Genomic DNA, 72,089 nt, shown 5'->3' on the forward strand with positions numbered 1-72,089 from the left:
GTGAAAATTGTAGAGGACCTCACCTCACGAAATATTGTGATTTGGACGAGAATGGGAATCAGAAAGCACAAGTTTGCTATTCAAGTGGTGATAGATATGATGATAATTGGAGGAGAAATACAAGCAAAAAGAAAGGGATTTCTATCAAAAAGAGGAACCGGTTATGGAAAAGTAAGCTGATTTGGAGGAAATTTTCACAAGGTTTGCAGCTGCATCCGAGAAGAGGCACAATGATACCGACATTGAATTGAAGGAGCAACGGATAATGCTTAAATATCATCAAGCTATGATGAAAGATCAACAAAATTTGCTTAGGAATCAGCAAGCCTCCATTCACAACATTGAAAAACAGCTAGGTCAGCTTGCACAAAAAATTAATCAAAGAACACCAGTGAACTTCCTAGCAATACCGAAAAAAATCCGAGAATGGCACATATAAATGTAATAGCCACTGATTCCGAAAACTTTTTCACTCCTCTGACCTCTATCCAGAAGAAAACCAATAAGGTGCAAACAGAAAAGGAAACTAACTGGAATTCGAGCAAACCCGACTTGACTCGCCAAGTTGGAAACATTGACTCGACGAGTCCGAGGCCTGATGAGAAAATTGTTCTCATTTGAAACCTTACATGCCCCCTTGGCCATTTCCAATCCGAGCCATACCTGATTACCAGATTCAAGGTTATAGAAGATTTTTGGAGCATGTGAAGACCCTCCAAGTAAACACTCCATTCATTGAAACAATACTTCAAACGCCTAAGTATGCAACTTTGCTTAAAAACCTTTTTACTACTAGACAAAATATGAAAGAAGTTGTTGAAGTATTGCTGAATGAACTGCCAGAAAAGAAGGGTGATCTAGGAATCATAATCGTGTCTTGCCAATTTGGGAACATCATGACTACACGAGCATTGACCGATTCGGGGGCAAGTTTTAATATTATGTCATATTCCTTCTTCCAAAAGTTGAACCTCCCGATTCCGAAACCTATTCACATGAAGATCCACTTGGCCGACAAGACAATAATGCATCCAATGGGAGTGTGTGAAGACCTTCTTATTAAGGTTGACAAGCTAGTATTTCTGGTTGACTTCATAGTATTGGTTATGGAGGAGGATCTTAACGTACCAATCATCCTTGGGCGACCATTTTTGAGTACCGCTTGTGCTTTGGTAGATATGCGTGAGTCGACGCTAACATTGAGAGTGGGAGATGAATCGGTAATTTTCGAAGCTGAGCAAAAAGATATGCAAGAAGGGTCGAGGGAAGAAAAAGTTTCGTCACTAGATTTGGATGATGAATTGTTAGAGAAGGAGCTTGTGTGCTTGCAACAAAGTGATCCAAATCGATTCTTGTTATCTTTGGAGGATACTTCTAATGCCAAAGGAGAGTTAGAGGAGATAAAGAGGCTGATCAAGGAAGTTGATTATCAATAAATCATAAAAAGCTCACCGACTCGCCGAGTAGTATCTGCTGACTCAACGAGTACAATCGAAAATTTTTAATCTGGTGCACCTTTTACTTTGCAACCCATTAGTGTCCTTACTGAATCATATGTGCAACTTTTACCTAATCACTTTGAAGACCTTCTTGAGGAAAACGAGGTTGTTGAAGATGTTATCAATTTTGAGAATGCATATTTGGCACTTCTTGAAACAATCATGGGAGGTGATGAGGTTGTCCAAGAGAAGAATAAGGGAAGTTTAGAAGATGAAGGAGATCCAAAAGCTTGGAATGATGATAACTTCCACTCTCCAATTGAATCACCAATGCTAGATCAAGAAGAAGTGTTAACCAAAAGAAAAAGGACCAAGCCTCGTGCCATTGTCTCTACTAATTTTGAAGTGTTAAGTTTCACAACACCGGATTATGTGATGAACAAAAATACAAGCAGGGAAGGAATGGAGAGGAACAAGCATGGAAAAGGGGTGAAGCGTAAAGTTAAAGAAAATGCCGTAAGAAAGAGGATGGAAGATTTGAAGAGGGCTTATAAAAGGAAAATCCATCTGTACAAGACGAAATAGAAAGTACAAAAGCTAAAAAAAAAGGAGATCCTCATGGAGGAAGCAGCAACAACGTGAGCAAGATGGAGTCCAGCTAAAGACTCCTTAAAAAGAAGCGCTTAGCGGGAGGCAACCCGTCAAGAGAGTTTTCTTTTCTTTTCTTTTTCCGTTTTACTTTTCATTTTGTAGGTTTTATTTACGATTTTACTATTTCAATCTTCATTTTTATCCATAAATGATTGCTTGAGGGTAATTAAGGCCTAAGTGTGGAGTGGTGTTATTATTAAACAAAGAAAATTTCAGAAAAAGAAATGTTTTCAACATATTAATATACTCGGCGAGTCTACATGTTGAATCGACGAGTCCTTACGTAGAAACAAATTCGAATTCACGACATGACTCGCCGAGTCCATACTCTGACGGAACGAGTCAGTTCGATTTACTGAAAAAATAACTTTTACATTTCTGTAAAATTAGGGGTTTTAACCCCATTGTAAAACACTTTCACTGCAAACGGCAACCACACCCCTTACTCGACGTGCCAAAAATTCTCTCAAGCATCCATCTCATCTTCCTTTATTTCTTCCATTTTCTGGTCACAAGGTATGATCTTTTGTTCTTAATCTTCATAGTTTCGAATTTTGCAGAATAATGGACCAATTTTGGTTGAAAATCTAGTTTTGGCTAGAATAGACTTATAGGGTTTTTAATTTTTGTCTAATTAGGATATTATAGATGCAATTGGTTGTTGATTTATACTTATTTTGCATTCCAAGACAAACCCCTAGAAGAAATTATGAATTTTGTTGAGTGATTTAGCCAAAATCGGATTTGAGACTCAAGCAGTTCATACGGCTCGCCGAGTCTGTTCATGGACTCGACGATTCGGCCCCTGAGGCAGTCCCAAAAATTTAATTCTAATGTTTACATGTTTTCTGGTTTGTATGTGTTTGTTATTGTGTAGAAAATGTTTCTAAGAGGTGGAAAAAGTTCTAGGGGTAACCAAGTAGACCATCCTTGGTTAAATTTTCCAAGAATTGAGTCAGAATCTACAATGAAAAGATGGAAGAAGAAGTTGGTTGAAATTAAGAAAAAAGAGATTTGTGTCCAAAATGCAATTGATTGGGAATGGCTGGGGAGAGTACGTTATGATGAGGAGTTGGCCCCATACCTTGTCAAAGTATACATGCATAATGGGGTATCTATTACATGTGATGGCTAAGGCTGGTTATTCCGTATTCAAGAACCAGTGTTCAAGGAGCTATGTTGGGAGTTTTTCTCAACTATCAACTTCCGCGGTGGGAACGACTATTATAACCCGGGAGTGGTCACTTTTTGCCTTGGTGGTGAATTCCGCCAATGCAGTATGGTGGAACTAGCTTGCAGATATGGTATCTATGACCAATAATTGGTCACCATGGCAGATTTTGGCACTTTTCTTGAGCAATGTCACAAGGAGTTCCCGGAGGGTGTTGTGGGTTCCACTTGGTTGAATACCATTGCTAACAAGGTGTATATCCCCAAATCCGCTCAACAGGGGAGTATTAGATCACCCACCCATAGATTGATTCACCGCCTTATTTCAAATACAATAAACATGCGAAAAGATGATGACAAGGTTCTTAACCTTGATTTTTTCTACTTGTGGAGTATTATTACTCCAAAGATTTTCTGTAATCTTCCTTACTGCATGGCATCTTACTTAGCTGACGGGGCGGTGAAAGATCGCAAAACTTCAAAGATAAATGGCGGGATATTGGTGACCCGCCTAGCCAAATCATATGGGTTGATGGAACGGGGAGCATGGAACTTGATGACAATGGTCCCGACCCCACCCTTTAATCCTATTTTTTTCGCAGGGCTAGAATTATTGAGGATTATGGAGGGGGACACTATGCTATTCCACATGATGATTCCGTGATTGGACCCGAGGAACCAGGAAGAAGAGTGAGGTCGAGACGCATGCAAGCACATCCCGATCCACCGGTCATTCCGGTGGAAGATGATATACCCCTGGAGTGGTTTAATGTAGAAGGAAGACAATATCAAGATGATTTGGGAAGGGGCGTGAATTTTTCCAACCGGTCCTTTGTCCAAATGTTTAATCACTTCAACATCCAACATGTGGACGGAGGTCAATTTCCTTATATATCAACTTGGGAGGAGAGGATGAATGTACGTAGAAGTGAAGCTGGTGGAAGTGGAGTTAGAGAGGAAGATGCAAAAGAGGATACGGAAAATGAAGATTGAATTTTTATCCTTTTATGTGTTTGGTTGTTTTAAAACAATTTCTATTTGTTTGCTTGGTGTGTTTAACTTTTATGTAGGATTTGAATTATGTTGCTTGATTTCATATTTGTTTTTGATTATTTTCAGAGTTTGGATTAGGGAATACATGCAAGGGGTCTAAAGAATGAGAGAAAAATGAAGAGAGTCAAGCGAGGACGAAATATTAAGTCTAAGTATCGAGTCCGGTTTTAGAGGGGTTAAGGAGTGAATAATTACTGAAGAACAGAAGAATATCTTTTTGAAGTATACCAAGAGTTGGATATAAAGCAAAATCTGTTTTTGTCACCCAACGATGGACTCGCCGAGTGCATTTACCAGACTCGACGAGTCCTTATACAATTACACGAATTCTGACTTTTCGCGCTAGTACTCGGCGAGTTGTCTTGCTGACTCGACGAGTCGTTCATCATTGCACCTTTATAGCTGCTGATTTTATGCTATTTTGTTCACGACTTGTGTGCATTTTCTTTGAGATCAAATCTTGAAGATTTCCGAGAATCTTTCCTGCATATTTGGAGCTAACCACACAAGATTTGACACCCAAGGCATGGATGAGTTGTTCCAATTTCTAAAGATGATTGAAGATGGAGCCTCAATAAAGAAGATCAATCTCGCCACTACTATCTCAGGGGAGTTTGTTCCCATTCTCTCTTTATTTTTATGTTCTTTAATTGTTTTAATATGCAATGGGGACATTGCATAAATTAAGTGTGGGGTAGGGGTTGGTTATATTTAGTTAAATTTTGAAAATTTTACATTAAAATTGCTAGGGCTAAATTAGAAAATTTTGGTAAAAGCATCTAGGAATCATGCTAGTATTGTGTTTGATGATTCTTTGAATACCCAAATGTTTAGTTGAGCCTATACACGTTCTAGTGCATTTGTGGCCTCCTTTATTCTAGTTAAATCAAGGGACAAAAACATAAACTTGCTTAGTTTGAGGGATGCAATATGTTTAACATCATGTACCATAAATGTATCTAGGAAAATTATTATCTTTAACCAATAAAGGTTGAAGTTGAGCGCCCCTGCTTAAGCATGTAGGGTTTTGGTGAATTCAAGGAAATTAAAGTTAAATTATCATGAGTGAATAATTCCAAAGAGTTGTATAAGGGTATCAAGAATTGTAATTTTCTAGTTTATGTATGCTTGGGTTGCTCAATCAAAAATACTTTGAGGTTAGGAGGTTTTTTGGGAATGGATTCGGAGGGATGCATAAAATGAGCATTGTTCAAAAGAGTGGGCGAGTGTTTATGAGGATTGTTAGTATTTAGAATTGAGGGGGGTCCTTAGGAAAATTTTAGACACAAATACATGCGTTGCGGTCTTGGCATAATGGCTGGGTTTGATTAGGATTATCTTATATAATGTTAGTGTGCTAAAATTCAGTTTTGCTTGGTGGCAAGCAAAAGTCAAGTGTGGGGTATTTTGATATGTGCATACTTAGCTATGCATTTAGTATAGATTTTTATCATTATTTGGCTAATTATTTTTATTTTATGGACGAAAGATACTTAATAATGTTGGAATTATATTTTCAGTCTAAAAGATATGTTCGGAAGCTAAAGGAAGCAGGAGGAGCGATTGGAAGTTCGGAAATTGAAACAAGGAAGAAAAATGTCAAAAACAAGAAGGACTCGGCGAGTAGGGACATCTACTCGACGAGTTGTGTTGAAGATTCATGACGCTCTAGAAATCATTGCCGTACACAGGTTTTAAGTGACGGACTCGCCGAGTCGGTCACTGGACTCGACGAGTCGCCTCTGTTTCCAGAATATTATAAATAGGGACTTGGAGATCGAGATGAGGGACTTCTTTGGAACCCTAGGAGGCCAATTTACGATTGAAGGTACGGTTAGGTCATGAGAAGCTGAGGAATCAACCCTACATTCAATCTTGAAGAGAATTAAGGCACTTTTAGTTTAATCTTAGCGATCCTTTAATTTTAATCATGTTTAAACTCTTTAATTTCGTTTTTGAGTTTGTGTTTACTGCAATTATGAACTAAATCCTTATTCTTCTGTTTAAGGTAGATGATTTTGTGAACATGGATTAATTTTTTGGTTAGGATTAATTTTAATTGGTGATTATGTTTTGCTAAGCTTGTTAAAGAACCTTATATGTTAATAACAACTATTCTTCTGTTAGTAAATCAGTAACTAAGTTGTATGAACATCTCTTAGTTGTTAATTTCATATGATTTATGTGACCACATAGTTGTATGTCTAGGAATAACGAACGTGAAACTAGAGTTAACTAGAAGATATGTAAGTCACTACAAGAAAAAGACCCTTTTACGACGCGCAAAACACGATGCTCTTTGATTTATGTTACGCATTAGAAAGCGACATTAAAAAAGTGTCATCTCTTCAAAAATTTTAAGGATTTAGGTCGCGCATTACTCAGTGCCCTTAAATTAGTGTCTCATGTAAAAATATTAAAAACACGGAGGGCTCCTATAATAAAAAGGGTGTCCTCTACAAATGTCGCTTTATAATTTTAATAAACGCGCGTTTCTGGGACTCCTTGATAGGTAAGGGGGGAAACTAAATCCCCCAAAATTTTGAACACCCGCTTCCTCTTCCTCTCTACTCTCTACACCCGCCAAATCAACTTCATTCTCACCCTTCTTTCTCTCTGCAAACCCCTTCCTCTCCGATCGACGTTTACTTCCTTCTATGTGCAAACCCTAATCAAACATAACACATTTGAAATAGTAATATCTTCTTTCACAAAATAGAAGATTGATCGAAGAATGATTTTCTTTTGATGAATCGGACATCACCAACAACAATAGCTTCCATCACAATTTGTGTTTGCTTTCAAACTCCACTATTACAACATCGCACCACAACACCAGCCCTGAGCCACCACCACACTGCCTTCGCAACAGCCCAGAACCACCACTACACCACCACAGGTCTTTCAACAAACCCTAAAAAGTCGCAATCAGTTGTTCTCTCTTAGTTGTCGTGGATATTGTCGTGTTGGTATTGGTGGTGGTACGACGGCGTGGGTTGCCAGTGGCGGTGACCAGAGACGTTGTGGTCTTCAGGTCTCGCAAATCGATTGCAGGGTAGGCAAGACCTCGTTGATGGATCAGTATCCTGTATAACTTAGATTTGTTAGGGTTTATTCGTTTTTACCATTCACCTCTATTCTCCCTTTAGTCTTCAGGTGTAACAATCAAATAGGATCCACAATGACATCTTTCATGTCTCTAAAAATCCAACAAGTTGAAATTTTAGAATACATCGAGCTCGTGTGATATGTGCCATTGTTGGGGATGATTATTATTGTTTGCCCTTAATGTTCAACTTTAGATATGTGAACAAGAAGTTTAGCAATCAATACAAGGCAACAGTAGGAGTCGATTTCTTGACAAAAGAAGTGGAATTTGAGGATAAGCTCTTCACTCTACAGGTTATTTGTTACTGATTCTCATTTACTGAAGGGCACTAAGAATGTCCTTAAAGTACAAGTTGGAGGACCAAATCTGTAATTTCGTATTTAGTGATTCTCATTTGTTCAGAGCCTTGGAGTTGCTTTTTTTCATGGTGCAGATTGTTGTCTTCTTGTGTATGATGTCCAACTTGGTGTTTGCCTCAAATGTTCAACAGTATGGATCGTCTTCTGTTGACCCCTTTACTTCTAAGAGAAAAAGGATAACTATTGAAGATTTGAGGGCGTTGTTGGATTCCTTTGTCAACAAGTACGCGTCTTTTATACATTTCTTGTTTATACACAATCCTGTTGAATAAAGTTCAATTTTTACTCTTATTTAGTTTATTTGGTTAATGTGATTTAATGATACTATACAGTGCAAAAATGAGGAAGAAGTTGTTGCTGTGATTGCTCATGAACCTGGTCACTGGAAACTGAATCACACAATGTACTTCTTCATTGCTATTCAGGTGTGTTGACATTTCTTTATTTCTTCTAATTTTAACAATACAAATTTCTAATATATATATATATATATATATATATATATATATATATATATATATATATATATATATATTTACATAGTGGCTTAGAATACGGTTAAGAGGGAATAGAATACAGCTTAAATACGTTGTATTCCATTTATAGCATAGAGTACAGTTAACGAGAGGTTAGAGTACATCGTATTAGATTAAAGAGTAGCACGCCTATTAAAAATTAAAAAATTAATTACATCGTTTTATTCTTTAAATAAATAGATCAAGTACTTTAAAATTTTAATGCCATACATCGTTTGTCAACTTACCTAAAGGGTATTTTCTGTAATTTAACAATAAGGGTAAAGGGTATTTTCTGTAATTTAACAATAAGGGCAGTATGGTCATTATGTACATAAGTTAGTCAGTTAGATTTTTTTTGTACACAGGTATGTTTGGTCATTGTAAACTGTTCTTTATTCAAGTTAACCTTTTAACTTTCTGTTGTTGGGACTTTCATTTGTGTATTGATCTTCTCCATTGCAACTTTTTAGAATTATACAAGTAACAGGGATATGTTGGGCTAGTGTGAACAGATTGGTATGCCAATCATGGATTATATTTTATATTTTTATGTATATATTAATACCTTTGAAAGCTCTTAATTTTAAAAGTAATCTTGCAGTTCTTTTTGGAGCTCATTTGACTTCCCCGTTCACCTTGAGGCATTGTATTGCTACTTCATTGTCAAATAATGCTTTTCTAAAAAAAAGTACATAATATAATACAGTTAGTTTTGGATTTGATACTCAACCAGTTCTCATTGGACTCATATTATTCCAGGTAGACTGATATTTTGATTTAACTATAAATCTTAATACTATTCTCAAAGTATTGGTTGTTGGGGTAAATTTGTTATGAAATGCCCAAAATGCCCCTAACTATCTAACATAGCAAACTAGTAATATTAAATGCCCAAAATACCCCTACCTCCTCTGCACTAATAAGATGCTCCTAGAATTTCTCTATATTGTTTAGATCATCAATTCAAATGAATCATAACTTAGGATATCTAGATCCTAACATAATTGGTCATATCTAATCACATGCAGATATATGAGTAGCATGATGTGGGATCTTTAGATAAGTCAAAACAGACAGCAGCTCAAGATCTTTTGTGTTTCCAGTGTAAGCTCTTAATATGCTTTATTTAAGTGCTAAAGTTCATATTTCAGAAAGAAACGGCTCTTAATATGCTTGACTTAAAGCATGATAAATTTGATTAAGTTTTCAGAAAGAAACAGTTCTTTTAAATATTTTTTAGCTTTTTTTTGTCATTTTGTGGCTTGATAAATTTGATTAAGTGGCTAACCTATTTTTCATTAGGTTCATGTATTGGGTGTTGGTGATTTTTAGTTGGGCAAGATTGAAGTTCTCAGGGATCATAGAGTTGATGATATCAAATTCAATATTTTTGGCATTCCCACTTATTTTGCTAACCAGCGTGAGGTTGATACTCATGTATCAGATCATTAATGCAATCATGAGTGGGAGAGATGTTCTTGTGATCATGGTTGCTGGTGGAGGCAAAAGTCTATGCTATCAACTTCCATCTGGTTTACATCATGGAATTGCTCTTGTTGTTAGTCCTTTACTTTCTCTTATTTAGGATTAGGTGCTTATTTTTGTTTTTGTTAATATTCTATATCCTTTACTATTGATTACCTGATTATAAACTCTAATTAAGATTTTTTTTTTTTGCTTTAGGTCATGGGGTTAACTGCATTAAGGATCCTAGCATCTATGCTTACCTCACCAACTAGTGAAGTTTATATACAAAGCCCTTGAAAAGGGTGAAGGGGATCTTAAAGTATTGTATGTTACACCAGAAAAAGTCTCCAAAAGCAAAAATTTGTGTCAAAACTTGAAAAATGCCACCATGCTGGACGTCTTTCCTTGATCTCAATTGATGTACACTCACTCTTTTTTTTTCTTAGTTTTTATAAAGAAATATAATTTTGAAAATTTAAATTTCATATTTTTTTGAATTTTCAGGAAGCACATTGTTGTAGTCATTGAGGACATGACTTTCATCCATATATATATATATATATATATATATATATATATATATATATATATATATATTTGAATAATGGTAAATGAATATTCGATTAGTTTGTATACTTTTAACTTTTAATATCTGCCAGCTGATTTACTTGATATTGCTATATGAAATGTTACAAGTCATCAAAACTTTACTCCCATATCCTATGAGGAAGGAGCCTTTACTTGTTGAAAATATACCAATCTACAAACATGCTACCAATCTCCTCTGCTATGGCTGAAACTTGTGCCTTAATTTTCAAAAAATCTACAAACAGTATATAATAAGTTAGTTTCAACAAGTAACTGTTACATACTACTTTGTTCTATTCTTATGTATAATAATTCACTCTTGTATTTTTCTATCTAGTACTTTATCTAATCTGTTAACTTTACTTGCTTTCTTTTTTTAGAGTTTATACAGGGTCATTCATGACTTCTCTTGATTTGCAGGTTTGTTAAGTTCATTTTGTTTTCTGATGCAAAAAAAGTGGCTAATATCTTTGTGTTAGTTGTGTTGTGGTGTAGTTGATATTGATTATTGATTAGTTGATATTGTACAGGTGACATGATTATTGATTAGTTGATATTGATTTGAATATGGTTGATTCCACTCTCATACATACCATGTGTATTATTAATTAGTTGATATTGATATTGTACAACTGACATGATTATTGTGTAAGATTTTCGTGTTGTTCTTGATAAAGAGTTGGGATTGATATTGAAGCTAAGAGACATGATGAAGGCTTTTAGAGCTTCTTCAGACACCTTAATGACAAGTTACTGAAAGAAGAAGGTGCCCCTTTATAGCAATGTAGTATTAGGTTATATTGTTAGGGAAAACCTCTTAATAACAATGTAAATTTAATTTATATATTGTAAGAAATAGAATTGTATGACATTAAATTTTATGCAATGTATTGTATTTTTTGTATATGGTATTTTATTTTTATTATGAGACATTAAATGAAAATTTAATTTAAAAACTAATAAACATATAAATATTTTTTTTAAACATTTAAATTTACGATACGCAAAAATGTGTGTCATCTTCATTTATGACATGGCCTTTCTTGACAGGGGCTTTCTTGATACGCATTGCGTGTCATTAATACGCGCGTCATAAGGTCACGACACGCGAATGCGTGTCGTCTTTCTTTATGACAGGGCTTTCCTTGATACGCATTGCGTGTCGTAAATGCGCGTCGTCTCTCTTTATGACAGGGTCTTCCTTGACGCGCATTTGCGCGTCGTCTGAGCCTTTTATGACGTGCAATGAGCGTCGTAAAAGGCTGTTTTTCTAGTAGTGAGTTAATGTGTGAGCTTGTATGACGAACCATCAGCAAGAGGTTAATTGAATGACCAATTTAATTAACCACTTCAAGTCTTACTTAAACCGAATCAATAACTAGGAAATTCATTAATTTAGACAACTGCCATTGCTTGAATTAATATGTTTTCTAAGGATTAGTAATAGCGAACGTGAATCTAATCACCTTAATCGGTAACCAATGAAGAATTAATCCGATACATTTACTATAAAATCGTCCATGGGAACAAATGAGTCGAACCTAAACAAAATTCCTCTTAACTATTGAATTTAGTGGTAATTATTTGCTTTAGCTGCTAGTCAGTTAAATTGCATGTTAGCTAGTCTAATTAAGTTTCTAGTCTTGTAAAACTAGAGAAAATCCTATTTCCATTACTTGCTTTTAGATAATATTAGTTATTAGTTTTAATTTTCCGTTCCCTGAGTTCGATACCCTACTTATTTAGCTACACCACAATTGATAGGTCCACTGCCTTTGTGTGTTAATTTTACAATTAAAAGTAGGTTTAAAACTAGTTGAGTTCACACACATCAATTAGCACAACCATTACACCATCTAAAACCAGTTTTAAAACACCAAAACAATTTAGGGTAATGTTTCTAGTCCATTTCCAGCAGCAAAAGTCGAAAAAATGCAATCAGAGGATCCTACTCGTCGAGTTCAAGAACCTACTTGACGAGTAGGATGAATTTGTTCTTGGACTCATCGAGTCCCCCCATGGACTCGGCAAGTCCACTGTCCAGACATCAATTTTTCGTGTTTTTCAGCAAGTTTGCATCAAATAGCAAGAAAACAAAGCTAGGCTCTGATACCACTGCAGGGTTTTAAGCATTCTAACACTCTTAAGGTGTACATCCAACCCTAGAAACCTTGGATCTATGTTTTACTATGATACATGCAAATTTGTTTTTCCTAGGTTCATAACCTATCTAGCATGCATGGGGAACTTTAAACATAAAAGCTAGTAAGAAAAACATACCTTTTAGTTGCTTGGATTCCTTGAGAACCTTGTGAGCCTAGCACCTCAAGTGTGATGCCTCAAATATCTCACACAACACCAAGGCACTTGGAATAACTTAGAGAGAAATGCAAACACTTAGAAAATCGGTTAGCCCTCACTTAGTCTTACTTAGTGGCCGATTTTGGTTAAGAATATGATGCTTATATAGTGTGGTACAATTAGGGTTACACCATGCGAACCCTAATTGTCATGGCTTTTCATTTCTTGGATCCATGGTTTCAAAACCACCATGGAGCATCCATGGAGTATCCTATGGGTTTTAGCTCAACTTGATAAACCATGGATCATTAGCCCACTATACAAGTATGGATGATTTACACAATCAACCCATATATTTAATTAGTCTCCTTGTGATCACTTAATTAATTCCAAATTAATTCTTGATTAATACTAATTAAATAATACTATTAATATATTAGAAATTATAACCTTAAGTGTTAATTCTCTCATTTTAGTCTATCCAAGTGCATGATGCCATGCAACCCAAATGGACCATGCCAAACCAAGTCAAGTACATACCAGAAATAGTTATGGACTTAGACACTTTATCTAACAGTAATAGCACGTAGGAGGTCTTTGGCTATAGCCGAACCTTCTCCACAAAGGGCATCTAAAATGTGTTGAGCTCTCAACGTGTCCCTCCCACACGAGGTACCTTTAGGGAAGGATTTAATTCCCCCAAGGACATTGTCAACATCCACTACCAGGGGAGGTTCTGAAAATATGGTGTTGGGCATGGAAGGCGGTGGCTTGTATGGATGCTTATCCTCCAATTCCTTCGTAGTATCACCTCCAAATGGAGCAACCCCCGAAGAACATAAAACTTTCACTACTGTTGTAAAATGTCCATCGACAACATTACGAAGACATTGTCTGACATTGGTGATGCCCGATGTTCTTTTCTCCTGAATGTACTCTTCTTTTTTGTCTTGTTGCTCCTGTCTTGCATTGTCAACTAAGTTTTTAACTAGCTTTGTGATACCTTCTTCAGTTCTCCAAGTAGCTAAAGCACTCAAGATATTACGATGTTGCAAAGATTTCCTATTGCCAGACCTACTTTCTTGCCTATTCTTAGGCCTTGAAAAACTCATTTAGGCATTTGATCAAACACTTAACAAGCAGAAAAAGAAACACCTTGTTTGCATCACCAAGCCTTAAATTTTTTTGCCCAAATGAAATCTTGAATAGGGAATCATATAGCCCAAACTGAAAAAGCCAGATTTCAAATACAAAATTTCCTAACAGGTTTAACGAATTTGGTTGTTTGATTAATCAAGGAAGAAGGAAAGAAACAGAGAGCTGCTCCATAATCCTGTAGAATTTGTGTTCTTTTTTGCTTTAATCTATTTAGAAAGTATCTATAACCCAATTAATTCGAATTGAACATTATTAGAAAATGAAGACAATCAACTCCAATTAACTTTGTAAGCAGGAAACGATTCGTTGATGCTATCTGGGAATTTGAGAAGATACCCCGATTAAGAGTAAAAAACCATACAACAACCTTCATAAAAGAAACCATACAACAACCTTCACAAACGAAACCATACAACAAACTTCATTAACCATCGAAACATTAATCAGAACATATATTAACCATCGAATTTGATTTCGGATAAACACCACCATCATCTTCTCCATGTCGATTTTTAGATCACACTCGATTAAACTAGATCGAATGTGTGTTCTTATCACTTGTCAGTTTTTTGATGCAATAAGAATTCGTTTCTTATCATATGGTTAGGTTTATGTGAGACGGTCTAATTTTGTGCAACCGTGAGATGCAATCCTAGTCACTCATTTTGTAGATAAAAAAACATTTTTAAAATGAAAAATAATTGAAATTTTTTTTAATATTATTTTCACCATTTGTATTTTCCAAAAAAAATAATAAATAAAAAAAGTTACCATTTTTTTTAAATATCTATGAAATATTCTAGTAAAATATTAGAATATTTTACATATCTGACAAATCTAATACAATAATAGAATATTCTAACATTCTAAAAATCACATTAGAATATTTACAGTGTAATATTGTATTAGAATATTTCAATTATTTAAAAAAAAAACGGTAACTTTTTTATTTATTTTTTTAGGTAAATAAAATGATGAAAATAGTAATTAATTATTTTTTTTTTCATAATTTTCCTTTTACTTTGCATTTTAAATTTATATTTAGATTGCGTCTCACGGTCTCAAAAAATTAACATAGTCTCAAATGAACCTAAGCATATATATATATATATATATATATATATATATATATATATATATATATATATATAACTAGGTTATTTTGTTTCTTACATGTATTGTGTGTCCGTAAGCACACTTTTAGACCAATGGATGAATAAAATCAATGATCATGATCTGAGGGTCTACGATATTAGAATAGGGTATTATGTATCATATAATTATACAAATTTCAGCAGAATTGTGTTTCGGTCAATTAACCTATATTAAAAAAGAAAATTTCAGGATTTTAAGGGATAATTAATTTCCTTTTTTTAAATCTAAATTTTTTAAATTTATTCAAATTTAATTCTATTATAATTTTTAATACTAACTGATTTTATTCTGTCAAAATGACAAAGAGTCAAATATAAACTAGTAAATATATTATCGATTTTATTCTTGTAGAATATGGCTCATTCAATGTATTTTTTTATAATTAACATGCTTAAAGAATTATACAATTGTAGAGGGTCAAATAAAAACATATAAAAGGTTGAGAATACGAGAACAATTGTAGAACACTAATTCCATAAGGGTATAAAAAGAATTTTATGATGTAATTAAATTATGGATAATTAATAATTTCTATAATCATAGAAATGTATTTAATCTACTTTTAATAAGTAATATTCTTTAAAAAAACATTTTTACGATGATTTAAAAAACGTTGAGTAACAAATTAAAATAGGTCAATTTCCATTCTTGTTGAAATGGATCATAGTGACCTGTCAATCTTTTATGTCCTTAATTTATTTTAAAGTATTTAGTAATTAAAATATTCAATATGATCATCAAATTATATTATTCTTATAATAATCTATTTTTCTATATTAAAAAGTTTAAGATATTACAAGAATCTATATACACTTCAAGTTCAAACGATTTTCTACTACATTTGTTTGACAATTTTCATCTCGACAGATTATTTTTATTGGACACATTTCACCCGTTACCAATAAATCATAACCCAAATCCACTCATTTTCATAACAAAATAATTGAATTTACCACTAAATAACATTTAACCAATGCAATAGTTAATGATTTTTAAAAAAAAAAAAAAACATATGATGACCATTAAAGACGTTGAGTTAGCGATTTTTAAAAAAATATCCAAGAAGAAAACATATGGAACCATTAAAGGATTTTTTTTTTTTTTTTTTTTTTAAATTTTTTACTGCGGTTTGTCTTTTTTTTTTTTTTTTTTTTTTTTTTTTTTTTTTTTTTTAAATCTCAGTCTTCTTCCTTTTGCTCTATTAGTTGATTTTTCAGCTATAACTTTTATTGATTCCCCTTCACCGACCCGGTTATTGGCCTATATATAATGAGAATTGCATGTCCATAAACTACTATAAAATAAAACCCCTTTTTTATTCATGGCTCCATACATGAATCACTTAAAGTTCTTGCAAACCATCTCCTTTCTATATGTGTTGGTGACAGTGAATGTGACTGGATCATCAGTAAGCCATGATGAAGAATGCTCAGCCTTGTTTCAGTTTAAGCAGAGCATAATTCATCAAGATGATGCTGCTTGTGCTGCTCATGGCTCTCAAGTGTTCCACTCTTGGAACAATAGTTTTGATTGTTGTTCATGGGAGGGGGTGGCATGCAGCCATGACCATGATCAGTACTATGGTCATGTGATCGGTCTTGACTTGAGCAAGAGGTCTCTTTGTGGGCATATCAACTCCAGCAGCACCCTCTTCAACCTTGTTCATCTTCAGAGACTCAAGCTTTCCAGGAACGACTTTCGTGAATCTCAAATCCCATCTGAGATTGGTCATCTAAAGCAATTAAGAAGCCTCGATCTCTCTTATTCTGGGTTTAGTGGCCAAATCCCGAATGAAATCTCGCAGCTGTTTCAGTTGTCTTCTTTAGATCTGTCAAGGAATCCACTAAAGCTTTATAGTCCTAGCCTGAAGAAGCTGGTGCAAAACTTAACAGGACTTGAAGAACTCCATCTTTCCGGGGTGGACATAAGTTCCTCTGTACCTCATTTCTTGGCAAACTTTTCTTCCTTGAGATCAATCAAACTAACAGAGTGTTCCCTGCAGAATGAATTCCCTGCTGCCATACTTGAGTTACCTAAGTTGCAAGTTCTTATTTTGGCATACAATACCGACCTCACTGGTTCCTTTCCAGAATTTCATGGCAACAGCTTACTAGAAAAAGTGCTACTAGATTCCACAGGTTTCTTTGGGATCCTACCAGAATCCATAAGCCACCTCAAGCATTTGACATTTTTGTCCCTTAATGATTGCTATTTTGTGGGGAGCATTCCACGTTCACTCTCTAACTTGACGCAACTCACTTTCTTGGATCTTGGTCGCAATAATTTCACAGGTTCAGTTCCTTCATTGGTAAGTCTTTCGAAACTCAATGTTTTGGAACTTAATGGTAACAAATTTGAGAAAAGAGGCCTTCCGAATTGGCTTGGAAAGCTGAGTAAACTTAGTGAACTATATCTGTCTGATATGAACATAAGCGCTGACATCCCACTCTTTCTTGCCAACCTAACAAAACTTAAAGTGTTAGTTATGGAGAAAAATTCTCTTACTGGTCGTATACCAACCTGGCTGTTCAACCACACCCAACTAACAGATTTATCTCTTTCTAATAATCAATTGCAAGGACCAATTCCAAACACATTTTCCAGCTTCAAAAATCTCGAGTATCTTGACCTTGGTGAAAACAATTTCAGTGGTAGGGTAGAACTCGACATGTTCCTAGGACTCAACAAACTCCAAACACTCTCGTTAGATTATAACATGATATCATTAGTAACCACCAACAACTACACCAATACCACTTTACCAGAACTGGGTCAGTTAGGACTGTCATCATGCAATTTGAAGGAATTTCCTGCCTTTTTGCGCTTCCAAAATAAATTGACCTCCTTACATCTTGACCACAACAACATTGATGGCCTGGTGCCGGTGTGGATCTGGAACAACAGCCGGGAAACATTAGAGTTGATTAACCTTTCAGTCAACTCCATCACTGGCTTTGATCAGCATCCTCATTTTCTCCCATGGACAAATTTACAAGTATTATCTTTTGAGGGTAATCAGGTACGAGGACAACTACCAATTCCACCACAAACCACAGTTGTTTATCTAGTATCACATAATAATCTGACAGGAGAAATACCACCATCGATATGTGAACTGAAATCTCTTCAAATATTAGATTTGTCTTTTAACAACATGAGCGGAACACTTCCTTCATGTTTGGGCATCTTAAGCAATTCGTTGACGTCTTTGAATCTGGGACGAAATAACTTCCATAGCAAAATCATGAATTCTTTTAATCCGGGATGCCTGTTGACAGCACTTAAATTGAGCGAAAATAGATTTACGGGTCAGCTGCCAAGATCATTGACAAATTGTATTAATTTAGAGATTCTCTCTCTTGAAGATAACTCTTTTCATGACGCCTTTCCTTCTTGGTTGGGAAGTCTTGTGGAGCTACAAGTTCTGGTTTTGCGGTCCAACAAATTTTATGGTCCAATTCAAGGTTCCACAGCGGTTTCCTTACAGTTCCCTAAGTTACGGATCATAGACCTTTCTAACAACAATTTCAGTGGTCAGTTGCACCAAAACCACTTCCAAACATGGCAAGCCATGAGCTCCAATCATCTTGGTGTTTCATCTGTTATGGAATCAAATATATCCTCCGAACATTTCGAATTAAATTGGGCATACTCAATGACATTAACACACAAAGGTGTCAAAACAGAGTACGATCGTATTTTAACCATAGATATGTCCATTGATCTCTCTTGTAACAACTTTGAAGGAGAAATCCCACAATCACTACAACATCTTCGAGGCCTTCAATCCCTTAATCTTTCCAACAATCATTTTACTGGATGTCTCTTGCCATCTTTAGGGAACCTAACGAATCTTGAAGCTTTGGATCTATCTCGAAACGAGCTATCTGGGGAAATTCCTCAACAGTTGGTGCAACTCGGCTTCCTTTCCATCTTCAACTTGTCATTCAACCATCTTGAGGGGCGTATCCCACAAGGAAAACAGTTTGATACATTCGATAACAGCTCCTACATAGGGAATCCCCGATTGTATGGGAAACCTTTATCCAAGGAAGATCAAGGTTTCAAGGTGCCGAGAGTTCCACCAGCAAGCAATGTGTCTGAATCTCTCTTTCCAAGTGAAATAATTGATTGGATCTTTGTATTCTGTGGACTTGGATGCGGCATGGTTGTGGGGGTTGTCATTGGAAACTTTTTATATCAAAGGTATAGTGATCAGTTCACAAAGAGGAAGGACAGATGGGTAAGGCCACTTCGTAACACAAGGAGAAACTAAGGTACAATATTGATTCGCTAAATAACTTGCAACAATTTTTCAAGATAATAATTTGTTTAAATGTATGTAGTCTCAACCAAATGGAAAATGTTTTCTGTATGTCATCCAAAAAAGTATAATACTTCTATATATGTTTTTAAACTTATATTTTTAAATTATAGTGATCCTAACAATATCTTTGTGAGATTAATTGTCATACATCTCAACTTTGTATTATCAACAATTACTTGCCTTTTTGTCATTTATCTCATTTGTCAAAAGATTCAATTAAATTATATGTCAAGTCAAATATGCATTTTAGCAAAGAAAGTCTTATTAACATATTTAATTTAAAAATATTAAAGAATAAATCTTTTTATTTTAGCTGGGATAAATTACGTGTCGAGTCCATTAGTTATGTGATGTCGGTCTATGTTTTAAACATGGTATTTATTTATAATAAGTTCATCATAATATCTATGACAAGAATGTTACTTTTGAGAGTTATGATATAGTTTCTGAGATGACAATTTACTGTGGATGAAGCATTTTCTATAGTTACAAAATCATGAACTTACCAGAAATGAACTTAACTTAACATGTATCTTAGGAGGCGTCAGAGCTTAAAGTTCGAAGGGTATGCAGAAGTTGTTGAAGACCTTTAAGGGATTTCAGTTTATTTTACCATGTAGTATGTGTATATTATGTTTAAGTTTGTGCTTCTCTGAATTAGATTTCTTGGAGTAGACTTTCACTATAAGACTTTGATGTATCATACAGTTCCACTGTTTAAGTTTATCGTTTATACATGGTGGCATGATCATAGACTCTTATGAAAGCTATTCATAAGTATTTACAACCTCAACCTCAGATTTGGGGTTGTGATAGTATGAAATTCATGTATATTATATATTTTCAAGTAAAGTTCATGTATATGATATGTTTTTGAATTAAATAAGCGAAATTCACCGTTGGTATAAAATTTAATAATTCTTTTAACAATAAATCAAGGTTATTACTCGGACTATTTCAATTGATTTCAGTTAAATTACACAAATACCTTTTAAACTTCAATCCACAAATTCAGCCACACGAATATGTTTTCATCCATTTTCTTTCATGATTTCAAAAACTTTCATTTGACTTACAGCTAAAAATCCTGTTCTCGAGTTTTAAAATGAAGGAAAAGAAAGGGAATAAAGAGAAGGATATTAGTACTAATTACACTAAGCCCTAAAGAGGTTCCACCCATGAGAATAACCATGCAGTCTATGAATAGTGATTTATGCACTCGAAATCTTCATATTCAATGAATGGTGCTACTTGTTTTTGTTATAAAACATATCGCTGTTTTTATATATATAATAAGGTAACATTAAGAATTACCTGATGCGTCTTCATCCAATGACCTGAAGTAGTGGGTTCAAGTGCAGATATTTTCTGTAACTTATCATGTTTTCAATCACTATTAACATAACCAATTCTATATAAACTAAAAGAACGAACAATTATTGATTTGAGATAACAAATAATAGAGCAGCAATGCGAAATTTTGTTGTGGAATCATACATAAAGTACAGGTAGAACAATGAAAACATTACATAAGAAGCGACCTAGGCATTTCATCGAATACGTGGTGGGCGGTGACCAGAACTTCATCCTGCATAACGGTGAACATCTTAGTCTTATCACCAAATCGAATAACTTGGATTTAGGTTCCAGCGTCTCTACATCCACATTATTATACTCTATATACTTGTCCTATTCTTCTGTCGTCACTTCTTCTGACTCTATACAGATTTCTGAGAGCTGGTGGTAGCTAGTGTTGCATTGACGCTCGATTTGTAAGCAAAGTGTGGCTGTATGGGATAAAGAAGATGGTGAGAAGTCGAAAAGGGTAAAGAGATGTGGAGGTGTCCATAAGTTGATTTAAAGGCATTTAAGGGGAGGTGGAGGTGGAGGTGGATAAAGATAAATCAAGGAAACTGAAAATGTCATAAAAGTAAGGAGGAGTCGACCCACACCACCCCGAACTCCTCAAGTAAAACCAAATAAAAATCACTCAAGCGGTTAGACCAGCCACTCGTTTACCATGGTTTACTAAATGTTTATAACTAAAAATATGTGAAAGCTTTGTAAAAATTCTGTGAAAAATATTTTTGTAAAAAAACAAAGGCTGTAAAAAAAAGATGTAAAAGAAGGTGTAAAAAGATTCAAAAATATGAAAACGAAGTTGTAAAAAATAAAAGAACATAAAGTTTGTAAATAATTTGGGCAAATTTTGAAAAAAAAAAAAAAAAAAAACAAATTATAACAAAATTAAAACTTGGGCATTATAATAAGAAAATGTTTTTGGCAAACTAAATAAAAGGACCGAATTGTAATAAAAAATAAAATTTGGTCAAAAGCTATAAATAAGCACAAGTTGGGATGGATTTGGGTCGGGTTATGTAGGGCAGATTGGTTGGATCCGACTAATTCTAGTTGGTTGTCAAATAAAAAGGAAGACCGTCCAACTCCCGACCTCCTGAAGATAATCAAAAAGCTCTTAAACTTTGCTCCAAATATAGTGTTGGTTTATAATAAAACGTATCTTAATTAATTTCTTTATACTCTTAATAGAATGACCCCGAATAGAAAGTTTATCTTAAAACCATATAGGGATGAGCATCCAGACTGGACCTGAACCTGTCCTTAAACCTGGATCGATACCTGTTTTATGTAGTCAGGCCGATTATCAATTCTTGGATTGTCAATTTTCCGATTCCGTTTTTTTAAACAGTTCCAAGTATTCGACTAGTTTGTTCTCGAATTGTACCACATATAATGAATGTTGTACTGGCCCAATGCAATGAATGTACCATACACTTCATTGAATTGCACCACACGTAACGAATGTTGTCTGGTCTAGTGTCTTTACATTCCTCCCAAACTGGTTTCGGTATCGGTTGGGTCCAAATACTCACCCATACAACCAAACCTACGAAACCGGTGGAATTAGATTCAAATTTCCTAAAATTTCATAGGTATTCCAACCAACCAAACAACTCCTTAATATAATTTAGGTTATTTTGCGGTTTGCTTCACTCTGCTTTATGAAAAGTATGGATGATCGGGATGTCAAACCCACCAAGCAAATTACACCCTTTGATTGCTAACTAAACGTAATATAATGGTAAAAAGGGGTATCGATCCTCGGGGAAATGGTTGTATTCAATCACCAATGCAATTTAATAGAACTAGTGAAATTAAACTAACTAACTACAATTAAAATAAAAAGGGGGGTGTTTGATTACTTGATAACTAAAATACTTGAATAACTAAAAAAACTTGCAATTAAGCAAGTTGATGAGATGCTCAAAGGTTGTGAATAATTGGTTAACTAAGGCAATTCAACACAATGAACATTTTTGTGTTTATCATTAGGATCTAATACAAAGCTTATCTTTCATCCCAAATTGGTTATAGCAATCATGAAGCATGATATACCAAGATTCCTCATAGATAGTATGGAGGTTGGGGAAGCCCACAACACACCTTCTTAATTAAGATCAAGGGTCAATTGAAGCAATTAATCCCAAGAAATCAATTAGCTTTAAGAATGAAGGAATCCCCAATTCCTAGAGGATGCCAAATGCTTACACATCCATAAAGGAGATATGATTCACAAGCTAGAGATGATTTCTACCATCATAAAGCCTTTGTTCTAGATAAATTCAATGATCCAATGCAAAATCAATGAAATAAATCAACTATTGCTCAATCAAATAGTAAGCTCATGATCAAAGTATCAAATAAGCATAAGAATTGCAAACTAGAATCATAAACATGATATAAATTGATAATCAACATAAATCCTTCAAAACCCACAAACATTCATTGGTTTTTAGCCAAAATTAACCAAATAAGAGTATTAGCCACTCATGGCAACAAAGAAACAAGAACAATAATCTAATTGCATAAAGAAACTACCTAAGATTTGGAAAGATGAAAGGAAATGAACTTTTGCTCCCAAAATCGCCTCTTGCAGGTCTCTAATGGTGGAAAAACGTGAATTCAGCCTCCAGATCTGATCCCCAAGGGTTAAGGCAAGCCAAATGACCAAAATGCCCAAACTGGGCAGTTGCGCGGGTACCCGCGCGATGGAAATTCCACCCGCGCAAATGTTGCTGTAATGCTATTGGTCCACCAAGCCACTATACCCTTCCACTACCAAAGATTCCTTTGGTCCCCCCTCCTTGTCCCTGTAATTTGAAATGCACCAATCATCATTTAGCCATCAAATGGATGCTCCAAGCCCAAAATTTGAATTTTATGATCCATCTTCACAAGCCCAAATAATCCAAGCCAATATCTTTCAAAGCCCAATTCTTCCTCTTTGATTCCGCCAAGCCCAATAATGCCTCGGGAGCCCACTAAGTCCGTCTCCGATCAACCCACAACCGCAACAAGCACCGAAAAACCTACAAAATATCTTATGCAACATAACAAGCACCCGGTATGATCCATACTAAAGAAAAATAAATAAAATACAATGCATTAATGATAAAAAGATCTAAAAATCTAAAATAAACTAATAAAAATAAGGAAATAAAATAAGCTATCAAATCACCCCAAGCTTAAACCTAACTTGTCCTCAAGTTAGAACAAGACTAAAAATGAGCTCGGGATGAACTATCTAAAAAGGAAAAAGAAAGATACCATAGAACTTGGTCAACATCAGTCAACATGGTCAGAATTAGTCCTTCAATGGACCCTACGCATCTTCAAAATGTTCCCCGCTTTAGAGCCATAAACCACATTCTCAACCACTTGATGGGCGAATAGATCACGGCTGGATGCGGTCGCGGTGTGCAAGACAAAGGAAACAGAGATGCGCCCAGTGGGGGCACTTTAAATCACCAATGTAGACCATAGTGCACGAAGGAAAGGCGCCTCTTCACACACTACGATTCCTACATTTGTCAGGCCAAAGTGTATAATAACGAAATAGGGTTTTGTAGCACGGCCTCCGGGCAAACATCCGGTTTCAGAGGCTTCTCCCTTGTACTGTCCTTTACAGTCTACCGTCTCATCGTCGGGGCCTTTTCTCACCAAAAATCAAAAATAAAATAAAATAATAAAAATTATACTTAACCTAAATCTAAACCTAACAACCTAAATCTTCAATCTTGAACTTCTATTATTGGGTCTTCAATCACATTTGCTGCTTGACATCCATGTTTTTTTTTTGTTTTTTTTTTTCTTTTTTCTTTCTTTCTTTCTTTTTTTTTTTTTTTTTTTTTTTTTTTTTTTTTTTTTTTTTTTTTGCAAACTAGATATATAACATAAGTCTTGAACTTGGAATCTTGTTCTTCTTTTTGTGTTGCTCTTTTTCTTCATTTTTTTTTCTTCTTCTTTGTTTTTTTTTTTTTTTTTTTTTTGTTGCTTTTCTTGAATCATCTTTAATAGGCTCTTATTTTCTTCACTTTTTCAAATTTCTTCATTCTTTGTGTTGCTTCTTGGAAGGTCTAAGGATTTTCGCCAAGTAACATAGGACTCCAATAGTGAAAATTGAGTGATAGATGGAGGCTAATATGAACAACTAATGATCATCGACAATGTGCCAAGATCAACTAAAAAGGGTGGGGAATGACTAAAAAATGGGTGTTACCGAAAAGACTTGGTCCCAAAAGATGTGAATTGGGGGACCCATTTCAAAGTTCATCAAGCACCTCAATGCAAGGTGTGATAAACAAAATCTATCTAACTATCTACTCTAGACCCCTAGAAAAATTACAACCTATCCTAAAAAGGTGGTGAGAATCTAACTAAACAAGGCTCGGACGAGACTCGGGAGTACTAAGGGGTACTCCCTCCAAAACCAAGATGCGAGTCTTCAATATCTTCAATGTCTTCAAAATACCTTACCGGGCTAGTCTTTGCTCGCACACATTGGCATGACCAACCACATCCCTCCGTACCTAGACCCAATCAAGCTACCTGCATCTAACCCCCACACAAGCGGTCTCAAAGTGGTCTGTGAGGCTCAAAACGTGCCCCATTCATCAAATACAAGGAATTCCATATCAAGACCCAGGACCAATCTATGATTCAATACTTATGACTCGGCGCTATGGTACCTGTAGGGATGAGAAGACAAGAGAGAACAAAAATGCATGAACTTAAACTAGAATGTATCTAAAAAGTATGAAAATTAGAAAAGAAAGAAAGAAAATATGCAATATTTTTGAATTTTTTTATGCAATTTTTATGAATGCCCTAAATGACTAACTCTAAATGCAACTATATACAACCTAAATGCAATAAAAATAAAAGATTAGATTACCTCACCCCAAGCTTAAAATTAAGCATTGTCCTCAATGCTTAGGATGAGAGTAAGGAAGGATCATACCGGGATCAAGATGGAGGAGGCCCACGAGGATGGTATGGAAGCAACACATGGATCGCATAATGATGCTTGGATGGAGTTCTTGGCCGCCTAAACACACATGGATGAAAGCTTGGTTGCGCAAAGGACGCACATGAAATGGCTCGAAATTTTCTTATGAAATGACATATTTGCGCGGGTACGCTCGCAAACTTTACGCGGGTGGGGGGCAGCCGCGCGCACATGTCAGAATACATCCCATGTTGGGGTAATTTGGAACTCGGAATCTGCGCGGTTGGGGGCCGGTCGCGCAATAGCTGCGCGGGCACCCGCGCGCAGTAATCAGAAAGCACCCCATGTTGGTGTAATTTGGAACTCGCGCGAAAGTCAAATTTTTGGAATTTTTCAAACTTCACCAAAATCACTGGAAGGCTTCTATATGCTTTTTTTTATGTCCAACTTCAAATGTAGAAACACCCAAAACTTCAAACGAACATTATTTATTTACATTGCATTTATTTAACGTCTTTGCCAAGACATAGTCCCGCTTCCATCAACTTTCGTAATTTGGTATTTCCAATGTTATGTTGTTGAATTCTCCCGTATCAAAGCCTTCATAAAATGGTTTCAAGTGGTGCCCATTCACCTTGAATATTTGATTTGTTTCCAAACTCTTAATTTCAACCGCACCATGATCAAACACTTTTATGACAATAAAAGGTCCTTGCCATCGAGATCGCAACTTTCCCGGGAATAGTTTTAAGCGTGAATGATAAAGAAGAACTTTTTGACCTGGAATAAAGTGTTTTTGGGTTATATGCTTGTCATGAAATGCCTTTTTCTTCTCTTTGCACCGTTTGAACCTTTTAATTATCTTCTTCCTGACCACTTCCATCATTGGAGGATCCAATCTTCTTTGAGGTTCCCTCTTAGGATTACAATCATCTTCCATGATTATCTTGTCTGTGCATACATTAGGGCTTATCCTGTTTATTGGCTCAATCACATCAACCCGATACAATGGAGAAATGTTACTAGGGTACCTCATTCCTTCAAAGATGTTGAAGTGAATGGTTTCTCCATCAAACTCCATAGTTATCTTTCCTTTATGGACATCAATGATTGTGTGAGCGGTATGCATGAAAGGTCTTCCAAGGAGGATCATAGATGATTTGGAAGGAGTCTTCTCTTCAAGATCAATGACATAAAAATCCGCCGGAAAAACAAGGTGATTAACTTGTACTAACACATCCTCCAACACTCCTCTTGGAGACACACTTGACTTGTCTGCTAATTGAATGATTACTCCAGTTTCTTCCAAAGGTCCAACATTGAGAGATTGAAAAACAGAATATGGCATCACATTAATCGAGGCTCCAAGATCTAACATAGCACTTTCGACATGCAAATCACCAATGGTACAAGGGATAGCAAATATTCCCGGATCCTTGCATTTGGGAGGTAACTTCTTTTGGATAATCGCAGAAACATTTGCATTGACTTGAATCTTTTCATTTGCCTTGAATTTTCTCTTCTTGGTGCATAAATCCTTGAGGAATTTTGCATAACTTGGAATTTGCTTAATAGCATTCAGCAGTGGAATGTTGATTTGGACCTTGCGAAAAGTTTCAAATAATTCATTTTCTACCTCTATCTTCTTGGAAAAGGCTAACCGGGAAGGGAAGGGAGGTGGTATGACCAATGGTTTAATGGGTTTGTTGGAAGAGTCGGGTTGATCAACGTTTGGCACAACCGGTTCTTTTGGAGGAATCACAACTTTTGGAGGGTCCGCTATGATCACTTCATCTTCTTCTTCTCTTGAAACTCTTTTAGGTTGACTTTCTCCAAGTGTTTTCCCACTTCGTAAGGTGATGGCATTCACATTGGGGTTCTTCTCGGTTTGAGATGGAAGTTTTCCCCTTTGTTCTATCTTGTTGAGAGTGGTTGCCAAGTCTCCAATTTGTGCTTGAATGTTGGAGAAAGTATTCTTGGTTTCTTGTTGAAATTGGGTTTGACTTTGAGCAAGAGAAGTAACAAGTTCTTGAAGGCTCATTTGATGGTTACCACTTGATTGACCTTGTTGTGGAGGGTGTTGGTAATGTGGAGGGTTATAAGAATTTTGTGGATATGGAGGTTTTTGGGATTGGTATTGTGGATGTTGGGGTCTCATCAAAAGATTTGGTGGATTTTGCTTTGGTGGATAAGGGTTGTTTTGGGTATTCCTCCAATTGGGGTTGAAATTATTTTGAAATCCCATTGGTCTTGATTGACTTTGATACCCGCCCATTGCATTCACATCTTCCGGTTCACTTCTAAGTGTGGGACACTTATCCGTATAATGACCCGTCATTGCACAAATACCGCATACCATCAATTGTTGACCACTTCCCACCACCATTTGACTTAACACATTAGTCAAATCCAAGAGTTTTGATTCCAAATGTTGAGTGTTGCTAACTTCACCAACCACTTGTGTAGAATTTCTCTTCATGTCATTTCGAGTCCCAAAATTCCGTTGATTTTGAGAAATGGTACCAAAAAGTAATCGGATCTCGTGAGGAGTTTTGTTGAAGATGTCACCACCACTTGAAGCATCAATCATCCTCCGATCTTTTTCGTTCATACCCTCATAAAATTGTTGAAGAAGTAGTTGTTCGGGTATATTGTGTTGAGGACAACTTGTACACAAATTGTTGAAGCGCTCCCAAAAATCATGAAATGTTTCATTTTCCCCTTGACGAATCCCCAAAATGTCACTTCGTTGGCTTGATATCCGGGAGGTGAGATAGAATTTGCTATTGAAGGCCTTGAGTAACTCTTCCCATGTGTGAATAGATCCCGGTGGTAAGTTGAATAACCACTCTCTAGCTTTGTCTTCCAAGGTGAGCGGGAATGCGGTTAACTTAAAATCATCCAATGTCACATTGTCGGGCAACATGCTAACACATATCATATGAAAGGACTTCAAATGCTTTTGAGGATCTTCTCTATCCAACCCATGGAACTTGGTAAGTTGATGGATGAAACTTGACTTCAATTCAATCCCTCGGCGGTTTGCGGGATAAACAATTGCAAGAGGTGTATGAGTAACATCCGTTTCCATCATTTGTCTAAGTGTCAACTCTTGAGGAGGATTGGGTGGATTAGGTAGATTGGGGTATTGTTGCAAGTAATTGGGTGGTTGTTGGTAAGGTGGATATGGGTATTGTTGGTGATTGTAGATTGGTGGTGGATAAGGTTGGTAGTTAGGGTATTGGTTGTAAGGAGGTTGTTGTTGTGGGTACATTGGGTTTTGGTACATTGGAGGGGGTTGGTAATTAGGTTGATTTGGGTAATGTACTTGTTGAACTTGAAAAGCATTGTTTTGAGGTTGGTTGTTTTGGTGGAGGTGTTGGTTTTGTAATTGTGGTTGTGGTTGATAATTGGGTTGGTTTTGAGGAGGGGCTTGATTCCAAGGTGGCATATCAATGAGAGGTTCTTGTGGTTGTTGTCTTGGTTGATGGGGTGGGGTATTGGCATCTTGGTTGATTGGGTTTGGGTTGGGATTATGAGGTGGAGTGTGATTCATGGCTATGTGGTTTTCAAATGGAATGTCTTCAAAGGAATGACCAACAATTGGAGAACTTGGTTCGGTGTCGGTATCACTTGAAGTATGAACTTGATCTTCTATGTTGATTAGTGGAGAAGAGGAAGAAGCTTGAACTAGTTGTTGTTGCTTTGCTTGTTTGGCTAACTTTTTCAACCTTTTTGCTTCTCTTTCAATTTCCGGATTGTAGAGTAGTTCACCGGTTCTTGTAGACCTAGGCATAAACAATCAAATAACAAAAACCAATTTCCCCGGCAACGGCGCCAAAACTTGATCGGGATGTCAAACCCACCAAGCAAATTACACCCTTTGATTGCTAACTAAACGTAATATAATGGTAAAAAGGGGTATCGATCCTCGGGGAAATGGTTGTATTCAATCACCAATGCAATTTAATAGAACTAGTGAAATTAAACTAACTAACTACAATTAAAATAAAAAGGGGGGTGTTTGATTACTTGATAACTAAAATACTTGAATAACTAAAAAAAACTTGCAATTAAGCAAGTTGATGAGATGCTCAAAGGTTGTGAATAATTGGTTAACTAAGGCAATTCAACACAATGAACATTTGTGTGTTTATCAGTAGGATCTAATACAAAGCTTATCTTTCATCCCAAATTGGTTATAGCAATCATGAAGCATGATATACCAAGATTCCTCATAGATAGTATGGAGGTTGGGGAAGCCCACAACACACCTTCTTAATTAAGATCAAGGGTCAATTGAAGCAATTAATCCCAAGAAATCAATTAGCTTTAAGAATGAAGGAATCCCCAATTCCTAGAGGATGCCAAATGCTTACACATCCATAAAGGAGATATGATTCACAAGCTAGAGATGATTTCTACCATCATAAAGCCTTTGTTCTAGATAAATTCAATGATCCAATGCAAAATCAATGAAATAAATCAACTATTGCTCAATCAAATACTAAGCTCATGATCAAAGTATCAAATAAGCATAAGAATTGCAAACTAGAATCATAAACATGGAATAAATTGATAATCAATATAAATCCTTCAAAACCCACAAACATTCATTGGTTTTTAGCCAAAATTAACCAAATAAGAGTATTAGCCACTCATGGCAACAAAGAAACAAGAACAATAATCTAATTGCATAAAGAAACTACCTAAGATTTGGAAAGATGAAAGGAAATGAACTTTTGCTCCCAAAATCGCCTCTTGCAGGTCTCTAATGGTGGAAAAACGTGAATTCAGCCTCCAGATCTGATCCCCAAGGGTTAAGGCAAGCCAAATGACCAAAATGCCCAAACTGGGCAGTTGCGCGGGTACCCGCGCGACGGAAATTCCACCCGCGCAAATGTTGCTGTAATGCTATTGGTCCACCAAGCCACTATACCCTTCCACTACCAAAGATTCCTTTGGTCCCCCCTCCTTGTCCCTGTAATTTGAAATGCACCAATCATCATTTAGCCATCAAATGGATGCTCCAAGCCCAAAATTTGAATTTTATGATCCATCTTCACAAGCCCAAATAATCCAAGCCAATATCTTTCAAAGCCCAATTCTTCCTCTTTGATTCCGCCAAGCCCAATAATGCCTCGGGAGCCCACTAAGTCCGTCTCCGATCAACCCACAACCGCAACAAGCACCGAAAAACCTACAAAATATCTTATGCAACATAACAAGCACCCGGTATGATCCATACTAAAGAAAAATAAATAAAATACAATGCATTAATGATAAAAAGATCTAAAAATCTAAAATAAACTAATAAAAATAAGGAAATAAAATAAGCTATCAATGGATTCGACCCCGAAAAGGACGTTTATGTTTTCATTCTCCCAAATAAATGTTTGTGGCTCTTTTTATCTTCATTATCAATAAATTAGTATTCAAATTAACTTATTCTCATATAAAACAATTACGATTGCACCAATTATGCATTTATGCTTAACCAATACAACGATTTATGATCGGAATTGCATTTAAAAAGAAAGTTGATGAGGCAGTAAAAATCTTGATTTGTGATTTTAAAATATATCTGTGAACGAAACAAACATAACCATTCAATACCTTGGTTCGTGAATTGTGATTTTAAAAAGTATCTAACGAGTAAACAGGCATACAATCAAAGAAGTTCGTGTGACACGTTTGTGATTGTCAATTTTGCTACATTTAAATATTTAATAGATAAAGAAAGATGATGAAGTCTTCCACTAGCGGTAGTTTGTATTTAAATTAATATATTTTAGACAAAATTACACGTTTGGTCCTCGTATAGTTTGTCAAAACAAGCCAATTCGGTACAACTATCAAAGACTCTACGCGATCGGTTTATGTGATTTCATTTTTTGCTTGGTTGATACTTAAGACAAGTAGATGAGATAATTTCGTATATGCTATTCTTAAACATCGGAATATCGTATTTACCCAATCTAATTTCTAAATATCATAAATATCTTCATAAGCTTTCAAAATATCAAAATTTCCCAAATCCTTATCTTTAACACTTTTAAATATTTTATACTCATTTTAAATTCTTATTTTTATTAATTGACTATTATACCCTCAATATTTTTTTTCACAAAGAAATAAAAAAATATAACATTTTTCAAAGGAAGGGGGTAGCATTTAGGTCAGCAAAATCACAATTTATTTTGGCTATAAAGTTAGGTTTTAAAATATGAGTATTGTTCCTACAGAAGTGATCTCGATTGGAGACAACTTTCTTGCATTGGCATTGAATTCATAAATCCATATCTAAACAAACCCTTGGAATCATGATTTGTTTGGTCAATAAAGTGCATTACATAAATTTTTATAAAAAATATAAAAAGCCAGCAGGAGAAGTACAAAAGAAGAAACGGAAAAGAAGCTAACACGAGAAATCCCAACACCAACTAAAAGTCTATGAGATAAATTTTACGGTACTGATCAACTGATTCCAAGTTTTGGTCCAAGGGTAAAATAGTCATTTACGATGAATTTAACAGTTGAGTGGTTAAAGTTAACAATCAAGGGATCAAAACCGATACAAAACCTTGCAATAAGGAGTGAAATTGCAAAAGAAAAATTTTGGGACCAAAACCCTGGAAAGTGCTAATCCCAGGGACCAAAACTGTAATTTACGAAAAGTTGGGACTTAATGAGGGAAACAAATATTTTTTTGTCATCAGTTTTCAGAAAGAAAACTTTTACTGTTTCCAAATGACCATGAAAAGAAGTCCATTTTCTACTAATCTTGTAACAAGAGGATGATTTCCAGCCAAAACTTCTAGTGGCATGGTTCTAAGGTCATTATAGATAGAATCAATCTTGTTTAGTGGATGATATGGCCCAAAGTCTTCTCAAAAGATGAAGGGACTATTATATATACCCTTTGAAAGCAAAGCCTCTAAAATCTGCAATTTTTGCATAAACATAACTCAAATTTTTTCCAAGATATAAACTTTATTAAGGGTGTCACATTGAAAGCTATATTGCAGAATAGGAGAAAGAGGAGGGGTAAAAAAAGTAAATTTAGTTGGAATTTTTAATGGTTAGAATGGATACTTTGATACCACAATCATTTACCAATAACTGGTAAAACAATGTCAGCTTGCATCTGACAAGTTCAAATGGTGATCCTGTTAAGCATGCCTGAAGAATATAGATGTTAAAGTACATATAATCAAATCATGAATCAGGTAAAGTAAGATAGAATGAGGATACCTTAACTGCCTCAGGCATTTCATCGAATGGCTTGTATGCTTGTTTCTCATCCAAAATCAATAACCTTCTTCAGCCTTTCCATTTTTTTTTTTTAAAATATATGTTGCATCCATGATCAATAATATACGACTCAATTTGACTGATTTTAATGTCAACAAATTAAAATTGTCATCAATTATACTTGACCAATACAAATATTTATGAGTTAATTGCATTTAAAAAGAAAATTCACATGAACTATTAAAAACCTTGATTTGTGATTTTAAAATATATCAAAGTATCAAACAAAAAAACAGACGAACCAATTAATTAATACATCAATTTGTAATTTTAAAAAGTATCTAAGAAGATAAGAGACACACTATCAAAAAAGTTAGCTTGATCGTTTACCTCCATGATTGTCTATTGTTGTCGTTCACATGTGAATTTTTATAATATATTTTACTATTTTAGGTTGTTTTACCGTTTCCACTACTGTGTTTTTTTTAAAAAGTTGCGGATTTGGCCCGAAAAGAAATATTACGTTTTTTCAGTCCCTAAAATAAAGTTTTGCAGCACTTTTCATCCTTCAAGTGGAATAAATAAATAAATAAATAAAAGCAATGCTTTGTAAAATAACTATTTTGCTCTTATTTTAAACTGTTTCCTAATTGACAACCAAACATCACTTAGTCAATTAGTCAAATATGATCTAAAAATAATTTGCAGAAATTACAAGAATAAAAGATAAAGGTGACATTAATAAAATAAATATGTGAAAAATAAAAATAAATAACAACAAAATTAAATGGTCAAGACCAAAGAGAGACCCAAGTTTGACAGACTTTCTGGCAACTCGTCCTTTGAGCCATACAATGGTGGAAACTCAACTATCCCAGCCTCCCAGGTTTCACGAACTATAGCCAATTCCAAATCTCTAAAAAATTCATTGAACTTCTTACAATGTCTTAAGAGAACTAAAATTTTGACTTTTGGAAGAAATTTGCTCAATATTATAGCATAGACTTACACATATCATCATATCAAATGTTAATGAGTAAATAAAAAAGTTAAATTACGTCTTTTCTAAAAACATTAAATATCTTCTTAGATCTTGGATGATAATACTTTTATTAATAAATGTTTATGAAAAAACTTAAATATCGATGGGTTGCACCAGTTGAGTAACAAATTTCCTGTACTATAGTCGAAATGGATCATAATGACCGTCAATCTTTTATGTCCTTTATTTTAAAGTTTTTATTAATTAATATATCAAATATGATCATCAAATTATATTATTCAAATAATAATCTATTGGTTCTACATTAAAAAGGTTATGATACTAATTATACTAGAATCTAAATGCACTTCAAACAATTTCCTAGCGACTACATTTGTTTGACAAATTTCATTTAAACTGATTTTTTTTTATTGGACACGTTTCACCCCTTACCGATAAATTATACCCCAAATCCACTCATTTTCATAACAAATAATTGAAATTACCATCAAAGACGATGAGTTAGTGATTTTTTAAAAATATACCGAAGAATAAAACATATGAACGGTTAAAGTGTTTTTACTAATTACTGTAGTTAGTTTATTTTTTATTTTTTAAATCACAGTGTTTTTCCTATTGATCGATTAGTTTCTTTTTCACCTATATCTTTTAATGTTCCCATTAACCGACACTGTTAAACTTACTAATGGCCTAGCTATTATCTTATATATAATGAGAATTGCATGTCGACCATAAACAATTACAAAATAAAACCCATTTTTCATGGCTCCATACATGAATCACTTCAAGTTCTTGCAAACCATCTCCTTCCTATATGTGTTGGTGACAGTGAAGAATGTGACTGGATCATCATTAAGCCATGATGAAGAATGCTCAGCCTTGTTTCAGTTTAAGCAGAGCATAATTCATCAAGATGATGTTGCTTGTGGTGCTCATGGATCTCAAGTGTTTCATTCTTGGAACAATAGTTTTGATTGTTGTTCATGGGAGGGGGTGGCATGCAGCCATGACCATGATCAGTACTTTGGTCATCATGTGATGGGTCTTGACTTGAGCGAGAGGTCTCTTTGTGGGCATATCAACTCCAGCAGCACCCTCTTCAGCCTTGTTCATCTTCAGAGACTCAACCTTTCTGGGAACGACTTTGGTGATTCTCAAATCCCATCTGAGATTGGTCGTCTAAAGCAATTAAGAAGCCTCGATCTCTCTTATTCTTGGTTTAGTGGCCAAATCCCGAATGAAATCTCGCAGTTGATTCATTTGTCTTCTTTAGACCTGTCAGGGAATTCACTAAAGCTTCACAGTCCTAGCCTCAAGAACCTGGTGCAATACTTAACAGGACTCAAAGAACTTCATCTCTCAGGGGTTGACATTAGTTCTTCTGTACCTCATTTCTTGGCCAACTTTTCTTCTTTGAAGTCACTCAAGCTACGAGATTGTTCTCTTAAGAATAAATTCCCTGCAGCCATACTAGAGCTACCAGAGTTAAAAGTTCTTGATTTGGCATTCAATACCGACCTCACTGGTTCTCTTCCTATATTTCGTAACATCAGCTTACTTGAAGAAGTGATACTAGATTTCACAGATTTCATTGGGATTGTACCAGAATCCCTAAGCCACCTTAACCATCTGACTGTCTTGTCCCTTAATGATTGCTATTTCTCGGGGCGCATTCCACGTTCACTCTCTAACATGACGCAACTCACTTACTTGGGTCTTGGTGAAAATCACTTCACAGGTTCAGTTCCTTCCTTGGTAAGTCTTTTGAATCTCGATGGTTTGGTACTTGATGGAAACAAATTCGAGAAAGGACACTTTCCCAATTGGCTTGGAAAGCTGACTAAACTAAGTGAGCTTGATCTGTCTGATATGAACATAAACGGCGAAATCCCACTCTTTCTATCCAACCTAACCAAACTTAGTGAGGTAGGAATGCCAAGAAATTCTCTTACCGGTGGTATACCATCCTGGTTGTTCAACCTCACCCAACTAACATATTTAAATCTTCTGATGAATCAATTGCAAGGACCAATTCCAAACACATTTTCCAGCCTCAAAAGTCTTGAGTATCTTCACCTAGGGTCAAACAATTTCAGTGGTAGGGTAGAGCTCGACATGTTCCTAGGACTCAACAAACTTCAAACATTAGGCTTAGGTTATAACAGGATATCATTAGTAACCACCAACAACTACACCAATACCACTTTACCAGAATTGCATAAGTTAGGACTATCATCATGCAACTTGAAGGAATTTCCTGCCTTTTTGCACTTCCAAAATAAATTGAGATTCCTACTTCTTGACGTCAACAAAATTGATGGGCTGGTACCGGTGTGGATCTGGAACAACAGCCGGGAAACATTAGAGCTGATTAACCTTTCACACAACTCCATCACTGGCTTTGATCAGCAACCTCATTTTCTCCCATGGAGAATTTTAGAAGTATTTTTTATTGCCAACAATCAGCTACGAGGACAACTACCAATTCCACCACAATCCACAGTTGATTATCTAGTCTCACATAATAATCTGACAGGAGAAATACCACCATCGATATGTGAATTGAAATCTCTTCAATACTTAGATTTATCTTTTAACAACATGAGCGGAACACTTCCTTCATGTTTGGGCATCTTAAGCAATTCGTTAGTATATTTAGATCTGAGACGAAATAATTTCCAAGGCAAAATGATGAATGGTTTTATGCCTGGAAGCTTGCTGGAAAACCTTGATTTGAGTGAAAATAGATTTACGAGTCAGCTGCCAAGATCATTGAGACATTGTACCAATTTAGAGTTTCTTTCTCTTGGAGATAACTCTTTTCATGACGTCTTTCCTTCTTGGCTGGGAACTCTATCCAACCTTCAGGTTTTGGTTCTGCGGTCCAACAAATTTTATGGTTCAATTCAAGGTTCCTCACAGTTCCCTAAGTTGCGGATCATAGACCTCTCTAACAACAATTTCAGTGGTCAGTTGCACCAAAACCACTTCCAAACATGGCATGCCATGAGCTCCAACCATCTTGGTGTTTCATCTGTTATGGAATCAAATATATCCTCTAAAAATGTCAATACACATTGGCCTTACACCGTGACATTAACACACAAAGGTGTCAGAACAGAGTACGATCAGATTTTAACCATAGTTATGTCCATTGATCTCTCTTGTAACCATTTTGAAGGAGAAATCCCAGCATCACTCCAACATCTTCAAGGGCTTCAATCGCTCAATCTTTCCAACAATCATTTTACTGGACGTATCTTGCCATCTTTAGGGAACCTAACAAATCTTGAAGCTTTGGATCTCTCTCGAAACGAACTATCCGGGGAAATTCCTCAAAAGTTGGTGCAACTCGGCTTCCTTTCCATCTTCAATGTGTCATTCAACCATCTTCAGGGGCGTATCCCACAAGGAAAACAGTTTGATACATTCGATAACAGCTCTTACATAGGGAATCCCCGACTGTATGGACGACCTTTATCCAAGGAAGGTCAAGATTTAAAGGTTCCAGGAGTTCAACCAACAAGCAATGTGTCCGAGTCTCTCTTCCCGAGTGAAAGAATTGATTGGATCTTTGTATTCTGTGGAGTTGGAAGCGGTCTGGTTGTTGGGGTTGTTATTGGAAACTTTCTATATGAAAGGTATAGTTATCGGTTCACAAAGAGGAAGGACAGATGGGTAAGGCCACTTCGTAACACGAGGAGAAACTAAGGTACAATATTGATTCTCGCAGCAATTTTTCAAGATAATAATTTGTTTATGTGTATGTAGTCTCAACCAAATGGAAAATGTTTTTGTATGTCATCCAGAAAAGTATAATGCTTCTATATATGTTTTTAAACTTATATTTTTAAATTAAAGTAATCCTAACAATATCTTTTAGAGATTAACTGTCATACATTTTAACTTTATTGTATTATCAACAATTACTTGACTTTTTTTGTAATCTGGCTCATTTGTCAAAAGATTCAATTAACTTATATGTCAAGTCGATTATGCATTTTAGCAAAGAAAGTCTTATTAACATATTTAACTTAAAAATAATAGAGAATAAATCTTTTTATTTAAGCTTGGATAAGTTACGTGTCGAGTCCATTAGTTATGTGATGTCGGTTTATGTTTTAAACATGGTATTTATTTATAATAAGTTCATCATAATATCTATGACAAGAATGTTACTTTTTGAGATGTTATGATATAGTTTCTGAGACGACATTTTACTGTGGATGAAGCATTTTCTATAGTTAGTCAGGAGGCGTCATAGCTTAAAGTTCGAAGGGTATGGAGAAGTTGTTGAAGACCTTCAAGGGATTTCAATTTGTTATACCATGTATAGTAAGTGTATATTACGTTTAAGTTTGTGCTTGTATGAATTAGATTTCTTGGAGTAGACTTTCACTATAAGATTATGATGTATCATACAGTTCCATTGTTTAAGTTTATCGTTTATGCATGATGGCATGATCATAGACTCTTATGTAAGCTATTGTTAAGTATTTACAACCTCAACCTCAACCTTAGATCTGGGGTTGTGATAGTATGAAATTCATGTATATTATATACTTTCAAATAAAATTCATGTATATTGTATGTTTTTGAATTAAATAAGTGAAATTCATTGTTTGTATAAAATGTAATAATTCTTTTAACAATAAATCAATGTTATTACTCGGACTATTTCAATTGATTTCACTTGAACTGCACAAATACCTTTTAAACCTCAATCCAGAAATTCAGCCACACGAATATGTTTTCATCCATTTTCTTTCATGATTTCAAACCCTTTCAGTTGACTTAACAGCTAAAAATCCTGTTCTCGAGTTTTAAAATTAAGGAAAAGAAAGGGAATGAAGAGAAGGATATTAGTACTAAATACACTGAAGCCATAAAGAGGTTCCACCCATGAGAATAACCATGCAGTCTATGAATAGTGAATTATGCACTCCAGTCTCCAAATCTTCATATTCAATGAATGGTGCTACTTGTTTTTGTTATAAAACATATCGCCAGTTTTTATATATATAATAAGGTAACATTAAGAATCACCTGATGCGTCTTCATCCAATGACCTGAAGTAGTGGGTTCAAGTGCAGATATTTTCTGTAACTTATCATGTTTTCAATCACTATTAACATAACCAATTCTATATAAACTAAAAGAAGGAACAATTATTGATTTGAGATAACAAATATATAGAGCAGCAATGCGAAAATTTGTTGTTGAATCATACATAAAGTACAGGTAGAACAATGAAAACATTACATAAGAAGCGACCTAGGCATTTCATCGAATACGTGGTGGGCGGTGACCAGAACTTCATCCTGCATAACGGTGAACATCTTAGTCTTATCACCAAATCCTCATGGTACAATAACTTGGATTTAGGTTCCAGCGTCTCTACATCCACATTATTATACTCTATATACTTGTCCTATTCTTCTGTCGTCACTTCTTCTGACTCTATACAGATTTCTGAGAGCTGGTGGTAGCTAGTGTTGCATTGACGCTTGATTTGTAAGCAAAGTGTGGCTGTGTGGGATAAAGAAGATGGTGAGAAGTCGAAAAGGGTAAAGAGATGTGGAGGTGTCCATAAGTTGATTTAAAGGCATTTAAGGGGAAGTAGCAGGAAGTGGAGGTGGAGGTGGATAAAGATAAATCAAGGAAACTGAAAATGTCATAAAAGTAAGGAGGAGTCGACCCACACCACCCCGAACTCCTCAAGTAAAACCAAATAAAAATCACTCAAGCCGTTAGACCAGCCACTCGTTTACCATGGTTTACTAAATGTTTACAACTAAAAATATGTGAAAGCTTTGTAAAAATTCTGTGAAAAATATTTTTGTAAAAAAACAAAGGCTGTAAAAATAAGATGTAAAGGAAGGTGTAAAAAGATTCAAAAATATGAAAACGAAGTTGTAAAAAATAAAAGAACATATGAATATAAAGTTTGTAAATAATTTGGGAAAATTTTGAAAAAAAAAAAAAAAAAAAAAAAAAAAAAAAAAAATTATAACAAAAATTAAAACTTGGGCATTATAATAAGAAAATGTTTTTGGCAAAGTAAATAAAAGGACCGAATTGTAATAAAAAATAAAATTTGGTCAAAAGCTATAAATAAGCACAAGTTGGGATGGATTTGGGCCGGGTTATGTAGGGTAGATTGGTTGGGTCCAAGTATTTCTAGCTGGTTGTCAAATAAAAAGAAAAACTGTCCAACTCCCGACCTCCTGAAGATAATCAAAAAGCTCTTACAATTTGCTCCAAAGATAGTTTTGGTTTATAATAAAATGTATCTTAATTAATTTCTTTATACTCTTGATAGAATGATCCCGAATAGAAAGTTTATCTTAAAACCATATAGGGATGAGCATCCAGACTGGACCTGAACCTGTCCTTAAACCTGGATCGATACCTGTTTTATCAATTCTTGGATTGTCAATTTTTCGATTCCGTTTTTTTAAACAGTTCCAAGTATTCGATTAGTTTGTTCTCGAATTGTACCACATATAATGAATGTTGTACTGGCCCAATGCAATGAATGTACCATACACTTCATTGAATTGCACCACACGTAATGAATGTTGTCTGTCTAGAGTCTTTACATTCCTCCCAAACTGGTTTCGGTATCGGTTGGGTCCAAATGCTCACCCATACAACCAAACCTACGAAACCGGTGGAATTAGATTCAAATTTCCTAAAATTTCATAGGTATTCCAACCAACCAAACAACCCCTTAATATAATTTAGGTTATTTTACCGTTTGCTTCACCCTGTTTTAGGAAAAGTATGGATTCGACCCCGAAAAGGACGTTTATGTTTTCATTCTCCCAAATAAATGTTTGTGGCGCTTTTTTTATCTTCATTATCAATAAATTAGTATTCAAATTAACTTATTCTCGTATAAAACAATTAAGATTGCACCAATTATGCATTTATGCTTAACCAATAAAACGATTTATGATCGGAATTGCATTTAAAAAGAAAGTTGATGAGGCAGTAAAAATCTTGATTTGTTATTTTAAAATATATATGTGAACGAAACAAACATAACCATTCAATACCTTGCTTCGTGAATTGAGATTTTAAAAAGTATCTAACGAGTAAACAGACATACAATCAAAGAAGTTCGTGTGACACGTTTGTGATCGTCAATTTTGCTACATTTAAATATTTAATAGATAGAGAAAGATGTCGAAGTCTTCCACTAGCGGTAGTTTGTATTTAAATTTATATATTTTAGACTAAATTATACGTTTGGTCCCCGTATAGTTTGTCAAAACAAGTTGATTCAGTACAACTATCAAAGACTCTACGCGATAGGTTTATGTGATTTCATTTTTTGCTTGGTTGATACTTTAGACAAGTAAACGGGATAATATCCTATATGCTATTATTAAACATCGAAATATCGTATTTACCTAACCTAATTTCTAAATATCATAAATATTGTTCATAAGCTTTCAAAATATCATAATTGCCCAAATCCTTATCTTTAACACTTTTAAATATTTTATAATCATTTTAAATTTGTATTTTTATTAATTGATTATTATACCCTCAATACTTTTTGGCACAAATAAATAAAAAATGTAACATTTTTCAAAGGAAGGGTTAGGTCAGCAAAATCACAATTTATTTTGGCTATAAAGTTAGGTTTTAAAATATGAGTATTGTGCCTACAGAAGTGATCTCGATTGGAGACAAATTTCTTGCATTGGCACTGAATTCATAAATCCGTATCTAAACAAACCCTTGGAATCATGATTTGTTTATTCTATAAAGTGCATTACAGAATATTTTATAAAAAATATAAAAAGCCAGCAGGAGAAGTATAAAAGAAGAAACCGAAAAGAAGCTAGCATGAGAGATCCCAACACCAACTAAAAATCTATGAGATACATGTAATGATCAACTTGATTCCAAGTTTTGGTCCAAGGGTAAAATAGTCATTTAAAATGAATTTAACTGTTTGAGTTGTTAAATTTAACGATCAAGGGATCAAAACCAATACAAAACCTTGCAATAAGGACTGAAATTGCAAAATAAACATTCTGGGACCAAAACCCTAGAAAGTGCTAATCTCATGGACCAAAACTGTGATCAGCGTTCAGAAAGAAAACTTCTACTAATCTTCTAACAAGAGAATGATTTCCAGCCAAAACTTCTAGTGGCATGGTTCTAAAGTCATTATAGATAGAATCAATCTTGTTTAGTGGATGATATGGCCCAAAGTCTTCTCAAAAGATGAAGGGACTATTATATATACCCTTTGGAAGCAAAGCCTCTAAAATCTGCAATTTTTGCATAAACATAATTCAAAACATTCCAAGATATGAACTTTATTAAGGGTGTCACATTGAAAGCTATATTGCAGAATAGGAGAAAGAGGAAGGGTAAAAAAAGTAAATTTAGTTGGAATTTTTAATGGTTAGAATGGATACTTGGATACCAGAATCATTTACCAATAACTGGTAAAACAATGTCAGCTTGCATCTGACAAGTTCAAATGGTGATCATATTAAGCATGACTGAAGATAATACATTGTTCAAGTACATATAATCAACTCAAGAATCAGGTAAAGTAAGATAGAATGGGAATACCTTAATTGCCTCAGGCATTTCATCGAATGGCTTGTATGCATGTTTCTCATCCAAAATCAATAACCTTCTTCAACCTTTCCATTTTGCATAACTCTTCTACTAAATAATGTTGGAACAAAACTACACAGTAGGGTTACATCTTTCTAAACTCTTGCATCTTCTCATTCAATACAATAGCATACAATATATATAGAGGAATCAAAACACGTCTACCTAGTCAAAAGCAACAAAATAAGGAGCTAACTAACTAACCCTATCTAAACTATTCTAAGAGATCTGCTAAACAAACGTGCCTACATGGCCTTTACTTATTCAAACTTTATAAGGACTAAAATACCCTTAAAGATGATCACTTGAGTTCGACTAAGTTTGGATTAACACCAACAAATAACACTCATTACTTTTATGCTCTCTGATTTGACTTGGTTCCTTTTTTTTTTTTTTAATTTTTTTTTTTTTTTGTCTTTCCACTTTGACCTTGACAACTTTGCTAAATTCCCGAATTTTCAGGAACCTCTTCCAAGTAAAAGTTTTTTGCTCTTTACAAGACTGGACTCAATGGCTCCCCCATTCAAGGACTGTAAGGGTTCATCGTCATTTGAGTTGAAATACTTCTGTAATTCGCCATTAATTTCATCCCCATGAACCTTTCCATCTCTCTCGGCCTGTCCATGAATGATAGTATTTCTGATTTTTAAGACATGATTGAATCGTAGTATGAGCAAAAGCTGATTTAGGGTTACAACTTCATGGACGACTGAGAGCAATTAATTTGAGGTCACGTTTAAAGCTCATTTAGGGTTACGATTCCATTGATGGCAAAAAGTTAAATCCTTTAGCCCAAATTCTAATTTTTTCAAACAATAACCAAACACACCCTTACAAATTTGTTGTACTTTGACAGTATTCTAATGAATTCGATCTGTTCACCATCTTCTTCCCTCTCATACCTCCCACGTTATAATTATAATTGACTTATGTTCATATCAAACAATTAAGATTGTCACCAATTACACTTACCTAATACAATGATTTATGATTTGAATTGCATTACAGCATTAGAAAAGAAATTCGATGAACCATTAATTACTCCATTAAATATATTGATTTATGATCTTGAAATATATCTAAGGAAAAAAGTGATGAACCATTTAATACGTTAATTTGTGATTTTTAATACTAGTATTTACGAAGAAAGCAGGCGCATCATCAAAGAAGTTGTGTAAAGACTTTGAAGTCTTCCACTGGCATTTATTTGTATTTGTATATTTTACAGTTTCCATTCCTTTGCTTTTATAAAAGTTATGAATTTTGACCCCCAAAATGACTTTATGTTTTTAATTCCTAAAATAAAGTTTCGTAGTGCCTTACATCCCTCAATGGAATACGCTTTAACAAAAAAAGATGAACGTTTTGTAGAATAACTAATTTGCCTGGGCCCAACTCTAATTTCCAAGAAGTATTCGGTCTCTCCTAAATTGGTTTATTATCTATTAAGGTTAAAGAGGAATGATAACACTTCTAACATCTTGTTACGTTAGATTTTTTAAGTGTCACAACATTTTTTACCATTTAACACCTAATATTAGCATTTGTTAGGGAGTGATAACATTTCTAACACTTTATTTTATTTTATTTTTTGATTTTTTTTTTCTAATTAAATAAAATCACTTTATTTTTGTTCACAAGTATTAAACAAATTTTATTTTTTAAAACCACAAATAATAAATATTTAAGTGCAGGGCTCTTTTAGTAATTTCAGAAACTTGGTTTGAGAGAGGGATTAAGATGGGGGTGTGATGTGTAAGTCTGAGATTTTTGGAGGTCCATTTCTATCCAATTCAAATTTTCGTGTCTTCTTCCTTCTAGAACAACTGATTGCAATTGCAGCGAGACTCTTCATTTTCCATTTTTGAGTTTCACATCGTGATTCAACAATTAAATTGAGTCAAGAAGGAAGTAATTTAGTCAAACACACTCCACCTAATGAAAATCGTCCAAGGCGAGGCTTTCTCTGGCGTTCTCGCCTGTTGGCATGTCTCCGGTAGCGACCCCCCATAGCGAGAGCTAGGGGCGGTATTCTAGCATGGTTGGCGAGCCTAGCGAGTTCCATAATGAGTGCCACTCTGCTTAGCCTAACTGTTTATTAATTTATTAGTATTATTACTCTATATGAATGGACCCCATACACCACCTCCCTTTCACATAGTTTCACCTCACCTTTCTTCTGCAATGCAACCATCCACTCCTTTGACAAATCTGTTAGTTGCTGATCTTTCCACAAAAAATTCTTTTCTTCCATGTAGCTCTCTACTAATTCTTTTGAAATCAATTCCCTACAAGCTTGAGAGAGAGAGAGAGAGAGAGAGAGAGAGAGAGAGAGAGAGAGAGAGAGAGATGTAAGGTAGTTCGGGTTTGCTTCCGCCACCATCATCAACTCTAATAATCCACTTGAAACCCGAGGTAAACAACATTTGGCAGTTGATTGGTATTAAGGGATTAATCAGTATAGACAAAGATTAATCGGGGTCTATAAATTATTAATAAAAATATCCAACAATCAATAAATCCTAAGAAAATAAGTATTTGGCCGATATTAACCAAAACCGATTAATCAGATTAAGGCTGTCAACCGATTAATCAACCTAAGACCGATTTCTGAAACGCTGCTTAAACTTCATGAAACTCCCAAACGGCTCAAGAAATAAACATTCCCAACAAAAGAAAGGAAATTTTTATTTTTTGTTACGGAATGAAAAGTAAGTTTGCAAAACTCATTTGTTCAATTGATCAACTGCAATCTACCAATAATAACAAGAGAAAATAACATCGAAACAGAACACAGTAGAATCCAAGTTAATTAACAAGATTATAAACCTAAAGTAAACAAACAATGGACTTTGACGTAAACCAAAGTGAACATAATAAAAAGAAAGAAGTATGGATAATCGTAATCAATACAAAAGTTACTTACAATGGTATAATAATAATAATAATAATAATAATTCAAACAAAGGTAACATTTTTGGGTCTATATGTTAAGAGAAAGAAGAAATAAAAATTCTACTAATATGATTCAGGACCATAACGATATGAGTAAAATATTTAGACCAAAGAAAATAAGAAAATTTTAAAATATTTAGAAGAGTCAAGCGGGCTAGGCGAGTCAATGAGTAAAACGCCCTAAAATAACACTGTGGTTATAAAAACAGGGCTAAAACACGACTTTGCCTTTTTCTCCGGACTCTTTTTTTTTTCACTCATATCTGATTATGATTTGCTGATCATAATACTGCTTCCATGAGGATACTATGTGATATTAACGAATTAGCCTTGCATTAGGCTTACAAATAAAATAAAGTATAAGGAAGTAGACTAACCAGAAATGTGAATCCAAGAATTGTCTTGTAGTAGAACTTTGATACTCCAAATTTATTTAAAACTATTTATTGCAGAAGGATTTTTTACAAGAGTAGATTACAAGAGAGAAACATAGAAATGGCTCCAGGCCTATCTCAAACATAAGAGAGAGGCTACTTAAATAGATCAGGAGGTCACAGAAAACAAACAAAACCTAAATTATTACATTTAGCATTGGCAAACAGCTTTTAGAAAAGTAGAAATGACTCTTTGTTTGATTCCCTTGCTTTAATAATATCTGACGAATATTATTCTTTGTCTTCAATAATTTTTGAAGAATATCATCCTCTTTTATTTTGGTCCATCCACCTGTCACCTTAAGTCTATTGTGGTGCTGTCCTTTTTGTCTTGGAAAGATTCTTTCTTTGAGTGATTGATTCCTCAATCATCTCAATCATGCAATCAATGGGGAGGTCTTCTTCTGGAATTCCTTCATCATCTGGTTGGGATTCTCCCGCTAAAAACTGTGTTTGGCTGTGGTTATCAACTGACATATTATCTGAAATATCTTCACTTGAACCTTCATCTTTTGCATTTTCATGTTTTGTAAACCTTTTAAGGTTTTCTTTTAATTCAGAACAGTAAAACCTGAATGACTTGATTATTTCTTCTTTAGTTAGATTGACCTTTTGAGAAGTTGAGGGGGCTGCTTCTGTCGAGGAGGCTATTTCCGAGAATTTTTTCTGGTCTTGGTATTTCTTAATTTACTGATTGATATGATCAATTGTTTCCTGTGCATTAAGAATTTTTGTTTCTGGATTTTTATGAAGCATTTTAGGCCAGAATTTGGTAAAATATGACCTTTGTAGAGAAGGAAATTTGGAGGGAGTATAATCCACATGTGGGGACCATTTCCAAATCCACGGAATAGAAAATTCCATGAAAAAATGCATGGAAGATATTGCTTCCAGCCCTTCTGATTTCAAAGGAATGGCTTGGTTTTGGTATCTAGGAGAGACGGGTAACCGATCAGGAATATCTGCATGAGGATGACAGTGGTGACTCCGCTGTGGGAGAGGATACGGGAGGCCTAGAAGCCATAGCTTCACTGAAAGTATTTGGATCGTCCTCAATATTAAATAATCATGATGTTGAGACACAGTCTCATCCCTTGTTCCTTCAACTAAATAAAGTTGAAAATCAGATTCAAAAGATTTATCTTTCCTAGCTCTAGTACTCTTTCTAAGTTGAGGCACAAAAATTATACGACCAAAAACATCTTTAAATTGAATTGTATTCTTGTTGAAAGATTTTTGAATCATGTCCCTTAGTCTAGGTATAGGTGTGAATCTTTCTTCATCAAAGATATCATTTCTTGACTGTATAACAAAGTTCACAGACATAGAGTCACTAGATTCCAAAACATAAAATCTATAAGCTTTGGAATGCTCAACATATCCAATAAAGATACAATCTATACCTCTTTCACCCAATGTTTTCCAATGAGCCTTACAACTGCTTTATAAACCCAAAATCTTATAAAATCAAATTTGGTACCTTTTTACACCAATGTTCATAAGGAGTATTCTTACCCCTTTTTTTTGGAGTTCTATTCAAAATACAACATGCAGTTAATATAACCTCACCTCAGAAACCTTCACTTAAACTTGAATAGGACAACATGGAGTTAACCATTTCTTTCATAGTCCTATTTTTCCTTTCATCTACACCATTTTGTTGTGGTGTATAAGGAGTCATGGTTTGATGTATTATTCCATTTGATTCAAAATAAATCAGATCATAATACTCACTACCTCTATCAGTAGATAAACCTTTTATTAATTCATTTTTATGAAGTTAAACCTCTTGTTTATAAATATTAAATCTATCAAGAGCTTTATCTTTTGAATATAGCAAATAGACATAACAATATCTAGATGCATCATCAATAAAAGTAACAACATACTTTTTGATTCCAAGGGAAGGTGTTGCATGGAAATCATATAAATCACTATGTATAAGTTCCAACAACTTTCTTTCCCTAACAACATCTTTGAATTATTGTCTTGTGATTTTAGTTAACATGCATGTTTTACACTTTTCATTATTTATATCAAAAGTAGGAATTAAACTCATTTTTGACATGGCTTTTAATCTCTTGTAATGAATGTGTTGTAGTCTAGCATGCCATAAATCAAATTTATTAAAATTATTGCTAGACATGAAAACCAAATTATCGTAACTAGGATAATTAATATTAAGCATAATTATTCCATTACACACATATTCGAAACCCAAAAAAGAAGCATGTCTTGACAAGATATATTTTTCACTTTCTAATATTTGTTTGTAACCACAATTATTCAAGGCAATTTCAGACACGAGATTCTTTCGAATCCCTAAAACATATAAAACATTATTCAAAAACAAACATTTTCCAGAAGTAAAGTAAAGCAAAATAGATCCTAAACCCTTGATTGGTTCAGTAGCAACATTTCCCATTTTCACTACAGATCCATCTTTAATTGGTTGAAATTCTTGAACCAACAGAGATCTTTACAAATATGGTTTGTTGCTTACGAATCAACCCACCATGAAACATCATCATACTACACATAAAATTCTTTAAAAATCACAGAAATATAATTTTGCACACAATTAACTTTCTGCATCAAATCCGAATTCTGACCTTGTTGCTTTTCTAGATCATTGGATCCACTCGGTCCAACATAATCCTTATTCACTTTATGAAGACGAAAATCTTTCTTGAAGTGACCCGGTTTCTTACAATTCCAACAAACTACTTTTTCCTTTTTGTTAGAAGACTTTTCATCATTTCCTTTAAACTTCCTTTTTCATTAGACTTCTTATGATTCTTTGAACTTTCTCCTTCAACCATGTTCCCAGAAGAGGAACCAACTTGATTCTTGCCTTCAGTATTGTTATCAAGTTTTTGAGTCCTTAATGACTCTTTAATCCGTAAATGGCTTCCAAGTTGAGTAAAAGTTAATTCATCTTTTGTTATGTTTCATATTATGTTTAAAATCTTTCTAGGAATGGGGAAGTTTGTCAATGTTCACATCCACAAAATTGGCTTCATCTATTTTCAGATTGTGTTGAGCAAATTGTCCTAAGATCCTTAACATTTCATGGAATTATTGCATAATAGGTATGGAGTCAGACTTCTTGTAACCCATAAAGTTACTAACAAGAAACTTCTTACTTGAATCATCTTCAGTCATGTACTTGGATCTAAGAGAATCCCACAATTCTTTTGCATTTTTAATATTCTTATAGATATCAAACAAAGAATCAGACATACCATTGAGAATATGACCACGACAGATGAAGTCATAATTTTCCCGCTTTAAACTTCTTCTTGTTGCTTCTAAGGTTTCATCTTCACTAAACTTTGGCATAGGTGTACTCAAGACATACACCACTTTCAGAGTAGTAAGGAGAAAATGCATCTTCTTTAGCCATCTACAAAAAATTTGTTCTTCAAACTTATTTGATTTGTCAAACTTGCTTGGCATATCCTTCACAGAATCGCCACTTTCCATGATCAATAATATACTTTTATTTTTGTTAGAGATTTGGGGTTAAAAGTACTTGTAAATTCTAAGAATCATGTTTTACACTTTCAAATCGACGTATTTGATTGGTACTCCCAAATCCTCAATTGGATAATACTTAGAAGTTTGAGAGCAAGAAAATAGAATGAGAGGATATGTTTTTCGTCTGTACCGATGATTGACCAAAACTTGGTTAAATATGTCTCATGTCTATAACCGTCACAAGAACATTACAACCATCATAACTAAGACAAAAACTGAGCATTTAACTATTGGATACAAGCATAACCGAAGGGTGCCCAAAAACTGTCACCAACCGTTAAACCTGACATAAAACGTTTGTTTTAACCATTGGAGAATAGATTAACCGACATGTAAAACACCAAACCGAAGGATCAAACACTAAGTTGCATGCGTTCTGATGTAAGCTTGTTCCGACGCGTTCTGATATGAGCTGTTCCAGTGCGTTCCATTCCATCAGAAGTGAACAATACTGTTCTAGTGAGTTCCAATTCATCAGAAGTGAACAGTACTATTCCAACGAGTTCCGATTCTTCGGAGCTCATTGGAAGCCATTTCTATTACGAAACCAGTCACACTTCCGAAATCATCTTCGGTTCCAATATTAATTCTATTCCGAAATCATTTCAGTTTCAATATCAATTCGATTTCGAAATTCTTTCAGTTCCGATATTAATTCCATTCCGAAATCATTTTTGGTTCCGATATCAATTCCTTCCGAAATCATTTTTTGGTTCCGATATCAATTCCATTTTGGAATCATTTTCGGTTTCGATATCATTTTTCCCTTAGTTTTAATCTTGAATAAACTTAAATATGTGTATACTCCACACCTTCCTTACTTGTTTAATGTTTATCAAGATTTATTTTGATCAGCAAGTCAATACATTACACTTAAATACAATTAGTGAAACAATTCACCAACATGTCATGTTTTCACTTATGGAATAAATATTAAAAGAAAATTAGCGGTGCTAATTTCTTTCTTCTATTTAATTATTCTATTTTCAACCAATTTTTTACATATTGTGCTACGACATGTAATCGAGAACAACAAATCATGGGATCCCATTTATATTACATAGAAATAAATTGTTAGTATCAATTTTTGTTTGACAAGCTTTGTTTTTGAATGTTATTACTTTGTGTGTTGGGCTCTCAATTTGGGTCGTTTGGACATATAGAAACACAATTATTTTTAAAAATTCTGAATTTCAGAAAGATTGTATATTAGATTGTATTCAGGATTTGTTTTTTAATTGGTTTTGTTCTAGGAATTGTAAATATAGGATTGCACCGAATGTTTGCCTACAATCGCCAATCCCATCATCTTTTTACCTGCTAGCTTCTAGCTAGCTTTTTTTGTTTCACGTGTTTATATATTGTTGTTCTATTTTTTTTTTTTTTTGAATTTTCGTTTTTTTAAGGATTGGTTTGAGCTTACATGTGTTGGAGTGTGTTCTTTTATCTATTATTTTTCTACACATGATTCATTTTGTACTACAACTTCAGACACCACCACTGTTGGGTTATAACATAAAATACCAATATACTTGACATTCATGAAAGCACAGAGTTGTAATTGATATAAATGAAAGTACGATGCTATTATAGGTAAAAAAAACATAAGCACGTTGCTAATTTTTAATGATAGTATCTTCATTTTTAATTTTTGTTATGTTATTAAAAATATATACACAATTATGGCATCTAACTTTCACTTTTTCTTCATATTACAACATTATGAGTTTTTCTAAATATAAGATAAAATCTTTTGTTACTATGGCATTTTTGATAAGCCATTGTGTTTGATGGTTTTGTGACACAGATTTTTAGGTGAAGTAAAGATTGCTATTTGATTTGGATAATATCTTGATGTTGGTTAGTTGTTACATTTCTTATTAGCTCTAAGAGAAATAAGTAGAAGTACCATAAATATAACAAAAGATTAGTGAGGGGTCAATTTGGTTATTTTCCTTGTAAGTCGGGTTAGGTTAGCTTAAATACTAGTTTGGTTTGAGTCGGTTAGTATCTTTGATTGTGTTGAATAGAAGTTGACTTTGGGAGAGAGTCGGTTAGTATCTTTTCACCTTCTCAACCTTAATGTGTTATTCAATCTAGAACCAAAAAAACCGAAAACTGAATAAGCCGTAAACTAAGAACTGAAAACCGAACAGAATACGACTACTCGGTTCCAACCGGTTCTTGGTTTGGTTTGATTTTTCGGTTAAAAAGCCCATCCCTAGTGTCGTGTCGCATAATTTCCCTCTTAATGTTTCATTATTTCTTTTAAACTATGCTATACCTTTCCATTTCAAGAGCAATGTACAAGTGCATTTTGCACAATTTACAAGAGAAAAGAGGGGAAGGCAAAAGAGAGAAAAGATACACTCTCACATGAAGAGAAAAGAAGAGAGATTGGAATCGTTGTTTTATTCTTCCCAGGGTTTGGTTTTGCAGCCATCGCTATTGGGGGTGCGGAATTCCCAACGAGCACAACCCTCAACGTCGGACCCCACTCTGTTGCCCGCTTCCCATAACACACAGCCACACCATTTATCCTTTTCTTCATAGCTTTTTTTTTATATGTTGCATCCATGATCAATAATATACGATTCAAATCGACTGATTTTCATGTCAACAAATTAACATTGTCACCAATTATACTTGACCAATACAAATATTTATGAGTTAATTGCATTTAAAAAGAAAATTCACATGAACTATTAAAAACCTTGATTTGTTATTTTAAAATATATCAAACAAAAAAACAGATGAACCAATTAATTAATACATCAATTTGTAATTTTAAAAAGTATCTAAGAAGATAAGAGACGCACTATCAAAAAAGTTAGCTTGATCGTTTACCTCCATGATTGTCTATTGTTGTCGTTCACATGTGAATTTTTATAATATATTTTACTATTTTAGGTTGTTTTACCGTTTCCACTACTGTGTTTTTTTTAAAAAGTTGCGGATTTGGCCCGAAAAGAAATATTACGTTTTTTCAGTCCCTAAAATAAAGTTTTGCAGCACTTTTCATCCTTCAAGTGGAATAAATAAATAAATAAATAAAAGCAATGTTTTGTAAAATAACTATTTTGCTCTTATTTTAAACTGTTTCCTAATTGACAACCAAACATCACTTAGTCAATTAGTCAAATATGATCTAAAAATAATTTGCAGAAATTACAAGAATAAAAGATAAAGGTGACATTAATAAAATAAATATGTGAAAAATAAAAATAAATAACAACAAAATTAAATGGTCAAGACCAAAGAGAGACCCAAGTTTGACAGACTTTCTGGCAACTCGTCCTTTGAGCCATACAATGGTGGAAACTCAACTATCCCAGCCTCCCAGGTTTCACGAACTATAGCCAATTCCAAATCTCTAAAAAATTCATTGAACTTCTTACAATGTCTTAAGAGAACTAAAATTTTGACTTTTGGAAGAAATTTGCTCAATATAATAGCATAGACTTACACATATCATCATATCAAATGTTAATGAGTAAATAAAAAAGTTAAATTACGTCTTTTCTAAAAACATTAAATATCTTCTTAGATCTTTGATGATAATACTTTTATTAATAAATGTTTATGAAAAAACTTAAATATCGATGGGTTGCACCAGTTGAGTAACAAATTTCCTGTACTATAGTCGAAATGGATCATAATGACCGTCAATCTTTTTTGTCCTTTATTTTAAAGTTTTTATTAATTAATATATCAAATATGATCATCAAATTATATTATTCAAATAATAATCTATTGGTTCTACATTAAAAAGGTTATGATACTAATTATACTAGAATCAAAATGCACTTCAAACAATTTCCTAGCGACTACATTTGTTTGACAAATTTCATTTAAACTGATTTTTTTTATTGGACACGTTTCACCCCTTACCGATAAATTATACCCCAAATCCACTCATTTTCATAACAAATAATTGAAATTACCATCAAAGACGATGAGTTAGTGATTTTTAAAAAATATATCGAAGAATAAAACATATGAACGGTTAAAGTGTTTTTACTAATTACTGTAGTTAGTCTATTTTTTATTTTTTAAATCTCAGTCTTTTTCCTATTGATCGATTAGTTTCTTTTTCAGCTATATCTTTTAATGTTCACATTAACCGACACTGTTAAACTTACTAATGGCCTAGCTATTAGCTTATATATAATGAGAATTGCATCTCGACCATCAACAATTACAAAATAAAACCCATTTTTCATGGCTACATTCAAGAATCACTTCAAGTTCTTGCACACCATCTCCCTTCTATATGTGTTGGTGACAGTGACACGCACTGATTCATCATTAAACCATAAAAAAGAATGCTCAGCCTTGTTTCAGTTTAAGCAAACCATAATTCATCAACATGATGCGTCTTGTGCTGCTCATGGTTCTCAAATGCTCCATTCATGGAACAATAGTTTTGATTGTTGTTCGTGGGAGGGGGTGGCATGCAGCCATGACCATGATCAGTACTATGGTCATCATGTGATTGGTCTTGACTTGAGCGAGAGGTCTCTTTGTGGGCATATCAACTCCAGCAGCACCCTCTTCAGCCTTGTTCATCTTCAGAGACTCAACCTTTCCATGAATGACTTGGGTGAATCTGAAATCCCTTCTGAGATTGCTCGCCTAAAGCAATTAAGAAGCCTCGATCTCTCTTATTCTTGGTTTAGTGGCCAAATCCCGAATGAAATCTCGCAGTTGATTCAGTTGTCTTCTTTAGACCTGTCAGGGAATTCACTAAAGCTTCACAGTCCTAGCCTCAAGGACCTGGTGCAAAACTTAACAGGACTTGAAGAACTCCATCTTTCCGGGGTCGACATAAGCTCCTCTGTACCTCATTTCTTGGCCAACTTTTCTTCTTTGAGATCAATCAAACTAAGAGATTGTTCGGTTAGGAATGAATTCCCTGCAACCATACTTGAGCTGCCAAAGTTGCAAGTTGTTAATTTGGCAGACAATACCGACCTCACAGGTTCCTTTCCTATATTTCATAACATCAGCTTACTTGAAGAAGTGATACTAGATTTCACAGGTTTCATTGGGATTGTACCAGAATCCCTAAGCCACCTTAACCATCTGACTGTCTTGTCCCTTACCGGATGCTCTTTCTCGGGGCGTATACCTCGTTCACTCTCTAACATGACGCAACTCACTTACTTGGGTCTTGGTGAAAATCACTTCACAGGCTCAGTTCCTTCATTGGCAAGTCTTTTGAAGCTCGATCTTTTGGAACTTAATGGTAACAGATTTGAGAAAGGACGCTTTCCCAATTGGCTAGGAAAGCTGACTAAACTTAGTGAACTCTATCTGTCTGATATGAACATAAATGGAGAAATCCCACTCTTTCTATCCAACCTAACCAAACTTAGTGAGGTAGGAATGCCAAGAAATTCTCTTACCGGTGGTATACCATCCTGGTTGTTCAACCTCACCCAACTAACATTTTTAAATCTTCAGATGAATCAATTGCAAGGACCAATTCCAAACACATTTTCCAACTTCAAAAATCTTGAGTATCTTAACCTAGGTGGAAACAATTTCAGTGGTAGGGTAGAACTCGACATGTTCCTAGGACTCAACAAACTCCAAGCATTAGCCTTAGGTTATAACATGATATCATTAGTAGTCACCAACAACTACACCAATACCACTTTACCAGAATTGCATAAGTTAGGACTATCATCATGCAACTTGAAGGAATTTCCTGCCTTTTTGCGCTTCCAAAATAAAATGGATACCTTACTTCTTGACCGCAACAAAATTGATGGGCTGGTACCGGTGTGGATCTGGAACAACAGCCGGGAAACATTAGAGTTTCTTGAACTTGCACACAACTCCATCACTGGCTTTGATCAGCATCCTCATTTTCTTCCATGGACAAATTTAGAAGTAATTTTTATCAATGATAATCAGTTACGAGGACAACTACCAATTCCACCAAAAACCACAGTTATGTATTCTGTCTCACATAATAACCTCACAGGAGAAATACCAGCATCGATATGTGAATTGAAATATCTTCAACTGTTAGATTTGTCATTTAACAACATGAGTGGAACACTTCCTTCATGTTTAGGTATCTTAAGCAATTCGTTGATTGCTTTGTATCTGAAACGAAACAACTTCCATGGAAAAATGATGAATGCTTTTATGTCCGGAAGCCTGTTGAACCACCTTGATTTGAGCGAAAATAGATTCATCGGTCAACTGCCAAGATCACTGATGAATTGTACACACTTAGAGTTTCTCTCTCTTGAAGATAACTCTTTTCATGATGTCTTTCCTTCTTGGTTGGGAACTCTTCCCAGGCTGCAAGTTCTGGTTTTGCGGTCCAACAAACTACATGGTCCAATTGACGGTTCCACTGCTGCTTCCTCACGGTTCCCTATGCTGCGGATCATAGACCTCTCTAACAACCGTTTCAGTGGTCAGTTGGACCAAAATTACTTTCAAACATGGCATGCCATGAGCTCTGGAAATCTTGGCATATCATCTGTTATGGAAACAAATATATCCTCCAAACATGTCAAATTAGATTGGGCATACTCAATGACATTAACACACAAAGGTGTCAGAATAGACTACGATCTAATTTTAACCATAGATATGTCCATTGATCTCTCTTGTAACCATTTTGAAGGAGAAATCCCACAATCACTCCAACATCTTCGAGGCCTTCAATCACTCAATCTTTCCAACAATCATTTTACTGGACGTGTCCTGCCATCTTTGGGGCACCTAAAGAATCTTGAAGCTTTGGATCTCTCTCGAAACCACCTATCTGGGGAAATTCCTCAACAGTTGGTGCAACTCGGTTTCCTTTCCATCTTCAATGTGTCATTCAACCGTCTACAGGGGCGCATACCACAAGGAAAACAGTTTGATACATTTGATAACAACTCCTACATCGGGAATCCCCGATTGTGTGGACGACCTTTATCCAAGGAATGTCAGGATCATCCAAATGTGTCAAGACTTCCACCAACAAGCAGTGTGTCTGAATCTCTCTTCCCAACCGAAACAATTGATTGGATCATCGTATTCAGTGGAGTTGGAAGTGGGTTGGTTATTGGGATTGCTATCGGGAACAATCTTCATACAAGGTATAGTCATCAGATCACAAAGAGGAAGGACAGATGGGTAAGGCCTCTTCGTAACACTAGGAGAAACCAAGGTATAATAATTCGTTAAATTACTTGAAGCTATTTTTCAAGATAATAGTTTGTTATGTGCATGTGGTATCAACCAAATAGAAAATGTTTTCGGCATGTCATCCAAAACAATACAATGCTTCAATATATTTCTTAATTAAATTAAAGTAATCGTAACAATATATTTGTGAGACTAACTGGCATACATCTCAACTTTGTATTATCAACAATTACTTGCCTTTTTTTTTGTCATTCATCAACTTCAGTTAAGGTATATGTTAAATCAAATATGCATTTTAGCAAATAAAGTCTTATTAACATAGTCAATTTAAAAATATTAATGAATACATCTTTCAATTGTAGCCAGGATAAGTTATGTGTCGAGTCCAGTAGTTAATTATGTGATACCAGTCTATGTTTAAGCATGGTTATTGTTTATAACAAGTTCATTAATATTATCTACGAGAAAAATGTTATTTGAGATAGTACATGCTTAAAGTAGGTTGTATGTAATCAATAATATAACCACGGTTTTTGAGATGCTCATATTACTATTGTTTGATGAAATATTTTCTATAGATAGAAAACTGTGAACTTCCTAGCAATGAACTTAACTTAACATGTGTCTCAGGAGGTATCATGGCTTAAAATTCAAAGGATATGGAGAAGTTGTTGGAGACCTTAATGGGATTTCTGTATGTTTTACCATGTAGTATGTGTATAGTACGTATAAGATTCTGTTTAAGTAGACTTTCAGTGTAATATTTTTGATTTATTACTTAGTAACAGTTCGTTTGTTAAGGTTTTCCATTTATGAAGGCATGATCATAGACTCTTATGATGTAAGCTATTGGTAAGTAGTAACAACCTTAGATTTGGGGTTGTGATATATAGTATGAAAGTCATGTATATTATATAGGAGTTTATAACCCGTGAGAACTACGGTTATAAAATTATTTAAATTTTTATATTAAAAACTCAAAATTATCAATTATTGTAAATAAGTTATTACTGAAGACATATTTTTTTAGTTATATAAAACTATAATCATTGATTTAAATAAATGAATGAAGGTATATCACCTTATAATCTGTATTAATTTTATTTTATTTTTTAATCTAATGTTATTAATTTAATATAGTTAAAGTGAAAATTTTAAATTTTAAATTCAAAAATTGAGAATCAATTATTAATTTAATGTAATTAGAGTGAGAAATTTAAAATTGATATTAATAAGTTGATAAGTGGCATGATAGGTACATATGATATTAATGAGGAATTCTAATAGTATGATACTTGTCAATATGAAATTAAACCTATTCAATTATTAGAATAGGGACTAGGTTATAAACTTGAAATTAAACCTATTCAATTATTAGAATAGGGACTAGGTTATAAACTTGGGTACATTACTTGGTTAACAATTTATAATAATAAAAAATTCATGAAATATTTAAAACCCCATCACCTGATCTCAATTCTCAATCAATCAAACTCCTCCAGTTTGACAATGTATGTAATTCAACTATGATTTTAATTAGTTTGACAATGTATGTAATTCAACTATGATTTTAATTATCTGTTAGTTCATTAAGTTATAACCTTTGAGTAAAAAAAAAAACAGGGATCATCTTGTATATTTACACTAAAGTTATAACCTTTGATTAAAAGATAAGATAAATTTGTAAAATTGATCTCTATGGTATATTGCTTTTCCAAGTTTCATTCCAAAGGTAAAATAGTCATTTAAAAATTTTAAAGTTGAGTGGTTAAATTTAACGATTCAATTGTTTATTGATCAGTTTTCAGAAAGAAAACTTATAATGTTTTCAAATGAACATGAAAATGAAGTCCAATTTATACTAATCTTGTCCCAAGAGAATGATTTCCAGCCAAAAATTCTAGTGGCATGGTTCTAAAGTCATTATAGATAGAATCAATCATGTTGACAACTGTTTGTGTTTTTGGCTTGTTTTTGTCCAAAACAATTTTTGCTGTAAGATTCTTCTATGGAAGACGTTGATCCCTCAAGTTAAAGTGGATGATAATTGATATGTCCAAAACAATTTTTGCTGTAAGATTCTTCTATGGAAGACGTTGATCCCTCAAGTTAAAGTGGATGATAATTGATATGGCCCAAAGTCTCAAAAGATGAAGGGACTATTATACCCTTTGGAAGCAATGCCTCTAAAATCTGCAATTTTTGCAAAAACATGATTCAAAACATTCCAAGAAATAAACTTTATTAAAGGGGTCACATTGAATGCTATACTTCAAAATAGGGGCAAATTTAGTTTGAAGTTTTTATGGTTACGATGGATAGTTGGATACCACATTCATTTGCCAATAACTGATTGGTAAAGCAAAGTCAGCTTGTGTCTCATAAGTTCAAAATGGTGATCCTGTTAAGCAAGCCTAAAGAAAATAGATTAGATGTTCAAGTATTCCATATAATCAACTCATAATTCAGGTAAAGTAAGATGGAATGAGAATACCTTAATTGCCTCAGGCATTTCATCGAATGGCTTGTATGTATGTTTCTCATCCAAAAACAATAACCTTCTTCAGCCTTTCCATTTTGCTAGCCTTTACTCAAATCCTCCACTTTCTCATGTCACTTGCATGATTCTCCACCACCTATTCTACAAAATAACACTCATTACTTTTATCCTCTATGATTTGACTTTTTGTGTGTGTGTGTGTGTTTCCTCTTTGGCCTCTACAACTTTCCTAAATTCCGGAATTTTTAGGAACCTCTCGAATGTTAACGTGTTATTATCTATGTATTAATGAAAGGTATAGCCCAGGGGAAAATTATACGATTTCATCAAAACGGTACTCCCAGCCGTCCCATTTTCAATTCAACCCATTTCATGCTTGTTGAAGACTATATGATGCTGTCATACTCTGCATAAACGAATGATAAGAACTCAAGAAGATAAGGGCTCATGAGCTCAAGCGGGTTTGGATTTTGGAATTCAATCTTGTATTGATCAACACGTCGCCTTACACCCCGCTCTGAGTTAGAAGCAAATAAAGAAGAGAAGAGAAAGGAAAGTAAGGAGAGAAAAGAAGAGAAAAGAAGAGAAAAGAAAGGAAAACAAATTTGTCTTTTGTGCTCCCGAGTTGGAGAGAAATGGAAGCAAAGTTAAACATTTTATTCTTTCTTTTCAAATCCTCCCAAATCAGAAGGAAAGTTAGGAGGGAAAGTGATCCTTCCATTTCCTTCCACTTCCTTCCTTTAATAATGAAACTCAGGAGCATCAATCTCTCTTCCTTTACTCTCATTTCCACCCATTTCCTATCTTTTATCTCCTTAAGTTGAACTTGGGAGCGGGGTGTTAGTTTCTGCTTGTTGACCTCTTTGTCTTTAATGTCTCCGATTTCAAAATCAGCAACAATCTTTGGAGCATCAGCTTGATCCACGATTATATGATCTTTAACAGTACCGATCATTGTCATTTTGAGAGAAGATTTGATAGGTAGACCGGAGAGAAGGGTTGAATCATTTGCGAGTTCAGATACAATTTTAAGTTACAGGAGTTTTTAACGTTTGGGGAGTACGTTGGTCAGTTGGCATTTGCGTTGTTTTAGTTCACCAACGGAGTCGTCGGTGCACATTATGACGGTGTATTCCTTGCCGCTCAGTTTCAACGTTAGCGTTAGCTACTCCTCCATTACCAGAGACTTCAACAACGACGATTCCATTTGTGTGAAACACTTGCGGAATAGTAGTGGGCTGTTGGGCCACATTATGCGCTGATGGATTGATCAATGGTGTCTATTGGGCTTGAGGTGTGCTTATATAGGCTTGTTGTTGTGGGTTGGAGGTGGTAGACGGGCCAAAAAATGATTTTGTTGCAGGCCTGTTGGAAAAGGTCTACAATGTTGATGGGCTGCTAAATATTGTTGGCCTGTTGTTTGTAGTCGGGCTCTTGAGTAGGCCCGACCGCTGTTGTTGCACACTAGGTAGAGGAACCAATCGAACACCCACCCATAAGGTGTCAGCGTTGTCCACCACCAAAGCAGCCACAAGTTTTGCCTCCTCGGCCACAATGACCATTCCGACCTCCACCACGACTGATACATTAAAAAAATCGTAGGTGGTGGGATGTTGCGTTGAACCATCGTTAGCAAGTATCGTCGATGAAGAGGAGTGATTGTAATCAGATGCAAACGATGATAAATGGTTGTAGCAATATAATGAAACTTCAGAGATATACCGTTGAAGGTGTAAGCAACGGGATTCTTTTTTGGGACCGAATTTTCAATGTTGTCGAGTAAACCCACAAGAGACTTGATGCGAGTGCATTAATCGATAATAGAGGAGTAACCGATTGAGATGTTATGGATTTCATTATCAAGTTAAATGCCTTTCGAATCCATGTTTGTCTCTAAATAATGGTTTAAGGCTTTGTCGGACCCCGAAAGCAGTAGTTTTCTTCTTCAAGATCATGTGAAGGAGAGATTGAGAGAGAAAGAAAGAGAGAGAGAGAGAGAGAGAGAGAGTGCTATAAATCCAAGATTTAATAATGGAATCCAAACAGGTCCATTCTTCCGAAGGAGCAGGAGACTTATCTTGTGGAGGTTGAAGATGATCAGTGTTAGTGGTGTACATGTACTCTAGTGTGTATGTATGTAGTTGTAGCCCATGATATTCATTTAGGTTAGGCCCATTCGTGTATGTATTATTATATATTGTATGCATTCTCCAATTGATAACTCAAGGAAGATATTGTATTGGTATATATTGTATGTATGTAGTGGTAGCCCATAGCTAGCCCATGAGATTCATTTAGGTTAGGCCCATTCGTGTATGTATTGGTATATATTATACGTATTCCCTAGGGGTGGGCATACTAACCGAAAAACCGAACCAAAACCAAATTAACTGATATAACCGAACCATTTTAAAAACCGTTAGTTCGGTTTCTAATTTTTGTTAACCGACAACTAACAATTCGGTTATGGTTTTATAGGTTAACCGAACCATTATTAACCGAATCGCTAACTTTATATTTTAATATATAAAAATTATAGATTATATATAAAATAATATAGTCAAACTTATTTAAGAGCCATTGAAATTTTAAAATCTAATTTATTAATCCTCACTTATCAGGAGACGAACGAGCAATTAAACCATCAAAGGCTGATCACGCAAACAAACACAATCTTCCAATCATGCATTCAATTATATTATTGATTAATGTTGTAATTTCTAATTGATTAATTCTACAATTTGTAAACATTATTCACAATTAGTTTAATCTTCACACTCATAATCCTAATCGGAGGCTTCTCAAATCATTGATCCTAATCGAAGATTATTTTGACTTTATAGGCCTGTTCGGAGGATTTTTTGACTTTATAATCAAGACTTCTAGATACGTTAAGTTTTTGGTTCTTCTTGACTTTGTGATATATTAAGAATGTATTTTTTTTTTTAAAATTCAGATTTTTTTATTTACTGCTTTTGACTTAATCACAATGAATGTATATGAGTGATTGGATTTTCTTTATCCAGATAACACATAATATGAATGTTTGCCTATTTTATTTGATAGTTTTTGATTTAATCGCATTGGACGTGTATGAATATTTGGCTTTATTTTAATGTTAATATCAATTATCAATATATGAAATTATTAATGTTAATTTTGTTTAATGTTTTATATTTTTAATGAATGTTTTTTATTTTGAATGTGACTATGTGTTATCTTACTTTGAGTACCGAAGGTACGCATTTTATTATGTTACTATAAGTTAGGTTACAAGCATTGGCGCCAATGACTTTTTTGTATTATCTTTTCAATTGTTATGCCAATATATTTTTACCATTTATATTATTTTGAAAATTATGGTTAACCAATATTAACCATTAATCAAAATCGTTAACTGACAAAAGCCATTAACCATAACCAATATTAACCATACCCAACGGCTACCAAAATGCATTAACCAATCATAATGGTTATGGTTCGGTTTTGACCAATAACTGAACCAAACCGCCGCATACACACCTCTACTCCATAGGTTGGCCACCAATCTATGGACCCATTGTCAAAGCATCTGTTTGTGTTTCTGCCATAAAGTAGATACCTTTCTTCATATGGAATGTTACGAACTGCTCACGTAACAATCGTCCCTCCTCTTCATTTTCAGAAAATCTATTGAAGGATTCCATTACACCTTGCATAACCTGTTAGTCTAGATTTGGTGGTTTCCTTTGCATACCACTGAGTGCCATTTTTTTAAAGATATTGCCAATCATAAAATTGTGGGTTTAATGCAAACCCCAAACAATGTAGTGGGATATTCATCTTTTCCCACCTAGTTAAAATTATTTTCTCAACTTGTTGGTAATAACTAGCATAAATACTTTCTTGCATTATATCTTTGATTCCCCCATCATATTATCCATCCTCTCATAAAACTAACCCATTTTAGGGCCTTCACCATCACAAAACTTTATAAGAAGAAAGATGGGTTTAGTGATAGCCAAAACGCTTTCAACATCTGTGAGATCCGCATTTTCACGGCCAAAAAAGACCGATTTTGTTTATGCTTTATAAAAATCAGAGTACCTCTTTTAATAAAAGTGTTGTGGAATTTGTTCCCAGTAAAACATGATAAATACGTTATCAAAGCACTTTCGAAGAAAAGTATTTTTATTCATTTTTAAACATATGGGATGTCATCGTCAATACAGAAACATAAGCATAAACAGAACTTACATTCATTATCACTAGTGATTGATATCTCCTTAACCTCTCAGTGTAATGTGACTTCATATCAACACCTGTGATATAAATCTGAGTGAGTCAGGTTGGGAAACCTGGTGAGTACATAGGGATTTCAATCCCACAATGTTATACCATATATAAGTTTAAAACTCACAAAATATACAATTTCACCATATATATAAACAACTCTTATCCCACCCCGTCGATCCTCACAACGAGACTATCTATACTCTCGGACCTAAGATTAGCCGTTTTACCTAATCCATACTCCCGGATCAGAAATGAACGACTTTACCTAATCGATACTCTCAGACTAGGGACAAATGACTAATCCATACTCTCGGATTAATGATAAATGATTATGCCTAATCCATACTCTTGGACTAGGGACAATGACTATGTCTAATCCATGCTCCCGGATCAATGACATATACTAAGGTTTTATTCTCTGAGTATAATTCACTCGTACTTGTAAGAAAACACTACCCAATATTCATCATAATTAATTTAGATTTACTCTTTATCCTAAATCAACATATATAATCAGGTATGTTCTTTAACAAGTATCTCAGGCAACATCAAATAATTTGCACATAAACATATATTTAATATTTCGATCGATACTTATATTAGAATCATGTTCACGAAAGGGACTATGCACTCACACATCAACTCTTCAACAAATATTTAACCCTTTAACATATATTTAATACTTTAATTAATACTTGTATTAAAATCATGTTCATGAAAGAGACTATGCACTCACTTGAAAAGGTGGTGATTCCGAACTCAGACAGCGCTTCGCTTCTTAAAAATAATTTCCTTCGACGAAACCTAGTATTATTACCACTAGAGTTTAGTCTATTATTTTTAGAGACTAATTAATAGTCTAGCTATTATTACTATTATATAAACGTTACTATAATTAAATAAACGATATACTAAAAATAGCGTAGGCGTAGCTCACTTACAACGGGTTTTATAGAAAACCGGGCTTTGCTTGGAGCAGCGTTCCCGAGCCAAAAAGCTCTTCTTCTCGGAGATGTTGAGCACTCCGGGGCTTTCGCCTCATGCTAGGGAGGTTCCCTGGGCTTTTCGGGGGGTTCCGGGGCTAGAGTGAGGTTCTAGAGAGAGAGAGACAGACAGACAGACAGAGAGACTTATTTAAGGGGCTTATGGTCGTCATTTGCGGCTTATTTGTGGGTGTTTTGCTTATAGAAGAGGACCAAGGAAAGAGGAGACCAAAGAAGGTGCTAATCCAGTGATTTCTGAGCTCAGAGACATCATTTGAGGTAATCATTCGTTCCTTTCTCAGTCCTTGGTGTAAATCTTAGAGATAGGGTTTCTTTGTGGCCTTTTTGGAATGATCTATGGAGTAAATGGCCTCTTCTCATGTTGATGCTTTAGATCTTGACCCAAAGAGGTCTAGAGACCCTTTTCCCTCAAGCTTTATGAGTGTTAATGGAGGCCATGAGCTTAGAATAGCATTCTAGAGACCATATCTTCAAATAAGGCCGTTGAACCTTTGCATGAGCACCAAGATAGTAACTTTACGTGATGTATGAGCTTGGAAGGACTGGATCTATGAGTTATTGGAATGGATCTAACCTCAGGATTGAGTTTGAGTTGATGCATGGCATAGACTCGCCGAGTCTGAAGAACAGACTCGGCGAGTAGCATGAAGATTATCCATAACCACTCAGCGAGTGGTCTTTCCGAGTTAAGGGGTTGACTCAGTGAGTCAGGGAGAGTCAGAGAGGGTTGACGGGTGGGCTGAGTCAAGCCGGAACTCGCCGAGTTGTTCTTGAGACTCGGCGAGTTGAGTCGTGGTGGCCCCGCGACTCATGCCAGGTGGAACCCGTCGAGTTAGGAAAACACTCGATGTGTCGAGAGAGGATCCCAAAGAGTTAGTGGACATGTGTGTACTCGCCGAGTCACCGGAGTGCACTCGGTGAGTTGGGTCAAAGTTTAACCGTTGACTTTTGTTAACTTTTAAGGTTGGTCAACAATGTGGCCTTTAGGCCAAGAAGGGGGTAAAATGGTCTTTTACCCTTGAGAGGATGCCAAGAGAGGATAGAGTCTAGTCTAGAGAGTTATGTTCATGAGAGCATTTGCCTTATGTGATAGATGGTGGTGAATTCGAGATGCAAGCGTGAGGATATCTGCTTCCTGCTTGCTAGGTGAGTCTTCTCACTATACTTTAACTTGAGTAGGTAACTAGAGTTATGTGACAGAGTATTTGTATGCTATGTATGTTATGTGTTGTACTCCATTATTTCTATGTGATTTATGCTGTGCATGGTTACAGAGTTAGAACCGAAAGGTTCCCAGAGTTAGAACCTGAGGGTTCACAGAGTTTGGGTGCACGGACCCATAGAGTTATAGCCCGAGTGGCTAATATGTGTTATATGTGGTATTTTAGGGAACTCACTAAGCTTCATACTTACAATGTTTTGTGTTATGTGTTTCAGGTTTCTCACAGGATCACGAGACGGCACCGGCTTGATTGTACACACCAGCGAAAGAGTTATATTTCGAGGATCCTGGTTTATTATGCAAGTGAAAATGGAGTTATGTTTTGTAATTTGATCATGAATGAGATTTTAAGAAAAGTGTTTTTAAGAATTAAACCATTATATTTAAATGAAAAATTGTTTTGAAATTTACGGCGTTACAATTTGGTATCAGAGCCTTGGTTTGAGGGATTCGGACGCACCTTCGGGTAAATCTGGACTCAAACTGAGGAAGTAAGAAAAGTTTTCAAAGAAATAATTTTCTAAAGTGAATAAGAGTTCAAAGAGAAAGCGAGAAAGAGCAATGTGTACAATCAGCCAGAGCTCGAACGGTGATTTCCCAAAATACCATTACTTTTGTGTTATGAGATATTTATGATGCACTTTATGAGATATTATTGCATGCTAGAGACAGGCTAGGTATTTCATATGTTACGACTAGAGTGGCTTGATTTGTGATGCCTTAGCCTAGGAATTGCTGTTATATGCGATGTGCTTTTGAGTATGTGATGAGTGAGAATATTTAGTTGGAATCCTTTAGGGGATTTGAGTAGAGGAGTAATCTAGGGGAGATACCTAGATGAGTACCGTGGTACTTAGCGAAAGAATAGTTAGAACCCGCATAGGGAAGAGTTGCAGAGTCTGGTGGTACCTTCGAGGATGAGCAGAGCAAGTGGAGTTATCACCCAGAGTGAGTCCTATGTATTCTTCGATGCTCGAATGCTGCTTGCTTCATGCTTTGTGGAACTCTCGATAATGGGAGTTAGCTACCAAGCGAATATCACGATATTTAGGAGGTAGATGGATGGCATCATTTGGAGCTCTTCATCAGCTGATGGCAGAGAAGTGTGGGAATCTAGGAAGAGCCTAGGGAGTAACCTTAGCCCGATGAGTGTGCTGGCAGAGTAGAGAATTTCGCTGGGGAGCGAACACGCGTGACAGAAATGGTGAACGAGAAGGTCGAGCAACTACTTAGGAGCTCCGGGATAGTCCGTGTGGAAAGTATGGGTAGATGTGGCAGGTAGTATAGGCCCGTACTACTGAAAGCAGAGGACCCATACTTGATACAGGGAGTATTCTGAAGGTTCTAATGAGCGGAATGAGGAGTGATGTTATGGTTCGAGTACCATACATCGGAGCAGATGGGGGAGTGATGTTATGGTTCGAGTATCATACATCGGAGCAGATGGAGGAGTGATGTTATGGTTCGAGTACCATACATCGGAGCAGATGGAGGAGTGATGTTATGGTTCGAGTACCATACATCGGGGCAGATAGAGGAGTGATGTTATGGTTCGAGTACCATACATCAGAACAGATGGAGGAGTGATGCTATGGTTCAGGTACCATGCATCGGAGCGGATTAAGGAATGATGTTATGGTTCGAGTACCATGCATCGGAGCGGATTGAGGAATGATGTTATGGTTCGAGTACCATACATCGGAGCGGATCGAGGCGTGATGTTATGGTTCGAGTACCATACATCGGAGCGGATTGAGGAGTGATGTTATGGTTCGAGTACCATACATCGGAGAGGATTAAGGAGTGAAGTTACGGTTCGTGTATCATACATCGGAGCATATTGAGAAGAAATATCATGGGACGAGTACCATGGTTCGTAGTGAATGATGCTCGTGGTTCTTCGGTTATCCGGTCATGATTGATAAGGTAGAGATTGGATGCTATGGGCCTTAGGCTAGTGGACCATGATTGAGTTCAAAGAGACGTCCCTTGAGAGGGAGGTCGAGAGCCTTTCAGAGTATTTTGGTAAGGAGCCAGAGGGAGGGAAAATTTCGGTTTGAGTTGAGCAATCAGTCGATAGAGGAGATGTCACCTTCTATGACATGGGTGGTGCTATTTATGTTCGTGTACGAAGCATGAGAGGCAAGATGTTTAAGTTTTGGGTTTGGGGGTAAACCCTGCAGGTTGTCATTGAGGATGATTTTCCATCAAAGTATCAGGTAGCATGTGTGCCGCGAGGTAGTGATTTACTATGAGCAGATAGTCATTTGGGACTGAGATAGTCGAGGATCATGTTACACCTATTGAGTATAGTAGGGCGTATTGTAGAGGTATCAGTGGGGAGTCCAGTCGAATTTATCAGTGCAACGGTTTTTTTATCTATATTTGGTATTGAATATGGGAGTGGGTCCCTGTTCTTGGGAAGATCCATGTGATGGAACGTCGGTTGATGAGTCGATGTGGGGGAGTATGATGATTTCGTGGTCTAGTCTATGGGTCAGTGATATTATTGGACAGCTGAGTGGTTTGGTTTTGGATTGGTACAATACCTGGAACGACTAGAGGCAATCGTGACGAGAAGTTCTTGAGGATTTCATCTGAGGTTCAGAGTATATGAGATCGATTGATTTCCTTAAAAGGGATTATCGGGCGTTGCGTAGCACTTTCCAGGGGCAGGTGCGTTATTGCTAGTGAAAATAGTTCATGAGATTGTTGATGTGTCAGATAGTGATGGTTCAAACCCTAAGTGGGGGAGAACCGGGTGGTTTATTGAGAGAACCAGAGATTTGTGCAAGAGCGGTTAGGGGCTGGATACAGAAACCTGTGACTTGAGTTCATGAGATCAGGGTCATTGGTGATCAAGGAAAGGTACAGGATGGGATAATGCATGTGGTATATGTTTGAGAAAAGGATGGGTGTCTCCGCGGCAGGAGGTCAATGGTCAGGAATCTGGTGGTGGCCAGAGTCGTTTCAAGTGGAAGACTCGTAATGATGGTATGGGCGGTTGAGAACCTCTAGGTTAAAAAATGGGTGGAGGATTGTTGAGTAGCCAACTCCCGGGCTGGGATATGTATTCTTTCTTGGATTTTGAGCAGTAGTGGAAAGGGTTTTGGAGGATCATCAGTGTGTTCTGAAGGGTTAGCGCCTTCCTTGTATTCCAATTGAGTGCTTGGATGCACTGGCTTGCGCATTGAGTAAAATAGGAAATTATTATGGGATTCAGATGAAATGTATTGATGTATGTGTATGGTGCTGGGAGTGCGGGAATCAGTGGTAGGGGAAGGACATTGTGATGCTCTGTTATGGTGTCCGTGATTTCCCCGTTTAGCGTCCCAATTTCGGAGTTATTTAGAGTCTTGGGTTTAAGTCGGCGAGTGATGTATCATGTATCTACGGTTCCAATGGGAGCCCTTCATGTATTGTCATCAAGAGGGACTATTTAAGGAAGTGGACCTCCGCAGAGGTAGGTTCTGTGTTATGGCGGTTGCCGCCAGAGTCTGTAATACATATCAGGGCAAGTGTGTGTGTAACTACCTATGATAGTCTTCGGTGCAGGAGTAGTGAGCTTAGTGTGGTATTGTAATGAGAATGAGAGTATAGGGTGAAGCTACGGGGAGCCGTAGTATTCACCAGTCAGAGGGAGTTGTGATGGTACGAGGAGCTGTAGTACTCACACGTCAGAGAGAGAGAGAGAGAGAGAGAAAGAGAGAGAGAGAGAGAGTAGTGATGCTACGAGGAGCCATTGTATTCACCAGTCAGAGCGTGTTGTGATGCTACGGGGAGCCTTAGTACTCACAAGTCAGAGGAAGGGAGTCGTGGTACTACGGGGAGCCGTAGTACTTACTAGTTAGTTGGCATTGTGATACTACGGGGAGCCGTATTATCACTAGTCAGAGGCTTTTGTAATGTTGCGAGAAGCCATAGTGCCCACTAGTTAGCTAGAGATTATGATGATGGAGTGTTCTCCAATGAGTTCATGATGCAAAAAAGTTTTAGGCTTGAGTAGCCCTAATGTTGAGTTTATGGAGCCAGTGGTTAAACCGGGGCGAGACCAGGGTCTCCGTCTTTATCGGGAAGGGTCAGCAAGGCGCGCAGGAGAATATGTGCAACAGACGTCAGAGGTTAGAGTTGAGTCGATCTTCGGTTGGAATTTTACTTTTATGAGAAAAAGGGAATTTCGTGACTTGCGTGTTGCTGGGCCGTGATAGTAGTCATGGGGAGGAAGTTAGTGAGATATTTTGGATCATGTTATGTGTGACCCTTGGGGGTTCAGCTGTGGGGCCAACAGCTAACCTGGTGATCAGTATCGAAGATGAATATGAGAAATGAGCTAGAGTTTGCCATAGGTGATGTTTGTGGACACTTCGGAACGAGCGAACGATTCAGACGCTCGAGGATATGCTTCAGGCATGTGTATTAGATTTCAGAGGGGGAATTGTGGCCTGTAATTGCTCGTGGCAGAGTTTTCCTACATCAACAGCCATCATTAGTGCATCGGTATGCCACCCTTGTGTTTTTGTAGGGAAGGAAATATCGGACCCCATTTGCTGGGGAAAGGTAGGGCAACGTGTGATGGGAAGTACAGAGATCGTGCTTCAGACGTCAGAGTAGATATAGCAGGTCAGGCAGAGGTTGTTGACCGCTCAGAGTCGCTAGAAGAGTTATGTGAACAGGCATCGATCCTAGCTTGAGTTCCACGTTGGCGACTTTGTGCTCCTGAAGGTCTCTCCTTGGAAAGGAGTGAACAGGAAGAGGGGTAAGTTGGGGCCCCGATATTTTGGTCCATTCCGGGTGGTCACGAGGGTTGGCAGGGTAGCCTATCGTTTAGAATTGCCAGCAGAGTTGGGGCAGATTCATGACACTTTCCACGTGTCACATTTACGGAAGTGTATAGCTGACGAGTCGGTGGTAGTGCCATTAGAGGACATTCAGGTGGATGCGAGCCTGAACTACGCAGAGAGACCAGTCACAAGTGTGGACCGGAAGGTCAAGGTTCTGAGGAGCAAGGAGGTACCCTTGGTTTTGGTTCAGTGGCAACATCAGAAGGGGTCCGAGATGACTTGGGAACCGGAGCGTATGATGCGTGAGCAGCATCCAGAGTTATTTGCAGAGCGATACTTCAAGGGCGAAGTCTAGTTCTAGTGGGGGAGAATTGTAACAACCCGGATTTCCAGGTATTAGTTATTTTGTATTTTGTTGGTGATTTGTGAGGAGACTCGGCGAGATGGAGTCCAAACTCACCGAGTATGATCGCGGTTATGGGCGCGGGTTTGCGTCCGGACTCGGCGAGTCCAAAAGTGGACTCGGCGAGTCGACGCTGTTTAATGAAACCCTAATTTCCACGGTATGAGACTTATTTAAGGGGGCTTATGGCCGTCATTTGCGGCCACCAACCCCAGAGAAGAACCTTAAAGAGTCTTTGAGCGTTTTGTGAGAGAGAAGAGGAAGATCCTTGATTATTTGTGGGTGTTTTGCTTATAGAAGAGGACCAAGGCAAGAGGAGACCAAAGAAGGTGCTAATCCAGTGATTTCTGAGCTCAGAGACTTCATTTGAGGTAATCATTCGTTCCTTTCTCAGTCCTTGGTGTAAATCTTAGAGATAAGGTTTCTTTGTGGACTTTTTGGAATGATGCATGGAGTAAATGGCCTCTTCTCGTGTTGATACTTTAGATCTGGACCCAAAGACCTCAAGCTTTATGATGTTATATGCTCGATTTTGATGTTATATGCTCGATTTTGATGATATAAGATTGAATTTGAATGTGTTCAATGGATATGATAAAATGTTGATTTTGAATTTTTGATGTTTTGGTTGATTTTTTATACACAACTTTTAATGTTCAATCTTGCTATTATCATGAAATATGCATTAGTTTTTCTAATTATGTCTTTTTTGTTGAAGCAGTTGTTGAAAATGTGCATTTGTTTTGTTGAAGAAGTTGTTGAAAATATGCCTTTGTTTGCGTAAATTGTTGTTGAAAATGTGTATTTCTAATGTTTAACTTGTTGCTAAAACATGCATTTTTTTTTGAATTGATCAAAGAAATTGGAGAAAAGAAGGATAGGATTAGTTGGAAGGTTGAAGGTGTAGAGAAAACGTTTCTAGAAGCTTGTTTACGTGGAGTTACAATCAATGGACATGAAGGGAGTAGTTTGAAAGCACTATCTTGGAGGAATGTAGCTGAAACATTAAAAATTGAACATAATTTTATTGCTGACCAAAAACAAATGAAGAACCGCTATGACTACCTAAAGTCAAAGTTTGGTGCCTTTTTGAAGTTAAAAAACAAAACCGGTAATGTGTATAATCCAACAAAAAACACCTTCAATCTTTCCAAAGAAGAATGAGAACTAGAATCGAAGGTAATTTGTTTAGTTATAAAAACTATATTATCATGTTTAAATAATAAAATATTTTTTTTTCCAAACAGTTAAACAAACATGTGGATTCTTTGAGACGCACGCTACTACCGTACCCCGAACTTTG

At 35.5% G+C, this 72,089-nt stretch overlaps 4 protein-coding genes across 5 annotated transcripts; 3 read left to right on the top strand and 1 right to left on the bottom strand.

Moving 5' to 3' along the window:
• The first annotated feature begins 16,289 nt into the window (after positions 1–16,289).
• LOC145006137 (receptor-like protein 6) lies at positions 16,290–20,032 on the top strand. Its single transcript, XM_078965237.1, has 2 exons — positions 16,290–19,245; positions 19,834–20,032. The coding sequence occupies exon 1, from the start codon at positions 16,290–16,292 to the stop codon at positions 19,242–19,244; it is 2,955 nt and encodes a 984-aa protein (XP_078821363.1). The 3' UTR covers position 19,245; positions 19,834–20,032.
• Positions 20,033–26,146: 6,114 nt separating this feature from the next.
• Positions 26,147–28,216, bottom strand: LOC145006147 (uncharacterized). Its single transcript, XM_078965248.1, has one exon. It carries the CDS (start codon positions 28,214–28,216, stop codon positions 26,147–26,149), a length of 2,070 nt encoding a protein of 689 aa, XP_078821374.1.
• A 6,398-nt stretch (positions 28,217–34,614) lies between these two features.
• Positions 34,615–38,323, top strand: LOC144998134 (receptor-like protein 7). Of its 2 annotated transcripts, none has more exons than XM_078957957.1 (2): positions 34,615–37,574; positions 38,095–38,323. In XM_078957957.1, the coding sequence occupies exon 1, from the start codon at positions 34,625–34,627 to the stop codon at positions 37,571–37,573; it is 2,949 nt and encodes a 982-aa protein (XP_078814083.1). In that variant the 5' UTR covers positions 34,615–34,624; the 3' UTR covers position 37,574; positions 38,095–38,323. The 2 variants fall into 2 exon arrangements, with proteins under 2 accessions (XP_078814083.1, XP_078814077.1); XM_078957951.1 differs by having other exon boundaries at positions 38,115–38,323.
• A 15,441-nt stretch (positions 38,324–53,764) lies between these two features.
• LOC144998149 (receptor-like protein 7) lies at positions 53,765–57,306 on the top strand. The gene is made up of 2 exons (XM_078957968.1): positions 53,765–56,623; positions 57,232–57,306. Exons 1-2 carry the CDS (start codon positions 53,842–53,844, stop codon positions 57,246–57,248), a joined length of 2,799 nt encoding a protein of 932 aa, XP_078814094.1. The 5' UTR covers positions 53,765–53,841; the 3' UTR covers positions 57,249–57,306.
• Positions 57,307–72,089: the final 14,783 nt, after the last annotated feature.

Source organism: Lactuca saligna, chromosome 1, assembly GCF_052625555.1.
Source record: "Lactuca saligna cultivar CGN05327 chromosome 1, ASM5262555v1, whole genome shotgun sequence".
Taxonomy (NCBI): Eukaryota; Viridiplantae; Streptophyta; class Magnoliopsida; order Asterales; family Asteraceae; genus Lactuca; species Lactuca saligna.

Bases quoted from the DNA above. Each gene is read 5' to 3' on its own strand.
- LOC145006137 (XM_078965237.1), top strand. From the start codon at position 16,290: ATGGCTCCATACATGAATCACTTAAAGTTCTTGCAAACCATCTCCTTT.
- LOC145006147 (XM_078965248.1), bottom strand. From the start codon at position 28,216: ATGAACGAAAAAGATCGGAGGATGATTGATGCTTCAAGTGGTGGTGAC.
- LOC144998134 (XM_078957957.1), top strand. From the start codon at position 34,625: ATGGCTCCATACATGAATCACTTCAAGTTCTTGCAAACCATCTCCTTC.
- LOC144998149 (XM_078957968.1), top strand. From the start codon at position 53,842: ATGCTCCATTCATGGAACAATAGTTTTGATTGTTGTTCGTGGGAGGGG.